This window comes from Megalops cyprinoides, chromosome 17 (genome assembly GCF_013368585.1).
Source record: "Megalops cyprinoides isolate fMegCyp1 chromosome 17, fMegCyp1.pri, whole genome shotgun sequence".
NCBI classification, from domain to species: domain Eukaryota; kingdom Metazoa; phylum Chordata; class Actinopteri; order Elopiformes; family Megalopidae; genus Megalops; species Megalops cyprinoides.
In genome coordinates, this window is record NC_050599.1 from 30851 (window position 1) to 102939 (window position 72089).

Here is a 72089-nt window from a genome sequence, read left to right on the forward strand (position 1 = left end):
AGACAGAGACGGGCACCAGAGGGATAGAGTCTCCTCTCCAGCTATCATCCATCCAGAGAAAGGACCAGAGCCCGGGACCCAGGATCCCCAAGAGCCTGAGCCAGCCGCAAATGGATCACTGCCACCCAGACCCCCAGCCCAAGAAGACTGTTCGTTAACACCACAAGGTATCCCAGTCTGCTTAACCAGGGACCGAAAAGGTTCCTGGGTGGGGTCCTCTCCCAGCGGATAGCTTCCCTACCTGTTCCAGCAGAGTATTCCCCAGACACTGGAACCCTTTGGGAAGATATCAAGCTTCTACTGGGTGGGTCCCCTGTTTGGTCAGATGATTACCATTGCTTCTTCAGCTTGAAACCACCTTCGTTCTTGTTTTCCAGCCTTGAGAATATCTGCTGTCATGTAGACTGGATTTTGTTTGTTCCCAGGTTGGTAGATTCCCTGAGGCCATGGTTCGGTACGTACTTCCCGAGGATGGTTGGCTTTTTTGTCCTTCGTTCAAAAATGATATTGTCTTTGAGAGGAGTAATTATACTTTCAAATGCAAAAAAACGTACATTTTTATCTTTAATCGTTCCCGAGATATTGATCTTCAAAGTTTCAATAAGGTCCTTATTCAAATTTTCAGCTCATTATTCCATGTTGATATGGGTGTGGTGTAGCTCTTCCTTCCTTCTGTCTGACTGGGGGTTCTGTCTGCAGTCATGCACTTGCCTTTTGGCTTGGCTTGGCTTGGGTTGGTGGATTATGGGCCCCTGCACCCTCCTGGCCCACGATTGTGGGGGGAGTTTTATCCCCCCCTAGTGCCTGTCTCTATCTCTTGCGGCTGTTCTGGGGGGAAACACACCAGAGCAGGCCCCACAGAAGAGACCCTTTCGCAGGCTCTACTCGAGGGGTTGGGTAACCTTGCGGTGTTAACAAAGATCGCTTGAGTAGAGCAAGGTAAGTATCCAGCCCCCCTGGGTCCACTTGGACAGCACGCAGGGAAGGTGGTCTGGGGCCTACAGACCTTAAATGGTGGCCCAGTCTTCTACTGGTGGCTAGCACCACTCACGCACCGGACCATTGTGCACTACACACGTGAATTTGACCAGCCAAAAAACCTTTATTTGGGCTTATTCAAAAACTCACCACCCCTAAACCATCGCGTTCCCTGAGATCCGGAAGATGGACGGAAGAGGATATGACAAGTTAGAATAAACCTTTTTATGAAATACTGACAAAATGAAACAACTAAAAAATACCAGATGGCAAAAATGGTCTTCTTAATCTTCGCTAAAACTCTAAAAAAAAAATGAAAATAACTCACCCAGAGATAAGATACTTAAAAAATAAGATTCGGACAAAACAATTAAACCTTTAGAAACAGGCATCCTGGAACCCTGAAAAAGAGATTGATAAAATAAAAAATTCTTTTTCTAAAAAAAAGCAAAACCCTTACGGAAGGAGTATAACACATTCAATAAACAGGCATTGGGATAACACATTCAATAAACAGGCATTGGGATAAAACAATCAAAACCAGAAAAACAGCAGACAAACCAAGACAACAAACAAAAAAAACAATTGGACATGGGACACAAGTCGAGGCTTGATTTCCCTTGGCTGGCCACCTCAGAGGAGGGTGTATAGTGTCTAAAGGCTGAAACGCCCGATGATCCTGAGGTACACTATTGATGATGTGTCCTAAAATTTAGTAAAAATTTGCACATCTAAAACAGTAAATGGGCCCAAAAATTTAATAAGGAAAACTAAAAGCAAAAATTACTGGAACAAATATACGGCTGGAACACTGGACGATCCTCAACAATATGGAAAACATTTGATACCTTGAAAGGAAAGGATAATAAACAGTACCTAAATGTGGCACCCGTTCGACCTCCAGGCTTCTTAGACAGTCTTAGACATCCGGCGGGATGCGTGCTCACCTGGGGAGATTCGCTCAGGTGGTTGTTTTGGTCGACTGTCCAGGAGAGGCCTTGGCGGGGCGTTCGCTTGTTCGCTCACCTTAACTGGCTTAACTTGTTCATCCGTTGCTCTGGCGGGGGACTCCCTGGGGCACTCCGGTCTTCGTCTGTCGGGTCTGTTCACTGGCCTCGGTCGTTTCCCCCTTCGTCCGTCTGCTCGTCTGCTCCTTGGGATTACTACATAGTAAAATAAAAAAATAAAAATAAAAATAAAAGCAATAAATCTAAATTAAAATCTCGCGCCTGTTCATCCTCCGGGCTTCTTGCAGTGGTATGGAGGCCGAATGGGCGATCGAGACATTCCAAGCCAGGCATGGAGGGTGACCTGCTAAGCTTGCGGCCTCACTCCTCACCTCTGCTCTTCCCATGTAACGTCCTCCCGCCGACGTGGGGAGCTTGTTTGGCACCTATGGGGCGAGACTATAAATAGACAATAGGTACAAATAGAAAATTAGCCTTAAAAGAGAAGACTTACCTGCTAAAGGAAACAAATATCCAGGATCCACTACTTGGAAGGAGATACAGGATCACCTGAAGAAACAAGAAGAATTAATTAAAAAAATGGAACTGATGGAAAATTAAAACATTCAGATTATAACGAAAAAGGCAGAGGAAATTGGGACAGGTGCACAGCTTAACATGCGTCGGCCCATTCCCTGCCTTTGATCTTCCATTTCAACTGCATGGTCTTGAAACACTAATGCGGGGGGGTCATCGGATAATTTCCAAAAACCTAACCCTAACCCTAACCCTAACCCTAATGCACACAAATCTAGTTATAAGTGAAATTGACATAAAGTGCTGAACATAGTGCACCTCCCTGATGCTGACGGCTGACGCAGAGCAGGGCTTGGCTTGGTTAGTGCTTACATGGGGCCAGTAGGGGAGTCAGGGACAGGGACACTGTGCTGTAGGAGGCGTTGTCTTTCAGATGAGACATTAGAGTGAGAGTGATGTCCTGACTCTGGTCATTGAACGCTTCTTGCAAACAGCAGAGGGTTCCGAAGTGTTCCGGTTAAATTCCCATTCAGTCTCTTTCACTGTGGGCATCTAATAATCTCCAAATAATCCCCTCCCTGTCTATCTAAGGTGATGTGGGGTGAATGTTCTGGCACAAAACAGCTGCCGTGCAGCATGCAGCATGCAGGTGGGTCTACACAGAAGTGTTCCCCACTCCACTGAAGACACTTTGAGAACCACGGAAGGGGCTATATAAATGTAAATAAATGTAATCTGTTGTTAGTGTTGTTGTTATCATTAGTATTATTCAGCGGGAACTGATGAACCAGGAACCTCGGCTACAATTTGGGAAAAAATAAATTATCACCCAGATCAGGGCAGGTTTCAGACAGAAAGATGAGAGGACTGCATACACTTTGCAGCAAAAGTGAGCGAGAGTGCACACTTTCTCCAGGTTACATTGTGATGGTTTCAGGGATTAAGACTGTAGTGTTTGAATAACTGAAAACATCACTATTGCTGGGTTGTGAGTTAATGAGTGTCATTTTTCCTTTGCACAAAAAGCTCTTGTTGAAGTTAGAAAAATGTATCTGTATGAACACACACTGAACAAATATACATATATATAGCCAGATGGTGGCAGCAGACGTGCAAACCTTTCATTCCTGCCCACTATGTGTTACTTCACTCTTCCTTGAAAAAGCATCTAAATGATTTAAACAAGGTCATGGTAAGAAGCATGACTGGCTGTGATACCTTTGTGTAACATGAGATCACAGAAAAGTCACATGGTATACAATGTATTTTTTAAAAATAGTATTAAGTTATGTTGCACAAAATGTCAAAATAATGACAACTAAAGAAAAATAAATTGGTATAATATTGTACTACTGATACTGGCAATAGCAACCTTTGGTATATCTATAAAATATTGTCTACTGCCGCACTAATACATTCGAATAATGTTCAATCATTTTGATCATCTTGCAATAGTTATATTTTTATACGTATTTACTTTCATATCATTGCATTGCCTAAACCTTTATATTCATACAGCAATTTGTTTCTTAGCAGATACTTTATCTCTTTTTTTATTTCTGTCTCATCAAATAGAGACCAGAAATAACACTCAAAGGGACTAATGTAGAGTCCTTTTACATTTTTAGCAGAAAACTAATGTGGATTCACAAGCAAAAAGGCATCAATCCCTGTAAGTTATTTATGTGCTTGTGAGATAGCATCTGCTTTGTACCTATAAGATGCAACATCACATTAGTCAGCTCCTTTTCTCACTTTTTTGTCACTCTCCATCCCTCCCTCTCTCTTTCACTTTCACACTGATCTAAGGTCAGAGCTCTGCTGACAGTCACAAACTGAACCAGTCCCTCCACCTGGAAAGTGGATGTAATGTTTGGGGGTGGAGTAAAGGTCTCATCCTGGTTAGATTCATTTTTGTTTTTTGTGGTATGGAATGTGCGTGACTGTGACCATTTCCTAAGATGCAAGGTTACTGTTTAGAAAGTGAACATTCCACATTCCTTTCTGCTCATTATATGTAATTATAATAGAATTTACTTCATTTCAAACCGTGCCACTTAGTTCCCTAAACAGTTAGAAAATAAGTGGTTGGTTCTCTTCTAAAGCAGAGTTAGATGCTGAAAAAATTCTGATTTGTTTCTACTCTATTGCTGGCTGGTTACTTTAGTGTCATGACATTGAAGGACATTCCCTAACTGATTTTTCCTGGAATTGCTAGTTAAATACACAAGTGAATCAGGTTTAACACAGAATTCTCATTGATTTTGGCTGGATGGCTGTTTCTTTGTTCATTCTCCAATACTGACAGTTCTATGAAATGTTTATATATTTGTTACATTACACATACTACATGCACACTTCCTAAGATGACCATATTCATATGCTATTTGAAGTATATGTTTCTCTTCAAAGTGTGGCTGTTATACTGTTAATATAAGTAAAGGTGTGGTTGATTGGGGGGGTTCCTTCTGCACCTGCTGTGAATGAATAATTTAAGAGTGTGTTTGCACATGTTGACTGAAGACAACTCTTGCACAACAGCCTTTGTATCTGCTGTGTCACTGTGTTGCAGCCCTGTAGCAAGGATCCCACTGTTTCGTCAGGACATGAACCCTCTCAGCTGTAAGGGCTGAATGTGTGTAATTGATTTAATTCAACTGTTATGAGGTGGTGGACACTGAGACATTTTTGAATTAGAATCACAAGTACCTGAGGATCTAAAATGTGAAAGGGAGTGGCAGGAGTGTGAGAACTTTCTCAACAGGTCGTCCACCTGCACCTCCCGCCTGGATTCCTGGTGGTTTGCATTTGACTTATTTCCAGGAGTTATCCAAGGGGTTACATGTCAGCAGCAATCATGGTAAGAGTGCGTTTTGTGTTCTGGTTTATTTTATAATTACACGCTGTTATGATCAGGGCTGAAGTACCTAACAGTTTCTGTTCATCATGTTTGAACTTGTGAAAACAGGAACAGGGTGTGGAATCTAAAGTTCACAAGAAGTATTTACAGTTTTTTTTGCCAAATGTTTTTAGAAGCTCTGGTGCTATTTCATATGTCATACAGCATTTCTTTCTGTTTGCTTTTCTAAAGGGAATGTGGTTAAACTAAATTACTACTATGGTGTGTGCTTCTGGGCTTGCAAGTCAGGTTTTGGTATGGGCTTAGATTTTCAGTTATACAAACAGCAACAGCACAGTTCTTGCTGTCTCTGTCAGGCAGATTTCCCTACTTGTGGTTTTGACATCCATACGTCTATTTGTCCTCAAATGGATATTTAGTTAATAAATAAAAAATATATAATCTAAATGCAGGTTTCGATCTTAAAATTCTAGTTTGCAGTCTAGAATGTTGCCATATGAGTTTTCAATTAATTGCGCTGATTTAATTAATTACAAAATAATTATTTAGTATCAGTATCATGATTACGCAGTGGTCTGGAAATACCGCAAATGGACACGAACCTCGCAAGCCAATGCTGTAGCGCAGTCAAGCCTCGCGAGAATTCAAACACTCTGCCAGTACTGCAACGTCATTACCCAGGTATGCTTACCTGGTATTTAGGCGCGAGGCTTCAGGAACGCGCCTCTCTGCAGAAGGTAACGAATCCGTCCTGCGTACAGGGCTCAAATTACACTGAATGTGTCTTCCGTGCGGAGATGGTGAACTTAATATCGCTCAAACAGACATCGTGTTGCGACACTTTAAGACCAATTTGTGCTCTTCAGCAATAAAGTATTGCGTTATAACATGCCTGTCTGGAATAAGAAATCAGCCTGGAAATACCGTCAACTTTTGGAAGATAAATGACGTGCGATGCTCTGCTCAAAGCAGCTGAACGAAAAAGTTTGGAGATTATTGTGAGTACATTTTTTATATAATTTAATTGTATATCTCTTAAACCTATCTGAAATGTACCGTAAACCCCTGCTGGAGTTATTTGTTTGGGGTTTATCTGGTATTGTTTTTTGGAGCGCTGTGTGCTTGCATATGTGTCGTTATGCAACCCATTGATGTGCACTATTTCATACCGATGCATATAAGTGTAATTCATGGGGGTAATTTGTGTGTAATTATCTTCAACATTTTTATCAGGCGTTAGGATGTTTATTGCCTCGATGAAATGACGTTGGTATTTGTACGGGTTATGCATTTTACCTTTCCTCTGTCTCTCGGCAGATTATTTCATATTTGAAATCATTTATCTGAAAACACTTATTAAAGACACTTAAATTTCTGAGGGAAGTCAAAGGTTGGAAAGTTTGCTAAAGACTGGTTAGTGTTTTAATTTTTTTTCTCATCATCATTTTTGTCTCATCAGTGCTTAAAATAAGCTCATTTTCTTAGAGCTTGTTTTGATGTATTACAATTCACGGCAGTTATGACTTGTTCAAAATATAATATGGAAAAAATAGGTGATTTGTGTTACTGCACATTCAGTAGTTCTTGTGTATATGTAAAGATACATATTCAAAGGGATAAAATAATAATTTCCTTTCTCCTGCAGTCACAGAGCATAGAAGAGGAGACCAAAGTGTTGAAGCACAGTGGAGGTTTATTCTGTCCTAGCAGAGGAAGGAGCAGCTCTGGGACTGAATGTTTGTCTGACCCAAACAAGGATATATTCCCTTCTTGTGACAGAACCCCTCCTCTCTCAGACAGAGGGGGTCTCAAGACTGCTGTAAGGGGCTGTGGGGAGGAGGCAAAGCAAGCTGGAGTCTGTTGGTCTGGCCTGCGGACACAGTGCCAGTTCAGTGCCAGAGGCAATAGCTCAGCTGCAGAGAGAGGAAACACAGACTCTGCAAATAGCAACAGGAGTGGGACTAGCAGCCTTCGAGAGGTAGGAGCAATCAGCAGCAAAGGTGGGAGCCCCAAAGAGGACAGGAATGCTAAACATCTGAACACTGTCTCCTCTCCCTCTGCTGCCAAGGGATCAGTGTTTGGGTCTGACTGTGCAGTGAACAGTCAGAGGCTGCAAGTTTACCTGGATGAGACAAGTGAGGTCAGTGGCACAGAGGCCAGTAGGAGTCAGCACGTCACCCAGACTACAGCAAACAAACACTTCCAGGCCATCTCTAAGACTGTCTTACCAAAACCTTTCAAAAGTGGTTCCTCCAGTTACAAGTTAAATGAGTTCAAAAAGATATCTTTGAGACCCATCATTGGGGGTGAAGACCATTGTGCTACTCTCATCAGAGATTCTCTTGAGTCACATTCAAGAGTCACGCCATCTTCTGCTGAGGACGAAGACAACGTAACTATGGGACGGAAAAATTCAGGGAGGAGGCGGTCCCGGAAGAACTCCCAGGGGGACAGGGGCAGCTCAAGAGAGAGCACGCCATCGAAAGGCCCCTCTGCAGAGGGGGCCTCATCTGAGCCAGAAATCCTGCACCTGGGGGAGGAGCCTGCAGGTGCCCAGGGCTTAAATTCACCTGTGCATGCAACATACGTGTCTGTTGCTGAAGATGCTGGTACTCTAGAAGGAAGCTCTTCCTCTTGCCCCCAGTCAGACGCTTGCAGCAGAACCCCCGGGGCTGGAGGAGGCCATGCCACCGAGGAGCAGCAGCCCAGTGGAGTCGCGAACCTGGACCTGCTGGAGCGACGCACCGAGACGCCAGAATCCAAGCGCAGGAGCATAAAGGTGTCACACGCAGAAAAGTTCTTCGCTAAGAAGGTGATTGTAAACTCAGACCCAAGCCCAGAGGGGGATGAGCACTTTGGGGAGGGCTTCAAGAAAAGCTCAGGTGACCATGACGATAGGACAAAGCCCACCCTGAGTGCAGAGATAGAACTGTGAGTATGAAATTATAATTTTTCCATTTAACTTGATAGAGCCTGTTGATTTAGACCAGTTGTCTGGGTCTGAATTCAAAATTTGAACAGTCAAATGAAAATTGAGGTACTTTTTATGTTTATGTTTATGTTTATATTCATACATTTCCCATGTAGTAGTACTCTTGGTACTCACTCTATTACCCAAAATCTACCCATTCCATTGTAACCTGATGATTGCAAGGGGAGCACGTTATTCTGAGGGATTAAACTCAAGTGTTGAAAGTTTAGTTTAAAAAAAAACACACTCTTACATGATGCCTCATAAGTGCTCAAAGCAATTTACCTTTATTTATGTTACTAATGAATGGACATTATGCATTTTGCATTTTGCAAAACAAATCAGATCATGAGGAGATAAATAGGAGTGTCAGCTGTAAGACATCAGTTTATACATTTTATATATATAACATTAACATAGTCATTAACTGAAAAATACTTGCATTTGGAAGTAACTACATCACAGTTAAAAAGGAGTCTATACATGTTTCATATTAATGTCACTACTAATTACCAATATGTTTCTGCTATAAAAGATTTTAAACTCAACATGTGAATACATGAGTTTCTAAAGCAACATGAGTCAGTAACAGAAATGGGAAAATTATTTCATTTGTTATGGGACACAGTGTCGAATCGTGACAGCATACTCCAAACAAAAACTTCACAAGCTGAGTTTCACCAACAGGGACAGTTAGACACTTATTTGTGAAATATCCCCCTAGAAACAGTTCAAAACTTGTATAACAACATTCCAAGAAGGACTGAAGCTGTTCTGAAGGCAAAGGGCAACCCAACACCTTATTAGTTAATAAATATTCATATATTGTTTGGTGTAATCAGTCTGTAGATAAATCTGACAGTAATGGACTGTCTTTAACATCTAATGGATAACCTTAACATCTTATGCCTGTATTTCATGCAGTCCACCACATGTGAAACAAGCAAATGAAGAAGTCAAGCCCATCCAAGCCACCAGCAAGATCGCAGATAAGATTAGTCTGTTTGAGGGAAAGGCAGCTAAGCAGCCCAGCGTGAGTTACCGTGGCACACAGAATGTGGATGGAGCCCCAAAGTCACCCAGGAAATTTGAACCTAAGGGGACGGTGAAAGTAAACAGGGGTTTCCCAAACACTGGAGTAGTAGGAAGGAGCCGTCAATTGACTGATAGTGACAGTGCTAATGATGGGGGTTCAGGGTTCAGAGGTCATGGGATAGCAGTTGTGTCAGACCATCTTAATAAGACAGGGAAGTTAAAGGATGCAGTCAAACCAAACTCAGCATCATCTTTAGAACCAAAGAGCACAAAGGTCAGGGAATGTGTGAAGAACTTTTTGGACCAGGTGGAGGGGAGAACTGATGCTGTTGCTGGTGACAATCCAATAGGTAATGCTCAAATTAGTGATGTTCTCGTCATCCCTACTTTGGGCAAAGTCCCTGTCACAGGAAAGTGCAGAATCCCCAGAAAGAAATTGTCAGAAGAGATATTGACATCATCACCACTGGAAGCGCCATCTGTATCCCAAGGTGATGCGACTGATCTGAAGATGCATGGTGAAAAGACCTCTGAACCAAAGCACCCCGCTGTGAAAGACATGCTGCTTCTCTCTCTGTCTATGAATGCCCCCAAACCATCTAACAAACTGAAGATGTTAGGCTCTCCCAACCAAACCCCAGGGGCTGATCAATCCAAGGAAGCATCCCCAAACAAAGGGTCTGGCAGGTCAGGCTCCAAGTCTAAGAGGCGGAAGAGTAAGGAGGGTACCAGGTCTGTGAGCGCCAGCAGGGACAGCAATGGATCCAAGATTACTACTGCATCTGAACCGGACTCAAAGACTGTTACAGCTCCTCAACCAGACACAAAGATTGTTACAACACCCAAACAAAAATCAAAGTCTATTACAGTGCCTGAGGTGGAACCTAAGATTATTACAGAATTTGAGCCAGAATCAAAGGATATTACAATACCTGAGGTAGAGTCAAACAGGATTATTGTTTCTGACATAAACACTGTTATAGCACCTGAGGCAAAATCAGAGACCATTGCAGAACCCAAACACAATTCAAAGACAATTACAGCACCTCTGCTGGACCCAAAGTTTGGCACACTACCTGAATTAGGATCGAAGGCCATTAAAGCACCTGCTGCCCCTTTGCCTGACTCTGCGGAAGGAGGGGGTATTCAAAGTCAAGTGCTTAAGAGTCAGCTACCAAAGAATGTATTACCCAATTCTATAAAAGAGCTTGGTGTTCTGTCCGGAAATGACCCTAGCATCAGTAAAGGTAAACCCAAAAGCAGAGTAATGAAACCTGAAGATGTATTCTGTCCAGCACATGACATGATAGAAGCGGTGGCAAAGATTGCAGGAGGAATGTCACCGACTGAACCAAGAAGCCTGGTAGAGAAGGGCCCTTCTGATGTGATTCAAGAAGGAAGTAGATTGCTTTCAGAAACCCAGCCCTCTTACTTGAAAAACAATCAAGATGAAATTGTTCTACCAGGCAACGAGCAATTGTCATGCTCTCTACTAAAGAGCTGTGAGGTGGGACAGCCTATGAAATCAGAATTTCAGTCAGAAACTGCCATTGCACACTTGGAGAAGACTCAGAAAAATAAGGTTATATCTGCCAGCCAATCACAGGAGGAGGAACAGGAAAAGCCACAGAGGCCATCCAATGGAAGCTCAATGCAAAGTGAGCATACAGTTGCACCACCCATATCATCACCACTTCCTGCCGCTGTACAAAGTAGCATTTATATTGAAGCAAAGACAAGGGAAGAGGTGCCAAGTCAATCAGGAAGTACCTCAACAGATGCCGTGCCATTTCAACATGAGTTTCATCCTACCACTGTGTCGAAGACAGCTCAACAGAAAGCCTTTGTTCTCCCTGACCCAGTTAATGGTTCAAAAATAGTATCAGATCCTGTCACTCAGTTCTGTCCTGGAAGCAAAAGCCCTCTGCCCCGTAACAGCCTTTCAGTTAGGCGAGATGCTCCCTCCAGCTGGCTCGATGTGGACCTGAGTTTTAAGCAGAAACAGAAGAGCTCCAAGACTGAGCTGAGCTCTTCCATCAGTGAGAACAGTCTTTTGGACACATCGGATGAGTTTAAGGACTTCATTGAGAACATTAAGAAGCTGGGGGCACCTTTCTCCCTGCCTCTGAGAAGGCACAGTCACCTCAAGGCTCCCTCACCTCCATTTGCTATGCCAGCCATAAAGGAAGACCATTTTGAAAAGACTTTTGATCCAAAGGAATTCCAATTTGGGCTGAGGAAAAATACAGGACTGAAAGGCCCATTACCTGGAATGATGGTGAAGCTTCAGAGCACAGATGCAAAAAGCCAGCTGAAGCCCAAACGGGCAAGTGCTGAAGAGAGGAGTATGCTTTTCAAATCTCTCCAGACTCCCTCCAGACTCCTCCGGGAGAAACATAAGCTCCAAGATAAACAGCGGGAGGAGACAGAGAGAGATGAGCCCAGTCCTGTCCAGTCACGCCTGGGAAGGAGCTCTGTCTTCTCCAGTCTGATGAGCTCCTCCTCCAAGACAAAGCAGCCTGATGATCAGACAGACTCCACCCTGACTAATAATGAATCCTCCAGTGAGGTCCTGGAGTCTTCCCTCCCAGCATCTCTGACTTTAGCTATCCATGCTCACTCTGGGATGGACAGGGATTCCACCGCTCAGCCTGCTGCCCCAGGTCCCTCATCATCTCCGATCCCATCCTTCTCAGATGTCAAGCCAGCCAATTACTTGGAGAAAAACCTTCAACAAGAGCTGGAGAAAGTTGAACTGGGCCCAGGAAGTGACCTGTTGAACTCGAAGGTTGTCTTTCTTATTCTTCTTATTCTTCTCTTTATAAGAACAAAAAATTGGAAAAACTTTCACCAGCAGGAAAACTTAGTCCCACAAAAACACAACTGGTGTAGAAGGGAAAGCATGAGAGCTGTCCTAGTTTTTGATCATATTTATTAACTGTTTATTAACTTATTAACTTGTTTTTCTAACACAGATCCAGTCTGAGGAGATGGCTAGGAGTGGTGCTCATCTGCACATGCACCAGCTCAGTTCTCCTATACCAGGCGGAATGGACGTGAGGATTGGGGCAGACGTTCACATGATAGATAAACAGTGCCCAACTCAGCCCAACCCAACCAGCCTGTTGGAAGCCCGGGGACTTCAGCATAGTTTTTCAAAAGTGCATGGTGAAGTGAGTGTAATGCTCTGAATGGTTTACAGTGTTATTAGCAGAGCTTCAGATAATTAGTATTGAGACTTTTTTTGTATTTGTCTTTTACCCCCAAAACTGTACCAAGCAGGCATGTAATCAACCAGAGCTGGCTCTTATTACTTCGATAAATAAATGCATCTTGCTCCAGAAGTAGCTTTACATCCATACATCAGATGAAGTGAAATATTTAAATAGTGAAGAAGTGCTTATGCTCAAAAAGGATTAAGATGCTTAGTGTACTTCAGTTATGTTACCAGACACTCACCTGTGTTACCAGACCCAAACAAGACCCAATCATAATAACTAATTTTACACAGTTTCCAGCAAATTCTTAAAGCTCACAACGTGCATTCAGTGACATGGAAAATGTGTTGTGTTTATTACAGTCACTGCCTAGGAAAGGATTCCACAAACGGCCAGGAAAGGTGGGCCAATTATCTGAGATCCTTGTTTGATGAGGTGAAACTCTTACCTGTTACTTCTCTTTGCCGGGGCAAAGAGGCACTTGATATTGATGGACACAGACAGCAAGCACAGCACTCTCAGTAGGGGTGTGTTGAGGAACCTCAGTCACTCCAAAAGTGGCATAACTCTACTGTTCAGGTTTATATCATGCTGTGTAATGTTGCAATGAGGGAAATGAAGAAGCCAAAGACTGATATCCCCATGTAGAAATAGAATTCCAATGCCATGCATTTGATGACTGAGGTCACTCATTAGGTGGTTCCCACCCCATGTCTCCTCCTGCCTCTGCAGATTGTCATTCATCAGCATGCTCAGTTTGGTGGTGAGGTGTTTGAGATCTTCACAGACATGCCAGATGCCACCTCATTGAAACTGTCACCTGTGATCTCTGTCCGAGTGGTGAGAGGATGGTAAGTCAAAGGGTATCACCTGTTTTGTTTTCTAAAGATTACAAACTCACATCTCACTCACACTACACTCCTAACAGTGTATCATGATTTGATTCAATTTTTATAAGTAATTGTTTTTTTCAGCAGAATAATTTTTATGAAATTTTATTACACATTTCCTGAACTTTCCAGACATTTAAAGTAGAAAAGAAAAGGAAGAAAGGGAAGTGCTCAATACATGTGCCTTGAATGTGAGCAACCTCGCTAACCAAAGGAATGAACAAGAGAACTGTGTGCACCATTTCACAGAAAAATTCCAGTCACTACTGTTAAAGTAAAGTTGGACAGGAGATAATTGGTTCTGTTTGAGTGATTTAAAATTACAGTTACAGCATTGGAAAACAGTGATTTCCTCCACAGCTTTAGTTGAGGTGTTGTCTGCAAAGGTCTTCTCCGTATTGCTGGGGACTGCCTTGTGTGATTCACAAAGGAACTGCTCTCTGTTCTTCCTGTACACAAAATATAAGATGCAGACAAGATTCACATGAAAACTCTGTTGGCTGTTTTTCAAGCTAAAGTTCCTAAACCAGAGTCTCAGGATTGTTTGAACTTGTTTGTCATTTTTAGTGTGTTTGGGTCATTTTGTGAGAGCTAGAAGGAACAGCCTGGGAACAGTCAAATAAATGGTGAAAGATAATGATAATAGAAAGATAAATGGTGGTGTTCAGGAATTCCCTCAGCTCATTTGAAGTGTTTTGCCAGCCTTGCACTTGACACCTTGCTCCCAAATCAGAAAAGAGATTTTTTTGCTGTAAAAGTCTAAATTGTATCTCATAGAGTAATATTATAGAACATCTGAGAATTTTGGAAGAATTCTGGGTTGGTTGGTTCATCTCTTGCAAAGATTTTATTGTTGTAAGCAATTAATTAATATAATAAAATAATTACAGCAATTACAGTAAGTGTATGCAGAAGTTGCACCTACTCCGTGGTTTTGTAATTGTAAATTTTTCACATGTACTGTGCTCTTATTGAGAAGCTCATGTGCTTCAGGCTCAGCTTACAGTGACAGCGCTGTGTCGGACCGTGATGCTGGAGACCACATATAGAGAGCTGCCACCCCTCACTCTAGCCCTAACCCTTCTGCTGCCCCCAGCTGGCTGCTGTATGAGAAGCCGCAGTTCGAGGGCCGCTGTGTTCCCCTGGAAGAAGGCTTCACGGAGCTCGGGAATGTGTGGGCAGAGGGACAGGAGCCTGGGCAGTTTGTGTCCACAGCTCCCATAGTGATCGGCTCTGTCCGGCTTGCAGTGAGAGTGAGTGTCCTTTCTCACTTCTGTTTACACTGCTCTGGAGCTAAGAGCTTAATTGTGTCAAATCTGTAACATCTTTTGTGACTGTAATAGCCAGAAAATCTCTCTTTCTTCTGGTGTCCTTGCAGACTGAATCTAAAAAAATCTGACATTACATAAGGGCACCCATAGGGATCCATCTTTCATCTGCTTTTCTTTCCTTTATGTTCCCTCTTTGTGGTCATGGTGTTAATTTTCATAGTTGTGCAGATGATACACAATTGATCATTGCTGTGTCATCTAAGGATAAAAACTGAGTGCCTTAGAAAAATGTATAAATGTAAAATCCTGGATGTTTTGAACCTGCCTTCAGTTAAACTGAGATAAGATGGCTCTTGAGTGGCTTGGCCAGGCAGGGTCTCAAGCATACGGCTGAGTGCCAGCAACAGGGACAACAGGTCTGTGACAGGTCTGTGGGCATTACAAGTTCATTAAAAATTGCGACAATACAAAAGTTTTAATTATTGAACTAAGAATAAGAAAAAAGTGATCAGAGATCTGAGGAACCATGGTGTGAAGCAGATTTTGAAGTAAACAATCTGGGTGTTCACAGTCACTGCGTTGGTTGCTAGTTAGTTTCAGAATTGATTTGAAACTTCTGTATGAAGTGGTGAAACATTCCTGTCTGTGTAGGCACCAAAATTATGGAACAGTTTACTTGGAAAAAATAAGAGAAGCTTCGTCCATTGCTGATTTTAATTCTAAATTGAACTCTCACTTATTTAAGATGCTTTTAAGATTTAATCCCAGGTGATTTTACCCCTTCTTCTGTTTTACTATTTCATCTATAAATTGTTTTTGTATGTATTTTACCCTCATTTGTAATGTGTTATCTTTTTCCCCACTGTGAAGCAGATTGGGCTGCTTGTTTCTTTCCATGAAAGAAGGTGTTCTACAAATAACATGTGTTGTTATTGTTATTATTATAATAAAAGATTTGTATCTTTTGTATCTTTTTCTGATATTGCTCTCCTTGACCCTCATCCCCAGGACTACAGCATTCCCCAGATTGACCTGTTCACAGAGCTGCAGGGTTTGGGAAGGCAGTCTACCTACTACGATGATGCAATAGATATTTGTACATTTGGTATTCCACGGAGCACAGCATCCATCAAGGTCCACAGTGGGGTGTAAGTGAGCCTTAGTGTGGAGTGTAATTATGCCTCGGTTTAGCTTATGTGCTTTCTCAAGTGTAGAAAGCAACCAATATTATATAGAATTTTTGCGGGTGGTGCGTAATAAGATACTATAATTGCTGTGAAATAACTAACTGAAAGACAGTGATATGAGAAAAATGTGAAAACAGAACAATAAAGGGAGTTTGTATGCTGATTGCTGTGAAGCATGTTCCTTCTTCTGGCAACAACAAGGCATGCGCATGAACTCAGAAGGAGAAAATATATCTCTTGACAGTTATCATTCCTGTGGTTTTCACAGGGAAAGAGCCAGTCTGAATTTATTCATCTATGGTCCTATTCTTCTCACTCTGGAATGTCTGCTCATGCGTTTGAGCGTGTTCTGTTTCTCAGTTTTATGGTGGAAACATTGTTGTGCCAGCAAAAGGGAGCAGGAACACCTCTCCTCTCAAAGTCAGTACTGACTGTGTAAGGCAGCGTTTCCCAAACCTCTCCTGGAGGACCCCTTGTCTTGCATGTTTTAGATCTATCCCTGCTCCAACACAGCTGATTCAAATGATCAACTCGCTATAAACTCCTGAAGCTGTTTAATAACAAACTGATCATTTAAATCAGCTGTGTTGGAGCAGGGAGAGATCTAAAACATGCAGGACAAGGGGTCCTCCAGGAGAGGTTTGGGAAACGCTGGTGTAAGGCATTGCCATTACCTTGCAATCCTGAAACGTGTGTGTCTTCTAGGAGTCTTGTTTCAGGAATGATTCAGGCACACATCTCCTGATGGAGGGAAATTCAGCAGAGGCTGCATCTGGTTATTACGATTTCAATATTGACCTCTGAATATTTGCATGTGGTTTTCTCAGTAACTCAGGGTGCAGTCCTTGGTTACAGTCTGCTGTGCAAGTTTATTTCCTGGGCTTTACAGCAGTAGGTTTGCTGGGGGTTTCCTGAATTTATTGGATCCAAAAGGTGGAGAACAATTAACACACATTTTTATCTGGCCAATAAACAGCAGTGATGGTGTCTGGTAGTGTCTAACAGAGCTAGCCAAGTGAATTGCAAAGTTGTTGTGAAAGATGTGTCTGAAGATTTTAGGAGGGACAGATCCTAACCAGGGCTTCTTTTGGGAGCTTCTTAGGTGGTTGGTGTACACTCAACCAGGGTACCAGGGCCTTCTAGCAGTGCTGGATGTGGGAGAATACCCCTGTCCTGAAGCCTGGGGTTTTCACACTCCCTTTGTGGGATCTCTGAAACCCCTCAAAATGGTGAGCTTACCATGTACCCAACCCTGCAAACATGTAACTGAATACACTACATGAGCTTCAAATTATCAGGAAAGAGGTCTGAAAACCATTTACTAAATTACTAAATTTCATTTAGAAAGCTTCTACAGAAAGCTTTAGCTTCACTAATCTGCCCTTCTCTATGCCCTTTTCAGTTCTATGTTTCTTTCAGTGCCTTTGCTCTGACACTAGCTGATGTCTTTGGTATGAAAATGAAAAGATTCAGTTAAGATCTTTTCTCCCTTGAGGCGCTGCATGCAGTTCCCACGGCTCCCTTCTGCTCCCGCGCTGTCGTTTTTCCAGTTTTGTCACATACTTATTTTTGTTGAGTTCTTGCTGGCTAATGTGTTGATGGCAATTATTATGTGCATGTGATTGGTGTGCAAATAGATACATTTTAATTTTGTAATTGGCATGATTAAATATGATCCTGCATCTCTAGGCATTTTACAGACTCTTATGTTTTATCCTTGACATAAAGTCCAACAATGATGGCTTTAACACAGTCTCATCATTCCTGAAAAAAATCAGTTGTGTAGAAATATGAATCTTTAAATGCATATCTCTGTCTCTTGCAGGGTGGTTTAACTGTGGAGAATACTAGTGAGATAAAGGTAAATAATATTTTAATTACTTCTCCCTCAGTTTAATTCGTCATGGAGGGGTGACCTTGAAAACTCTGAATCCACGCAAAGTTTATTTTGGGGAAATTTATGTTTACCTTTCAGAAGGAGTAATTGAATGAGGAGTTTGCCTAGGATAGAAACAGTGTAAGAACTACCTGATGATGATTAATTACTGTGGGGGTGGAAAAAAGTCATTGTTTACCTTCAGGCTTCATAGCACACATATACTATCTGTACCTCCTGCACATTAAAATGTTGCATTACTGTATCAGTTCATCTTATGTTAATTAAATCAAAAGGCTATGTTATGATATTGACAGCATAAGGACAATTCTTACAAGAAACTCCTTGAAGAAAACTTTAGTGAACACCAGTGTTTATGGTATGGTTTATCTCTTTAGCATTTCTGGCTGTGACATGAAAACCTGATTTAGATGTGTTCAGTACATGAGGGGAAATGGCTGTTTAAATGAATCTTGAATCATAAAACATTGTCATTTCCTTGGGCACTATGGGATACCTGTGCCTGCCAGTTTATCATCTTTCTCCTTCATTATGGTCTCTTATAAGGCATTAATTATCCAGCTAAACTGGAGCACAGTGCAGGGTTATTATGGACTCACTGATGTGCTGTTGGGTTTTCTTTCTCTCTTCAGTGAACAGTTAATTTGACCTTTGACTTTGAATGTTTCAGGCGTTGATATATGAGAGGCCAAATTTCGAAGGACTGTGCATGGAGGTCGATGCTGATGTGTTAGGTTTTGGGAACAAGGAAGAAACAGAAGATGGAAATGCAAAGATCTCAGCCTCAGACACAAATAAAATGACTTCTGTGGGCTCCATTAAAGTTCTTGGTGGGCTGTGAGTGTTGTTCTCATATGAAGTCTGAATCTTATTTTCCCACATAACTTTCCCACATAGCTATGTCTGCTTTTATGACTTTGTGTGAAACTTGTTAGTAACCTCACGCCTTCACCAGCTCAATCTGTGGCCTTGCCTGTCTTTGCAGCTGGGTGGGCTACAGCCAGCCCAGGTTTGAGGGGCGCCAGTATGTGCTAGAGGAGGGACAGTATGCGGACAGCAGCGAATGGGAAGGGGGGGGTGGCCGGCTGCTGTCACTGCGACCCATCCTACCTGTAAGCATCACCACACCATGAATAGGACTAGCTGTTTTAGTGCCTTGTCTGAAGCTGTGTCTGCATACTCTTCTAATTCATATGCGTCCAGAAAGGTACAAGTTATCCGCTCAGGATAATGCAGGTATGTCTCTCAGCTTCATTTACCTGTGCTGTATGATGATCTTAGAACTCTGATATTGTATGTTAACATATCTGCAAGCACACGGAACTTCTCAGTGCTGGACACACCAAAAAAGCAAAAGATAAAGCTTCTTTGCTCAGATATGATGAAAATAGGGCCTGCAATAAGACTTTCATTAATCAGTCTGCTTAAACAGGAAGACAGTGTTTGCATTCATTTCCGACAATCCCTCACCCCAGCAGACTGTGGCAGGACCAGCAGCTCCTGTCCTCCAGGCCTGTGCATACAGATGACCTCTTTCAGAGGTCACTCACCTCCTACTGTTCTGGGACAGAGGCAGTAATGGTTGTCATTTTATATTTTGTGGCAGGACTTTCAGTCTCCACAATTGAAGTTGTTCAGTGAGAGGGACTTTGGGGAAAAAGGAGTCAGCATGGATGTCCTTGGACCAGTCACCAGCATCGGGGAGATGGAGCCTGGGCTGAAGACGCAGTCTATCCATGTCCTCGGGGGCGTGTATGTGGCCACCTGTATCCTCACTCAAATATATTAGGAAGTCTCCTCTTCCAGTGATTCTGAGTTTTATTCAGTAAATAAGGTGTTTTTTCCTCTACATCCTGTGAATTCGCCTTTATTAACTATCTGCCTCCACTTCTGTGCTTCCTGTCTTCTCCCCGCTCTGGCCTGCTGGACTTTGGTCTTAATTTGAAAGAAAGAATTTGAAAGGAATTCTTAAACCAAGTTTCTCATGCATTGGTCAGAAAGGCAAGCCAGTTCCACATGCAGAGTTTGCTGTGCTAGTGTGAGAATATTTACGCGTAGCTCTGATAGAAATGAGTTCCCATCAGCATGTCAAATCAATGCAAGTTTGTTCTGCACTGTTAACTGCTCAGGTGTGCTGTGTGGGATGGCTCCACCCACAGAGCAGGTCTGGACAAGATCTCTGTTCCCAAGATGCACTTCTCTCGTTTCCTCAGTCAGTCAGTCATGTGACAGCTACACGCCCTGTGCCAGAGGGAACTAGCATGACAGCAGGAGTAATCTCAGCATGTCTAGGAGGCCCTCAGTTGGATCAGCACTTGGTTCAGTGGAGCTTTGCCAAAGCTGGGAGGGATACACAGCAATCTAGATTAAAGGCCCGTATCCTCTAAACAGGTTTTGTCTGTGGTCATACCGGCAGTCTTGTTTGGTTGGCTGTAGTCAGGAGTATATTTCATGGCAGGAAGCTGTATTTTTAAGGTCTGTAGCTGCATATTTGGCATTTTTTTCATGGCCATTGATATCTAGGCTGTCAGTCTCTTCCAAATGTATCTGGGGACTGAGTTATCTAGGACAGTACACTGGGGTTTGCCATTAATTTTAAAGTCTTTGTTTTTTTTAAAGTTAATAAGTATTTGAAAGTCAGACCCAGGGAAGATGTTTGGCTAGAAGCACACAGCAGGTGGGCAGCATTAACACAGATGATTGAAAAATGTTTCATGAATGATACACATAGTTTCCCTGGTTGTACTTGGGGAGAACAGTCTCTGATTTTAACCACTATTGACTGCATAGCTGTGCAGTGACTCTGTGTGGCCTTACTCTTGAGTGGATTAGGCCTGAAGTCCTTTCCAGCCTCAGTGGTTTGGCCTGTGGACTCGGTTTTGCAGGTAGCAGCTTGTCTGGGGACAAACACATTCATAAATCATTAAGAAAAAATGCAGGTAACCCCTTGTGGGTCAGAGATGATAACCTGCAATGTTATTTTCTTTGCTCAGGTTGGGGAAGGTGTTATAGGGGATGAAGCAGGAAGGAGAATTGACTAAGGTCCTCTAGTGTTTTTTATTATTCATTTTCTCTCTGTCTGTCTCTGTCTCCCTAGTGTCTTTAAAGACAAACTCAGAGGCAGGATCCTCACAAGTTATTTTGTACTGTGTCAGAGTTACACCTACCAAATCCCATCCTGGTTTTAATTGTGTTGTTAAGAGGGCAAATGTTGTCCCTGAGCCTTCTCTCTCCTTTTATATCCAGTAATAAACCTGTCTTCTATCATGTGCACAGGTGGGTGGCTTTTGAAAATGCAGGCTTTTCTGGAGAGGTGTGCATTCTGGAAAAAGGCCAGTACAGCAGCCCAGAGGACTGGGGCGGGCAGGACTTCACCCTCTCCTCACTCCTGCCTGTACTCCTGGTGAATAGTTTATTTTTATGTTTTATTTTATTTTATTGTTTATTTTGTGTCTACAATGTCTCATTCCTATAGTTCTGTTACTGGCATAGAAAGCTGTCATTTTGTGTTTCATTGTAATGTGAAAACCTTTGTGTTGTTTTACAAAGATTGAGATAATGAAATCACACAAATAACAGTTGTATGCAAAAGTTTGGGCACCCCTGGCCAAATTACATATTTTGTTGATTTTTGAAGTGAAAAGTAGTAAACACAACCTCTGCAGCAAACACAGATTAAAAATGGCATTTTCTGCAAATGTTAATGTACTGTTATTTTTGATTTCATGAATTTAAAAAAATTGAAAAAAAAGTAATTGTGGGCATGTGCAAAAGTGTGGATACCCTTCTAAGTCAGTACTTAGTAACACCCCCTTTGGCAGATATCACAGCTTTCAGACACTTTTTGTAGCCAGCTAAGAGTCTGGCTACAAAAAGAGTTTCTATTCTTGATTTAGGAATTTTCACCCACTCAATTTTCAGCCCACTTTTTGATGTGGCTACTAAATGATGTAGTCTAAACTGGGTAGTTCAGCCCTAAGTGTCATAAGTTAAACTACTCTAAGAGGGTATAGCATCAACCAGGTAAAGGCTAATTTACTAAAACAAGCTATGAAAAATATTCTGAATTTGGTCTATAAAAATGTGCTTTTACAATTAGAGGTATCACACATTGACTATCGGGAAGACAACTTGTATGAAAATATAGGGCAAAAGTACAGTGGCATCATCCCAAAAACACAGTTCTCAATGGGGAATTTGAAACAATGAAAAATAAGAGCACCACATGACCACAGTCAGTATCTGTTTAATGAAATCCCCTCAACAATGCAAAACCAGGAGCCACCTTACCAATTTGGTTAAAAATTCTTTTAAAGCCAGTTTGGTGAAACATTGTCTTCAGATCTGCCGTGAATTTCCTTGATACTTGTTCTCATCTTCTCTTATACAATGTCCTTTAGGATGACCTCAGAGGTGAAGTCAATTTTAAGGTCAGTGAGTCACTTTTTATTGTCCTGTTTGTATTCTACAGCATGAATAAGGGGGCTCTGTGATGCCCCCACCAGTATGGCTGTACACATCAGAGTACCTCACACTCACACTCACACTCACACTCCACTGTCACAGCAGTGCAGTGCCACGCACAGAGAAAGCTGCTGATGTTAGATTGAAGTGATAAATCTTTGATTGTGTGCCTCAGGTCCAGCTGTTCTCAGAACAAGGCTTCCAGGGTGATGTCCTTTCTCTGGAACACAGCATACCAATGCTGCCAGAGGGTTTTTCTCTGGGTTCCTGCAAAGTGCGCTCGGGCAGGTGGGTTAGCAGGGCTGTTGCACTTGTTTTTCCACCTCTGTCTCTGTCTCTCTCTCCCTCCCTATCGGTCCCTCTCCTTCTGTTTCTCTGCCTCACCAGTCTTTCTATTCCCTGTTGCTGTCTTTCTCTCTTCTCCCAAATTAAGATCTAGGTCAGATTTTCAGCAAGTCATTTTAATTTATGTTCAATATTAATTCTGCTGTTTACCAGCTGGGCAGACTACATTGGATAGGCTATAGGCCAAAGCTTATTTGATCAACACCAAACCATTGTGCAGACAAACCATTGTAATCAAATAACATATTTTTCATAGCAATTTCATTAGCCCAGTTAAGGATCCCAGTGTACATTTTTAGTATGCCTATGAATGAAGATTGGCACATCTGGACACAGTTCATTTGAATGACCTATATGGTTTCTATGTATTTTTCAAACAAAATAGTTTAACGTTCCATTTTCCATTCATAGATTTTGCATTTTTGAAAGACAGGCTTGTTTTCAATGATGGTCATTGTCAAGATAAAGTACTAAGTATAGAAATTACATTTACAAGCATAACACATAAATTGACATTGGACAAAGGCTGAGTTACACTGTAATGCTGATCAGATTAAGACATGTTACTGGGAGGGGAAAATACTGCCCATTACTGAAAACAATGAAACCGCAGAACTCATGGAATTATGACTGTTCACACACTGAGATTAACTGTGAAGACTGATGTTACCAGAGAGAATAACAGCACAGGCCTGTGCGCTGTTTCAGCTGGCTGGGGTTTGAAGGCCTGCAGTTCACTGATCACATGTATGTCCTGGAGGAGGGGGACTACCCTACCCTACGGGCCATGGGGTGCCTGCACCCCAGCTCTGCCATTCGCTCCCTGCAGACCGCAGGCTTTGTGAGTACAGATACAACTCCTCAGAGCCTTTTCTTGATGTGGCTTACTTTCTAATCCTCTTTTAACTTGTTGGTCTGCTAATTTGGTGTGTTACAGTGCCTGATTTTTTTTCTGACTTGCACTAAGTCAGTCATGAAAAGAAAGTAAGGTATGACCTAGAGTGGCTTGCAAGATTTCATGACCAAACAGATGAGGTATTAGGGCAGTCAGTCTTAACGCATTACCTTGTGCAATTCATTTAAAATGGATTAATGGATTACATCAGTCTAAGTTACTCTCACTGATCACCACTGATGAGTCTGCAAACTACCAGGAAATAAAATGAGAGAAAAGCATCTTCACATCATCAAAAAACTGCAGGAAAGAGGTGCAGCAATTTTATTACCTTAAATTCTCCACCTCTCTCTCCATCAGGAGTTTTCTCTTCCCTCCATCACCCTCTTCTCTAAGCCCAGCTTCAGAGGAAAGAGGATGGTTCTCAGGGCAGGGGTAGTGAACCTGCAGCTGACAGGATGTGACAGCAGGATCCAATCAGTACTGGTGGAAGGAGGAATGTAAGTAAACCAACACAGAGAAGACATTTCCCCTCTTTTCTCCTACTTTATGTCAGCTCACAGTGGAGTTCACAGCAACCCAAACTCCATGTTTAAAGCAGTTAACTCTTTTCAGTCCATTTTCTTTCTGGAGAAAACATTCTTCCAAGGCCTCATACATAAGAAACCTCATAGAGCTGAGATTTTCCAGGTCCCTAAGTGACCAAACTGCTGACCTAAATGTCTGATACATTGCTAATTGTTAAGAGTCTTTGGTTTTTTGTCTCTTGGACCATTGACAAAAGAGGGCAGGGTCAAGACTCCCCATAAATTTAGATTCACTAGTAGGGCTCAGAATGGATGGGAACCTGACAGTGATGTGTCAGATTCCCACAGGTCATACTAACTCCCCTCTTCTCTGGGGACTGAGAGATTCCTGCCTCTGGCGCAATGGGAAAGTGCCAAGAAACATGGCTCAGTGCCCAAAGACTGAGGTCTGAGACTGAGACTGAGACTGGTCCGTACCAGAGCACCTCAGACTTACTGTGTGTGTGTGTGTGTGTGTGTGTGTGTGTGTGTGTGTGTGTGTGTGTGTGTGTGTGTGGATATGTCACGCAGGTGGGTGCTGTATGAGGGGTGTAACTATCGTGGACATCAGATCCTGCTGCAGCCCAGTGAGGTGGGGGACTGGCACACCTTCAGCAGCTGGCAGAGAATCGGATCCCTGCGGCCACTCTTACAGGTGCAAGGCCACACACTACCACAGAATTTTACTCGTAGTGCTAGCAGAAGTAGAATGTGCAATATTAAAATTGTAATAAATGATTTCCGTGGCAACAAAGCAATGGGGAAGACACAGGGTAGCACACAGTGCAAGGGTTACCATGGTGTTCTGGAGTGATGCTAATGCTGGGACAGGCCTCTGCAGGGCCATGCGTGGGTGTGTCATACTGGGATTCTGCAGCCTGCACATCTGCAGTATTGCAGGCATCTCTGTTGTCCATGTCTATGTTTGCTTTCTGCAAAGAAAAAGTAGTACATTATCTGTGAGTATTTATTACCTCAACAGAAAAAGGTGTGCATTCGTCTGCGGAACAAGGAGGCGGGGTTGCTGATGTCACTCACGGGGGCCTTGGATGACATCACACTGATGCGTATCCAGGCAACAGAGGAGACAGGTGGAGTGGAGCAGATCTGGGCCTACCAGGATGGCATGCTCAGGTCAAAGGTATTGTTACCATGGCAGTAGTGGGGGGGGGGGGGGAGAGAGAGTGAGATGATATCTGACCCAATAAGTCATGTTACATGATAGTGTCATGTAACAGGTATAGGAAAATCAGGGCCAAGCAGGGGCTACCTGAAGCCTCCAACACAATCAGAGCCAGGGCAGGGTCATGTGACGGCTCCAGTGAGAATCAGAGCCAGGGCAGGGTCATGTGACGGCTCCAGTGAGAATCAGAGCCAGGGCAGGGTCATGTGACGGCTCCAGTGACCTCTGCCCCTGTGCTGTAGATGCTGGAGGGCTGTTGCTTGGGAACATCAGGCAGCGTTGTCATGGCAGGCAATCGGCTCAGCATGTGCCCTGCATCTCAGCAGCAGCATCAGCTGTGGAGCATCACTCAGGATGGGCTGATACACTGCAGTGGGAAAGCCCACCTGGTGCTGGAGCTCAAAGGTAAGCTGACCACACCTGCTCTTTTCCTACACCTTGACAGGACCTCTGTGTAACAAATATTATGCAATGGGCTGGCAGTTATAAGCAGTAAATAGTGATGGTTGAAAGTGTCTTTGGTTAACCCCTTGCAGAAGTTTTAAGATTATCCAGTAAATCTTTAACGATAAAAGTTTAGTTCAGTAATCCAAATATAATATACATGTATATAAAACATAATTCCCACCATCTTGTTTTTTGTGAACATGGCAAAAATTTCTCAACAGCATGACATATTTAAATATTGTAGCTTTGCTGGTTCTTCAGTAGAATGAAAATGAGCCTCATCACTCATAAGAACATATTATGATGAAAACAGGCCATTCGGCCCAACTAAGCTCGCCATTTCTCATATTCTTTCTATTTTCCTCCTGTCCTTGTCAGCCTGCACTATGCTGTAAAACTCCAACACTCTTCCTCACTGCCTGCCCTAACCCTAACCCTCACCCTCACCCTAACCCAACCTGCACTATGCTGTAAAACTCCAACACTCCTCCTCACTGCCTGCCCTAACCCTCACCCTCACCCTCACCCTAACCCAACCTGCACTATGCTGTAAAACTCCAACACTCCTCCTCACTGCCTGCCCTAACCCTAACCCTCACCCTCACCCTCACCCTCACCCAACCTGCACTATGCTGTAAAACTCCAACACTCCTCCTCACTGCCTGCCCTAACCCTCACCCTCACCCTAACCCAACCTGCACTATGCTGTAAAACTCCAACACTCCTCCTCACTGCCTGCCCTAACCCTAACCCTCACCCTCACCCTCACCCTCACCCAACCTGCACTATGCTGTAAAACTCCAACACTCCTCCTCACTGCCTGCCCTAACCCTAACCCTCACCCTCACCCTCACCCAACCTGCACTATGCTGTAAAACTCCAACACTCCTCCTCACTGCCTGCCCTAACCCTCACCCTCACCCTCACCCTAACCCAACCTGCACTATGCTGTAAAACTCCAACACTCCTCCTCACTGCCTGCCCTAACCCTCACCCTCACCCTCACCCTAACCCAACCTGCACTATGCTGTAAAACTCCAACACTCCTCCTCACTGCCTGCCCTAACCCTAACCCTCACCCTCACCCTAACCCAACCTGCACTATGCTGTAAAACTCCAACACTCCTCCTCACTGCCTGCCCTAACCCTCACCCTCACCCTCACCCTAACCCAACCTGCACTATGCTGTAAAACTCCAACACTCCTCCTCACTGCCTGCCCTAACCCTAACCCTCACCCTCACCCTAACCCAACCTGCACTATGCTGTAAAACTCCAACACTCCTCCTCACTGCCTGCCCTAACCCTCACCCTCACCCTCACCCTCACCCAACCTGCACTATGCTGTAAAACTCCAACACTCCTCCTCACTGCCTGCCCTAACCCTAACCCTCACCCTCACCCTCACCCTCACCCAACCTGCACTATGCTGTAAAACTCCAACACTCCTCCTCACTGCCTGCCCTAACCCTCACCCTCACCCTAACCCAACCTGCACTATGCTGTAAAATTCCAACACTCCTCCTCACTGCCTGCTGAGTGCATTCCTCACCTATAGGTGACACTGCCACGCCTAACCCTAAACCTAACCTGCCTATAGGCAACACTGCCACGCCTAACCCCCCTAACATTTATCCTGCCAAATAACGAATGACCAAAGCAATGTCTTACATCAAATAGAAAATATGTGATGAAAATGAACAGTGTATTCTCTAAAGTAAATGGATTGGTACAATATCAGCTACATTCTTTGTAAACCTATTACCCACCCGCCTCTCCTCTCTGTTCTGTCTAAAGAGAAAACTCTGATCCCAGTGGGGAACCACTGCTAGTTATTGTTATTCTGATATGGGCTTGTGACATCTAAATGTGAATTATTCATTAAATTGTTGTGTGACAGTCATTTAAATATAATTCACATCTTATATCATTCAGGCCTGGGAGGGACACTGTTGTAAAAAAGTTAACATTTGCAAGTTGCTCTGGATAAGAGCGTCTGCTAAATGTCAATAATGTAAAGCATGCATACAGACTGAAAAAACCTGCTAAGATGTAGATATTGTGTCCCTTTATATGCCTGTTTGTTACTCGGTGGAATCTGAATATATACAGTATTGCTGAATGCCAATAATGTAATGTAATATATTGCAGTTCAGTAAACTTATGCTATTTAGCTTTTTTTGGCTTGGAAGTGGGAGAAGGGGGGACTCTTTCTCAGTACATCATGAGTATGGAGACAGAGTGAGAAGGATTACAGTGAAATTAAGTAAAGTGAAAAAATATGAAGTTCCATGACAGGCATTTAGCAGATGCTCTTATCCAGAGCATCTTACATCAGTTAAGGTTTTTTTGCAATGTTATCCATTTATACAGCTGGATATTTACTGAGGCAACTCTGGGTTAAGTACCTTGCTCAAGGTACAACAGCTTTGTCCCAGTGGGGAATTGAACCAGTAACCTTTTGGTTACAAGTCCTGCTCCTTAACCACTATGCTACATTGCGGAAAAGTAAATGACTAAAGTATTTCAGGACAACTAATATCACACTTCAGAATGCCTATTCACTGCTGTCACATCAAGTAAAACCTGAAAAGACCTACAAAGCTTTTCATTGTGAATTGTTTCCTTATGTGAATATGCATAACACTACGTCCAATATTTCATGTGAAGTACCTTCATGTAATATTGTTTTAATATAAAATTGTGCTTGTTAAAGTTACATGGAGGCCAGTCACTGAAAGCGACAGGTCAGGTTTCTGTTCCTCTTCTTTAGCACCACCATGTGGCTTTCTGATGAAGTGCACTCAAAGCCCTGCTTTACCTGAGATTGAGCAGGGATATTAGATACTAAGCTTGCTTCAATTTGACATAAAACAGCTTTCTTACATTTGACTGAATGGACAGTTATTGTTATGATATTAACATATCATGAGCCATTTGTTTTCTCTCTCAAAAGGAGGTCAACTGTATGACAAGAACCTGGTGATTCTCAATGAGTTTGATGAAAACAAACTGAACCAGAGATGGCTTGTGGAGATCCTGTGAGGATGGGCGGAAAGAAGCTCCTCTATGGTCCCTGCAGTGTCCCAGCAGAATCCAATGTGTATTGATGAACATGCTCCCTCCAGAAAACCCACACTGATGGCTCAGGAAAGATAAACTGTCCTAAATCCTAAAGAGTGTTTTCTCGGATAACGCTCATGGATAACATCCATGAACGTGAAAGTTCAGTTTTTCATACTGTGTATTACCCTCAGGTGTACAATTCCATGTTTTTGACCGACAGATTTTTGAAAAATCTAAAAAAAAGTCTTGTTTCAATTTTGTCCTTTGTATATACATTTCTATTATGATATAAAAAGAAGGCTGTTACATTTTAAATCAAAACAGTTTGTCCCTGTGACTTGTTCCTTTTACCAAGCAACCCCATTGTGGTTTTTAGAATAACACAATATTCCCTGTGAACACACACCATGTACGTCCCATGGAAATCATTATTTCTATTCTTTAGATTTTATCTAAATAATGACAGTTTGAGCAACATTACTACGGTACAGTAATACAGTACCAAGCTGGTCCCTATATATGCTTATCCAAATAATATGCTGACTCCCTGTAACAAAGGAGAGAACATTTTGAAAAAAGGAGCATTACAGCGATCAATGGGTAAAAATGCTTTCCTACTCATTATAGGTGTCCAAAATCAGATGGAGCTTTACAATCCTATATCACTGTTTGGAATGCACCATGTCATCAATGATGTGCTGTATGTGTTTTGCAAAAACAGTCTGAACTTCCATTATCAACTCTTGCTGTTTGTGGTGATATGTTTATTAGAATGTCTCCTACATATTTTTTCAGGAACACTGTATTTTTGTAGCAGCATGGCAGTTTTTTTAGTTCTATGGCTTCATTAACTGACATGATCCTAATTCTTGTTCAGTCCCCACAATATGCACCCGAGTTTTGATCCATTTTTCATCATGGTCACAGCAGGTAGATCACATTTATGTGTGCAGCAAAACTGCTGAATGTACACTGTCTGCACACTCTGCTTGTGTCAGTTTGGCTACAGGTGACACCTTCTGTTACTCTGAGCATGCATTTGACTTTGTGAATATATGGGGAGTTTCATTTTTAAAATACAAAAGATATTTAGGTTAACATAACACTTGGATTTAACTCCCATACATTAGCAAGGCTCTTAAATTGATACTCATCCCAAACTTTATCAAAATTAAAAATGTATTAATTTTGCAGTATAATTCAGGCAGGTAAAGCAATAGCTAATAGCATGCGTATGTGTACACTCTCAACTTAAACTGTAATTTCCGTTGTATAATGTCTGCTTTGGGTCAAGATCAGATCTCTGTAAACTGACTTAATCATAGATGATCATCTTACTGGAATCCCATATTTGAGCTGGGCAGAGCTGTTACTATGCCACAGACATTGGGCTTGGATGTAGTCTGTGGGTGGCTGGAGGTTGCACAGACTTCCCCACTCCAACCCAAGAACCCATACACAGGAATGAATCTTACCTGGTTACTGTTACCTAATCCCTGGGAAACCTCAGTATAGACCATCAAGCAGCTGGCAACTAGGTTACTGTGTTTCCTGCCCTCCAGCAATGGTGACCACAGTCCTCTCTCCAGCATGGCCCTGTTCTGGTTTCTGGAAGGCCTCAGGGGGCTGGGAGAAAGAGAACTTTCCCTTGACACTGGTTGAGACTGCAGGACAGAATTTGGATTTGAAGGAAATTACACAGGAGGAAGAGGACCACGAAGGAAGAAGGAACGACCCATTTGCTATGTGACTGAAAGTTTCTCTGTTCTTATGGCATGACATGACTGATCAACCCGAGCAGATTCTGGCTCGGGTTGGAGCTCCACTGTCAGGCTACACAGTAATCTCAGCCCTGCTCGCTCTGGGGCCACAGGAAGTGGGTGTGCTGTAGCTGCATCATTGTGCCGAAACACTGTTCTTCTGTTTTCAGTACAGCAACCACTCCATGGCAGTGGAGGCCACACACAGCCAATGACTTCATTATGTTATCCTTATTAACATAACACGTATGCTATTAAATATAAAAACTCTTCTTTGAATATGCAGCATAGAGAATAATATATATCAATAGAATATTGATTGATATGAACATGATGATATGAACATGAAATGCTTGTTCCATGAAGAGACTGTCTGCCTGTGAGAGAGAGTACGTGAGAGTCCCCTAACCTCCCATCCAATCATAGCACAATTCCCTAATCTGCCATCCAATCATAGCACAATTCCCTAATCTGCCATCCAATCATTACACAGTCCCCAATCTACCATCCAATCATGGCACAGCCTCCAATGTCCTGCAGCCCCGCAGTCCCCTGTCAGCCTATGTGCAAATAAATGCACAGCCATCAACAGAAAAGAGCAGGGGGTGTAAAAAGTGATGAGGCCACGCAATCCTGTGGGCCGGCAGCCTGGCTGTCACACGCAGCTGCTTCATTAGTGCTGAATAGAGGCAGGCTGAGGCTGCAGTGTGGAGCAGGGATCTGTAATCCCCTGACAGAGACAGAAAGGCATCCTGCCACCGGGACACAAGCGCAAGCTGCGGCTGCACAAAGCCGCGGCACAAAGAGTGCAAATCAGCCACCAAAGAGCGGATTTCTGAGGGATTACCTCAGTTCTGTTCAGCACTATCAAAAACCCTAAATCACCGTCTGTCAGTCTTGTTCTGGCCCTGCCCACCCTGTGCAGTCGTGGAACTAACCTCTGCTTCCCAAACCGTCTTCTTTTTAAGATCCCAAATCCAGATGCCATACTGTGTGGCAATCACATGCAAACATTTACAATATACTGCATTTGACATGCCCTCATTGGTAAAAAGAAAATGTATTTATGGGATGATTCCAAAGCATTGACCATCACATTAAAATGGATGAATAAAGTGTGAATAAAGTCCACAATTCATGCCAAGCATTCCCTGCACACATCTGAAATAGCTCTGCGGGTGCGGGTGGCCCAGTTTTGGATCCTATGTAGCAGAGGAAGAGGACAATCAACCATGCCACACTGTCCTGGCCATCTGAAATGGATGGATAAGAATGGAATCATTAGAAACAATTTTTTTGCAACTACTTTTCTAGAGAGGATTAGAGGGAGGGGTGAGAGGCATGCAAGATTCATTAGCACAGTGACACACAGTCACACCAAACTTTAGGCTGGTAAAGTAGTGATGGGGCAGGTAGATTAGTAAGGTAAAGTAGTGATGGGACAGGTAGATTAGGCTGGTAAAGTAGTGATGGGGCAGGTAGATTAGTAAGGTAAAGTAGTGATGGGACAGGTAGATTAGGCTGGTAAAGTAGTGATGGGGCAGGTAGATTAGTAAAGTAAAGTAGTGATGGGGCAGGTAGATTAGTAAAGTAAAGTAGTGATGGGACAGGTAGATTAGTAAAGTAAAGTAGTGATGTGGCAGGTAGATTAGGCTGGTAAAGTAGTGATGTGGCAGGTAGATTAGGCTGGTAAAGTAGTGATGGGGCAGGTAGATTAGGCTGGTAAAGTAGTGATGGGGCAGGTAGATTAGTAAAGTAAAGTAGTGATGGGACAGGTAGATTAGTAAGGTAAAGTAGTGATGGGACAGGTAGATTAGTAAAGTAAAGTAGTGACGGGGCAGGTAGATTAGTAAGGTAAAGTAGTGATGGGACAGGTAGATTAGTAAGGTAAAGTAGTGATGGGGCAGGTAGATTAGGCTGGTAAAGTAGTGATGTGGCAGGTGAAATAGGATGTTACAGAGGGCATTTAGTGGGTGGAGCTTAACATGATCGTGGAGATGACGATGGTGGAGTAAGATGTGTTTTAGGAGATGAAAAAGCATTTTAATCAAAACGAGATGCATTCTAAATTATAATTCACAGATTTTTGAATGCCTCTCACACACATTATGATTTAAGCACCGATTTCACTTTAATCGCCATTCAGCATTTTTGATGAGTTTACCACATTTCTTTGAGAAACAACATTTGCATGCTGAAATCACACCTTAGATGGTGTAGCATATCAGGTACTTCAAGCGATGGTAACTGCGGCAAGTGGATGCTGTAGTTTTCATGTTTGTCAGTTTCTGTTCGAATGTTGGATTTCATACACAATGTTTTGCCAACAGCAATGAAAAATTACAATTCAATAATATAAATGAAAACAGCAGTTTTCTGTAAGATGTTTATGTTTCCTCTAGAACCACAGCAAAAAACAGTTGGGTGTAGAAGAAAAAGCTGAAACACAAGGGCCGGTGAGCTAAGATGAAAATACACATGAAGAAACAGTTGGTGATTTTGTCCTGGAGTTGTGGTAGGTGTTTTATAATGGTACAGTATGACAGAAGTGGCTGCTTCCTGAGATGGTAACACACAATATGATTCCCTGACAGCTAAACTTGTGTGGCGTCAACACTGTGTCCAAGTTCTGCTGCAGGCCTCTCATAGTGTGTGTGAAACTAGCCTGCAATCCACTCGCTTAATATTGTCATAAAACACAATTCTGAGAACATTCAAAAAAAAAATGGCTTTAACCCTGCCTCATGCCAGACGCATCCCTTCTATGGCATAGTGCCTGTGTGTGCCAGCAGGGGGACCCATGGAGCTGCTCGCCGGCAGGTCAGGGGCGTTTGGTGTCAGACGTGCTGATCCCCTGGGCTGCGGCACAGACAATGTTCCCGTCACCCTGGCGGGAAACACAAGTGGAGGCATTCAGAGTGCTCACCATCAGCCAAAAAACTGTCACATCAGCACCCTGCTCCTGCCACCCAATGCACCCCATCCCAAACCAGCCTGCAACATCCAAACACACACCCCCATCCCAAACCAGCCTGCAACATCCAAACACACACCCCCATCCCAAACCAGCCTGCAACATCCAAACATACACCTCCATCCCAAACCAGCCTGCACCATCCAAACATACACCCCCATCCCAAACCAGCCTGCAACATCCAAACATACACCCCCATCCCAAACCAGCCTGTAACATCCAAACACACACCCCCATCCCAAACCAGCCTGTAACATCCAAACACACACCCCCATCCCAAACCAGCCTGTAACATCCAAACACACACCCCCTCCCAAACCAGCCTACAACATCCAAAAACACTCCTCCCAAGAAGTGCCATAGCCCCCTAGAAACATCTCCCATTCAAGCAGTAACCGAGCCCACCCCTGCCCGTCTTAAGCCAAGAGATGATGAGCAGTGTGATAAGGCTTCTGAAATCAGAGCTCGAACAGAACCTAAACACTAGAGGAGAGAAACTCTTGGACTCCAGTCTCTGGCAGTAGTGTGCAGCTCTTCAGCATCGACTGAGGATCTCCACTCAGCACAGTTGTGAGACTCAGTTTTCCAGAGGTCCCCTGTGATGCAGTCCGCCTCACACTGCACCCATGTGGGGTCCCACACGCCCCAGGCCGTCAGCAGCCTCATTGCAGCACTGCAGCTCTGGGGTTACACATTATCACCAACATTAAAGATGCATTTTAAACACAAGCATTAATGTTAATGATCTGTTTACACATGGACAGCAGCTGTAGTGACTGATCTGTGCTTACATGCTTGAAATCCTCAGTATGATCATTTGTGATCTGTGTTTGCAACTGGACAATTACCAAAGTAAAGATAGGCTATCTTCACACAAGGATATCCATGGACATGAATTACCAGAACCAATATGACGATTTCGGTTTAATTTGAGCTACCCTGACATGCTTATATTACAGTCTTAACAGAAAGGGCTGAGAGGATGCCTTAGTCCAGGGCACATTTCAGCAGGTTAGCTAAATGAAAGCAGAAGCCCCTTGTTTATTTCAAACAGTGTTAGTCTGTTGCACAGTACGTGTGTCACTAGGAGGAGGACATCCTCAGGAAGATACAGAGATGGTTGATCCTATTTATGCATTAGCTTACCTGAACTGAGTGCAAGATCTGCCTGCCAGTCATGTCTCCACAGACAGGTCTGTTTACTACTAAGATGTATCATTTTCATTCCATAACTGACACCCAGCTGAAGGGAAGGCCACTCCCTAGTTCCCTATACTCATGAATATGCATGAGCAGCCTGGCAGAAATTATTCTGATACTGAATGAAGGCAGTTACAAAATCTCATGCATCCTGAGGGATCAGAACTGAACAAAGCACAGTGTCTCTGTTAAAAAGGCACCTCCATTAGTAGAGGATTCAGGCTGAACCACGCAGGACACCCTCAGAGACAGCTTTCAGTGTGCTGCAGAGGCAGCGATGTGACGCCTTATCGGGACAGCATGTTTTTGTCTCCCTTACCTCGATGGCAGAAGGTCCAACTCTGCCTGACACTCCAACGATCAGGAGAGAGGGAGAAACCCACAGGGGAGTGTGTTAGTGCGTTGCTCCACATCCAGACATAACAGAAAAAATGACCAGAATCCCCACTATATCAAACACAAGGTGAAGAGGAATCTGTCTTTAGCTTTAGAGACCAGCAGTTCAATGTCTGAAATGATGTAAAGGAATTCTCTCAAGGTTTCAGCCATTTCCATGTTATGGCCCTGGTGCCCCGGACGACCTGCTGATTTCACTCCCCAGTGCTGGACTCTAAATTGTCACTGAAACTGAGACAGCAGTTTCATCTGACCTACATGGATGAACAGAGGCAGAAGAAATACATTTTGAAGGTCTGGAAAAATACAAACATGATGTTATGATTCACCTTCACAGATTGTACATAGTCTTATTGGAGAAACTGCACGCTTTTGGTTTATTTGAAATCTGTAAGTGCAGTTACTGAATGGATAAAAATGTTTGAATAATTGTGACTGCTTTGCCGTCTGTTGAGTATTTAGTATGTTAATGCTATACCTGATCAGTCTTTCATACATTAGCAATTGGTTATATGAATGCCTCTTAAAATAGGCCTTGGGCAATATTGCTTTCCTTATGAACACACAAAATTAATCATAATTAATGTTGCTTGGAAAAAACAATACACTATAGGCCCTGATAATATCTGGCTTCAGCAAAGCGCAGAAAATTGTAGAGTGTGTCCTGGATGCAAGGTCGGAGAGCAGACAGCATGTTAGCAGGGTGAACGGACATGCTATGATGCTGGGAGCACAAGAACAGCTCAGGCTACTCCCTGATGCAGGGTATACACACATACACACACACACACACACAGACACACACACACACACACACACACACACACACATATACACATACACACACATACACACACACACAAACAAGAACACACACACACACACACATACACAAACAAGAACACATACATACACACACACACACGCGCCCACACACACACATAAACAAGAACACATATACACACATACACACGCGCGCGCCCACACACACACACACACAAACAGACAAGAACACATATACACACATGCACACACACGCGCGCGCCCACACACACACACAAACACACAAACACAAACAGGAACACATATACACACACACAAACACACACACGCACACATACACACACACGCACACATACACACACACACAAACAGACAAGAACACATATACACACATGCACACACACGCGCGCGCCCACACACACACACAAACACACAAACACAAACAGGAACACATATACACACACGCACACACACACACACAAACACACACACACACACACGCACACATATACACACACACACACACACACACACGCACACACACACACACACACACACACACACACACAAACAAGAACACACATACACACACACACACACACACACAGGTACCATCAGAAACCACCTGCTGTCACACTTTGCTTTCACCTTTCCTGGAATCATCAGTTTCCCGGTTTATCCAGCACCCAATGATGTGAACACAAATTGTGAAGACAACAGAGTGAGGCCATCAAAACAAAGCCTTCACCCTCAATTAAAAATACACAGGGGATTCTCTCTGTCTGCCTTAATGACTTCTCATGCTGTTTGTGAGGCACCAACACTCTTTGAATCCTTATTAATTATTCACACTCCACTGGCTGTTATATAATAACAATTGTGCACCTTGGCTACAATTTTTCACACAATTCAGAGAAAAATATGGAAAGTTTCCACTCACTGAGAAAACCAAAAAATCAACCCAATGAGTGCTCTTCACAAGAATACATTCCGGAGCCATTTAAGATTTAAATTAGCATCAAGCCCATGTGAAAATTTTTCTCATACAGCATCGGTATGGAAAAGCTTTCATTTACAGTAAGATATCAAAGATAAGAATTAGGAATCCTCTGTATGTGAGGAGGGGGTTTATCTAAGACACTTACATTGTTTCTGTGAAGTTACACTACTAAGATTGCCATGCACTTCCTCAAAAATCTGCACAGGACACTGAACTCTGTCAGACGGCTGTGTGTGGGCAGTGTCGGGGCAGCAGTGTAGCATAGTGGTTAAGGAGCAGGACTCGTGACCAAAAATGCTGGTTTGATTCCCCGCTGGGGCACTGCTGTTGTACCCTTGGGAGAGATACTTAACCCAGAGTTGCCTCAGTAAATATCCAGCTGTATAAATGGATAACATTGTGACTGATATAAGACACTTTGGGTAAGAGTGTCTGATAAAAGCCAAAATTTCTTTTGGGCAGAAAAGAGGCCCTAACTTTGGGGGGCTCTCTTCTCTAAGCCACTAACCTCTCCTGATGTCTTTCCTGATTATATCCTGCTTATAATGCACAGGGTGTATAATACACATCCCAAGTATATGTGACAGGATGAGACGTTACAACTGGTTATATATCAAACCTTTATTTGCCATCAATCATTGACTGCACTCAGGTTTCCCAACCTGCTGTTTAGCATGATAAAAATATGCACTTTGTTCTGTACTATAAGTATTCATTTCCTAGAACACATTAAAGGATAGAAACAACAACCATTTTAGTAAGATAGGAAAGAAGGCTTACAATTGCACTTAATTAGCAGTGTCAGGAAGATATGCAGTTACTCACCCCTCATTGCTAAATCAATAGATTTGAGGCCGGCAGCATGTATTTTGACAATGACCTCATTCGGAGAGCTGATTGTGGGATATGTAATGGTATTTTCGGTGAATCTCAAAACGCCGCTGTTCCGTAATTATCAATCACCCATGCAAGCATAGTTGGACTTGTGTAAGAGCTGTAGTCTCTGAAGGGGAAAACTTTGCCATGTCTCCTTCCAAAAACTGCTATTCTGTCACCACTGGGTCTGCTATGATGGAGACAAACATACTGAGTCCACGGCACGAGCCGCATGTTTACCGAATGAGCCTTTTATTCACTGCCAATACAACACCAGATTTAAGGATATTGTCCTGTACATTCACTAGCCTTTCAACATATTGATCAAAATATTTTAGCACAAAAATTTTACAAACACCTATCAAAAAACAAAGTTTCCTATGAGAGAATCTACAACATTTGTTTCATTTTTGAGATAGGAAACCATGACTCAAGCAGCCATAAGTGTTTGTTCAGTTCTGAGCAGGTGCTGTGTACATCCACTAATCTGTATTTCGTGTGGATGGCCCAGTGTAGTTGTGTGCTTTGCTACCAGCCCAGCCTTGCATTATATACACGGTTGATCTGCACAATGTCTGCTCTGCAGTGTTGCGTCTTAATAAAGAGTCGAACTTCAGCAAATATAAATTCAATGCATCTTACATTAGACCAATCTCATATTTTAAAGGTTAAACATGTAGGTCAAAGAAGAACAGAAAAGAGCCAGAAAAAAGACAAGGGCAGATTATGGTTTATCAAACATTTCATAATTGTGCATTAAAGTAGACTTTAGACAGCAGTAGTGCTAGTAGGAGGAAGAAGATGATCTGTAGTATCATGGTTGCCCTGCTGGTAAGGCAGTTACCGGTTAGACTACAGTTACTTACCTTAGCCAAAGCATTACACTGAGACAAAAGAAAGTGATGAACATAACTTCAACAGGACATAATGTTTATTTAATGACACGAATAGGATCATGTATATTTCCTGATTTATACCACTTAGGGGAATGCCATCTCGCTTCAGTAAAGCCAAGTCATGGTAATTTTTCAATGATTCTTATAAAACATATATTTAGTATGCTGAAATGTTGCACAGATGTATAAATACACAAAAGGAGAATCATAGTTTAGATTTTAAAGGAAACAAGGATGATAAGTAATGAACCATAATGCCGAATAATAGTTTGTATGCTGTCACATATAAACTATGGTAGAGTGGCATCTACAGGAGCTTTGACCATCATGACCAACATCAAAGCCTGGTTGATGTTTCGAGGAAGCATCTCATGTTTCATGTTCAATCTGTAAAAATATGTTTCTTTCGTTTTCATGTCATCTTGACAAAGTTGAGATGTAAATACAATTTTAGAACCAGTACATTCAAGCACATACAGCCTTAACTATGTGTGTCACACTTGTTCAAAGCTAAATATAGGCAGGTTATTTTTGGCAGGGAAAAGAGGTCACACTGTCATTGATGTACTGTACAAGTGCAGCAAACCTAGCTCTGATCTGTTTAAACCACAGCAGCTCCATGTGATATATACCCTAACAGTTATGGAAATAGGTGATCTGATTGTGTTTTCTTCTAGCTCAAACAAGAATCTTTTTACCTCCTCTTCACAGACATCTTAAAGTCATTATTAACTTGGTGATTGAAAATACTATGGAAAACATTTTATCTAGTCTCTTTTTTTACTGTGAGTATATTACAAATTTTATCAAAACATTACATCACATTCAAAGGCAGGCAGGCATCTTAAACAGATGTTCTGTAGTTTGACATAATATATTTACCTACACAATTCCCAACTTCTTCTGATTTCATAACACAGAAGAAAATTATCTCTTGCTGCCTCATTTTTATTGGTTTCTGACAAAACTGGAAAAAGTAAAATAAATTGGGTTAAGTTAAATTCAGTTCATTAAAATGTCAGGTATTTTACGATATCTGTTAAAATATGTTAAAGACCTCCTAAGAGCTTAACATAAGTCTGGTCTCACACTGACCACCTTGACCTCTGTTTTTGGACAGTTTGACATTCAGTTCCATTCAATTTTATATGTATAGTGCTTTTTACAACACAAAGCAGCTTTACATTGTTCTCAGGCCTGAGACCCCCTGAGAGCAAGCCTAAGGCAACAGCGGCAAGGAAAAACTCCCTAAGTAACAGGAAGAAACCTTGAGCAGAACCCGGCTCAGAGGGGGAGCCCATCTGCTTCTGGCCGGCACTGGGCAGATAGAATTACAGCAAATAGTTAAAGTTGTACAATGTACTTGAAGACATTTGAGTTTTATAGACAGTAGTAATTAACAACAGAGTAATTATAAAATGTATCCTAGAATGTCCGGTTCTTGGCATGCAGTTGGCTTGATAGACAGGGCAGCAAGGTAGCAGGACTGGAAATCGGGATGTGACATGAATAAGGAACATTCTCACAAAACTCATCTAAACAGCATCATTGTGTGAAAACTTAATCAATGCCTGATTGGATTCTGGGTGCATTCTGTTTGCAGGGATATGCTGATATGCTATCAGCCTGTCCACCACTGAGCCTGACTCCCATGATGTGGAAAAAGCTGAAAATGACCCAGTTCTGTGCTTGAGGGTAGAATGTACTTACACCAGCTGATGATTCTTGCAAGGAGGTTTGTGTGTACTGTTACTTTACACCGAAATCACCTTCCCAATTTTTTTGTTTTCATAATCTTAGATGTCGTTGTTGAATGATAGGCTCATACATGCATTTCTTCGATATGCATCTGTGGTTAAAAGTGAAAATACCATGTATTTAGATAGATACGGACTAGGAATGTTTGCCAGGGCTATGCTGTGGGCAGGTTATCTATCTGTGTATTGATGAATTGCGGCAAATTCCAGCGCAGAGCTACAGAGTTATGGGCCCCATGGGGCAAGTAGGATGGCTGTTACTCTGACATTTGGTCCCCAGATTGGTGGGCATGAGGATTAGTGTCTCATGACTTGTTGACTTGAACTGAAATATGTTTCAATCTTAATGTACAAAACAACTAATTGTTGGCAATAAGGCAATATGTTCCACTATTATGTGCAACTTAAGAATTACAGAGTTGTTATTCTCCTTTGTGGACGTCCTGTGGAGGTGTTGAGCAGACTGTGATCGATAATGATTTCCTCTGTAGTGTCTCTGGCTGGTGAGATGCCTGAAACTTTGCCCAGGTATTCTGCTCAGCCATGAAAAAGCATTAAGAAGATCTAATTGAAGAGAACAGGCCATTGAGCCCATCCTAGCTAATCGTTTTTCCCTTTCTATGTTAATAATGGCGTGGCCATTCTCCTGATTTAGCACTGTAGCCACTATGTCCATTTTCATGCATTGGAATACAGAAAAATATAACTTTTCTCATTAAAAAGTAAAAAGAAGATGTACAATAAAAAGACAATTGTTTCTTTAAACAGGCCTGTCAGCGTTTACTCTGATGACTTGCTGCCAATCAGAGTTTTTCCTGGAATCCATTTCCCAGGGGACACTACCACTCGCTTTGGTCCTGAGATGGGAGGGAAAATGAAGCTGAAAAGCACAGCATGTCCAGGAGCACCTTCCTCAGAGACACTATTTCAGCAACAAAATTACCTCATACAAATACTGCCAGAATTCATTTATAACCACATTCTGATCTTTCTACAGTGATGTGTAATGTCTTGGCAGTGAATACAACTTTTTTAGAAAGAAAGCCCAAAATAATCTTCCTGACATTAATTTGGAGCTCAGGGTTGATATCAGGGACCTGTTTATTAGAGTATCGGTTACATGCTAACTGTACCACACACCTGCATTCAAACCTGGGTGTGGCTTAGAACGTTAATCAGGCTCTTTTCCATGGCTGGAGATAGAAGCAGACAGTGGAATTCTGATTTTACCTGTTTCTCTGCTGCCAGTTCTCTCAGGAGGAACTACAAGCAAACACAGCTCCACGTTGCTACACTGCAGGACACATCAAAATCAACAGTAACTCTGTGAGGAAAACAGGAGCACCTCTACATCTCTACAAGAATATTTACTTTTATGCTTACTGAAGCACTGGCTTAACCACATAATCTTGCTAAAAAAATTTGATATGAGATTTGAATCTACCCTGTTTGCCTTGCAGTTACTGGAAACAGCAATGTGGAAGGAAATGGAACAGAAACATGAATGGGACCTTAACAGCTTTTGGCTTGTAGCTCTTGCCTAACAGTTCATAGCTTCCTCTGTCTCAGGTTCACATCTTAGAAAAGCAAAATCCCTTAATGAATCCATATATCAGTATTGCTGTTATCAGGATCCTATATCCTATATCCCATATGCTATATTCTTTATCCTATATCCTATATCAGGATATATACTATATCAAGTTTGCTGTTCAACAGTAAATGTGAAAGAGATTAGTATTCCTGTAGGAATGCTTAGGACTCCCGTAGATACAGGTTGCCTTACATTAATATTATTTAGTCAAATTAGAGCTCTGCAGTGAGAATCATAAACCTGGGGTTCCTACAGTTATTAGGGGAAATCATTAGTGCTTGATTATTTAATATTTATAGTTACAGAATGAAGACACCTGTCCTGGTCAATTCAATACATGTACATATTCATGTTGTTAAGCTCCTCTGTCTGTTCTGCTGGAAGGGACACCAGCTGCACACTGATACCTTCTTAAATTTTGAGGAGGCTGGACAGTGTGGCAATGTTCCTGGGCCTTATTACTTCTTCATGGGGGGCTCCAGCTCTAAGGTCAAAGGTTATTGACAGCTGATGGGAGCCCTCCATACATTGGACAAGGTTAAATATTTGTCTCATCCTTGGTGACTGGAGAATTCATTCCTTTTCCCATTTTCCCCTGTGACATTTCATATGCATGGACCCTGAACCACTTGTTGGTATCATATAAAAGGCATCTGAAGTGGACTTTCCTATGTACTGTTAAGTGATAGGTAAATCTCAGCTACTGTCCTTACATCTACAATATTTTAAACATATTTAAAAACTGAAATAATGAGGCTTAGCATCTGTGAATGGTCAAAGGCAATCATCTTTGCTGCTGGGTCCAGATTCACAAAGTAATTGATTTAGCTGTTTTGCTGTTCTAATCTCATAGTGTCAATTCTGTTCAACTTTGAGAAACTGTGGTTCAACAAGCAAAAGGAAAACAAAGTTGTTTTTTAATTCAATATCAGTGCTGAGGAGGTATTAATATTAGTCAATAATAATACCTTTCCCTTTAGTTATTATGTGGAGTTTTCTGTCTTAATATTTCACCTCAGAATGTGGGATACCTGGCAACAAAAGGAAAAAGAGATTTTTACACCCCAGGGATGAAAACTCATGACCAAGCATTAAACAACAGGGACAAACAGTGCACTCACTGCAAGATTTCCCACTGGAGTTCAGATTGAATTCTGCTTTGTCTGGGGACTGTTTAATTATGCCTGTTTAATGAAGTGGGAGAAACTGCTGTCTGTTGCCTGCTCTTTCCTGAGAAGGACAACTTTCCCCAGCATGGCCACAGGTCTCTCTGCAAACTGAATACCTGGGACAGTCACTGGGACTAATTAAAGTCATTTTTGATTCATGAAATTTAGGCATTAAAGTGTTTTATAGGAAGGCTTATAGGACATAGCATAACTCTAGTTCCAGGGTGTTTTACCGCAAAGTCTCTAGCTGCACTGACCGTTGATAGACTCCATAACGGCCATCACACACCCACTCTTCCAACTGCTGCTGTACATCCCAGACAGCACTGCTTAGAGGACACAGCTGGAATTCAGAGTTTGTTCAGTCAAAATGGATTGCACTTTTATTTAGGGCTATAGACTAAAAACAGGGGTACGTAGGTCACGAAAATTTCAGTGCCTGCATTCATAAAAGATCCACACTTTTCAATAGAACTGAGGCTAAACATTCTGACATTTTGGCATAGTGCCTTCATCATTGACAAGGTGATGTTCTGATGGCAACCTTGTATAACAAACTCAAAAATGTCACCACAGGTATACAAAATAATTAGAAAGGAACTGCTAATCAATGCATCTGTTTCAGTAAGGCCATTGATAAACTCCTGATCTTGGTAATCACCACTGTTTTTAACTTATGGGTTTAAACAAGAGGGTAATTTTGACTGAAAACATGAATTATTTTTGAATTTGTTGTTCTGAGGTTAGAGCGTGACTCACTGGCAGAAGGTTCACTACACAAATGTCACTGCTTTGCTGCTATGGACCCCAGGGGTGGGGGGTTTGGCTGTAAATGAAATCGCATCCAGGCGAAAGACTCCTCAGCGCATACTTCAGCCTGCTATTTAAACTGGGGGAGAGACAAACTCTTTTGCCTCGACTTGGTACAGTGGCCAGCTGCAGGGTTTATGCCCCTGCCCTCTAATATCTTCACCCAGATCCAGACCCCCCCATATAACATGCTGTCCCTATTGTCTCAAAAACCATCAAGCTTATATGCAGTGAACCACAGGTTCCATCAGGAATATACAACAGGAATAGTATATTGTAAATGTGTTTGATTTGTATAGTGTCACATTGAGATTCAAACCCATACCCCAGTCTAGCATCCTAAACCACTACTTCATAGCACTGCCCAGAGAAACCAGAAATGCATCAATATACAAGACTTTCAAGAAGAGACACTGCACAAAACCACCTGGCCTTTAGAATAGAAAATAAGCAAATACATCTGTCCTTCCCAACGAACAGTACTAACTGGCAGACTAAAAAGAGCTGGGACTAAGTGTGCTTCAGCAAGGGGGAGGAGTAAGATTGGAGGAGGAATGGCAGTTGTGGTTTCTTTTACAGAGACTAAAAGTGGGCCTGCTCTTTGATATGAATTCCTTCCCTTCTTGTGAGTAGAACACTCAGTACATGAACATGTGATGTGTATAAATCATGCCTCTCTGACACACTCATGTGTGGAGTTCAAGCCTTCAGTTCAGGGGACATGCTTACTTCAGTCTTCTCTCTGATAACATGGCTTTTTGCCTATGTTGCCTACCCATGTGAATGGGCTCAACTTAAGCAAATCCCCCTAAGCCAAAGGACAGAGAAATGGCTCATTCAGCAGAATACTGCACTTCATCTGTCCTCTGAAACAGTGTGGTCTGGCGGTTTCCATGCAGTGCCGAAAGAATCCTGCTGAGTCTGTATCTTTCTGTTAATCTCAACATAGAGACAAACAGAGAAGCAACAAGAAGCGGGCGGGGCTGCAATCCAGGTGAGGCACAAACAGGGCAACTGGCCAATGAGACCCATTCAAGTGAACTGCTGGCATGGACACGACCAAGGACTCCAGCACACTCTGTGCTCCTTGGAAACTGAGAGACGTCTAGTTTAGCATTAATGTCCTCACAGCGCATGGCTGTCTCTGCATCTCCTCTCACACTGACAGCAGTACAGCTGAGATCCCATGCTTCTGCTGGAGCCTCCTCAGCTGCCAGGCTGGCAAACAACAGCCCCAAACAGCACCACTGCATGTGGTCCAACAGGAAGTCTCATCTCACCTGGCCCAGGTTAGGACACATCCCTTCAACCTGTGCTACAGGGATGTGAGACCACCCACTTCTAGGTGGGATGGAGCCAGTACCAAAGGAAATAAAGCTGAAAGGCAGTGTTGTGTATGTGCGTGAGGTAGGTACTAACAACTATTTTAATTAATTTGGTGGGCCTTGTATGTCAAGACAGACATATATAAAGGCTATATATATATATAAGAGAGTATGAACATGCACTAGCTACAAAACAGTGCACTACAGACATACAACCAGGCACTTTGCTGTGAGGAGAAAAAGATGCCCAGCCTTGCTGCTTGGCTTGTTGAGTCTTGTGGGGACAGAGGTTTGGTGTCCTGCTTTGCACCTCATGAAATAGGGCAGAGAAGTCCCATCTGCAGTACGCTGCAAAATGTCACACGAAGACAATGGTATAAGGCTAGTTATCTCCAACTGAAGAAAGTCAGTTAAGTCAGGATTGGAGGCCTTTGGTGTGAAATTTGAGCTTTGGTTTATGAAAGTTTCATTTGAAACTGAGTCCATTTGTCTGGAGCCTCTCAGGCCAGGTTTCGGTATGCTCTGTAGGTGGTCAGGTGAGGTCTACTCCATGTGGGATGTGAACACAGCAGTGAAATGAGCCGTCATCATGATCTGAGTCAGAGATGCATTCAGCCACAGGCCACAGCAGTCTCTGAATCCTGAGGTAAAATGACTCAGCACATTTTCTCCATCTGAGTCTGAGCTGCAACACAGTGAAACAGCAGCACACCTCCTCCACATGATGTAGCATGTTGCAAATGCAGACTGACTTCAGGCAGGTAAAAAACCTGTCGTACTGTCATGGAACTGTAAACCTGAGAGCTGCCCCACTGGCCCCTGTGAGGCCTAAGCTCATCTGGCTTTTGTCATCCTTGAATAAATGGCATTTTGGAGATTGTTTTGTTTTCACCAGGTTCAAAAGATTTATCTTGGCATGATTGTGAGAATGTTAATTAATACATAAATTGTTTTCTTCCCCACAGTTTTAATGGTTCAAATTGGGTCATTGCTAATTGCCATATTCCAGCTGTTATCAACTTTATGAAACATATAAAATAAATTCATCAAAAGTGATTTGAGGATGTAGCTTTGATACTGTGCATATTTTGCATTCTGCATGGCTGAATATTTAACAGAAGATAAGATTCAAACCACCCACACACCTTTGGCTCAGTTTTTCCCTGCCTCCTCGGATTTTAGAGCTATCAGCTGCCACTGGTGTTGCACAGTACTGATTTCTTTTTTATGAATCATAAAAATATTAAAAACAAATGAATCCAGCTTTTATTTTTCAAATAACATGTCCTGTATGCCAACAGGTACAAAGGAAAACATGAAATTTAAATGGTGAAATTTCCTGTTTCTACAATTTCTACAAAAACTCAGCAGATGGTCAGCCATTATTTTTTTTTATTTCTGCATTCAGTCATTATTTTAATTAGTACTTTGTGTACTCTGTGAGGAGGGGTCCATACACAGCACTCTTCACTGAGCATAAGTGTTGTCATCAGGTGTCATCGGGTGACAAAGAAACACATTTTCCAAGGAGGCATGCACACCATACATATAGACTTACCTTTGACAACAATGGTTAGCTGTGTCTGAGCTGGTCGTTGAAAAGCACATCCACTTCTGTGATTATACTGCTTATTCAGCACATGCAGATCTCACTGGGTGAAACATATACTCTTTTACAACCTGGGAGATGATGCAACATTTCATTTTGCAAGTGTGGTGTGTGGTAAAAATTCTGCATCTCTCTCTACAGGCATGTGTTTAGGGAAGAAGCAAAGCCTAGTCATGTAACACGGAAGATGGCTTTCAAGGACAAACACCTCTACCCTGTGTCCATCTGGTCACCTTGGTGACTTCAAGAAAGTTTCCTTGGGGATAACAAGCCTGCAGCAGTATCCTGACTAAAGGATAATTACCAAAGCAGGGGCTACAGCCCGCTAATGTGGGAGGAGCTACACTCATCTAAAACAAGGCTGATTTTCACAGGAGAGGAAAGCACTGTATTCTCAATGGTATAAAATATAATGCAATATCATTGAAATACAGTCTAATGACATATTATTCATTGCCTGGAACAGAACATAACAGGAGTGTTACTGAATATTTATGACCTAATTAGCAGCAGCCAGACTCACCATCTCTGAATCTGTAATTAACCTTTTAAAATGCTTTCTTGTTCTTTAAGAACCTCACAGATTGGATGGTGAAATAATACATTGCTTTCCTATTATTCAACCTTTTGAATGTCAGTCCTGTGACACAGTTCGGCACAGCTGTTTGGGTGATTGGTGAGTGAGTGGTCATGTCATCCTCCAATCAACACACTGGGAATGAATGACCTCTATTGTTTCATTGATGGGATAGATTATATACATGTCTGTTTGAATCATGGACACATAGTATGTATATGGACAGGAATTTAATGTTTTTAAACAAATGGAAAAAACAGCTACTTGTTTTAACAACTCCATTTGTCAAAGAACACAATTAAATACAGGTGGCAGTGTAGCAGAGTGGTAAGGAGCAAAAGGTTGCTGGATCGATTCTCCACCAGGAGCACTGCTGTTGTACCTTTGGGCAAGGTACTTAACCCAGAATTGCCTCCATAAATATCCAGCTGTATAAATGGGTAACATGTAAAAAAAATGCTGCTAAATGCCAGTAATGTAATGTAAATGCCAATAATGTAAATATCAGAGAGGTTGCGACAGTGAAAAGGCCTCCATTAACACGTTTTCAGCACCTGCACATCCACACCCCGAGGTTCAGCCAGCTGTCTGCAACTCCCCGGGTCAGAGCCCTCTGAACTGCCTCAGAGAGGGAGACCAGGATCACTTTGCACAAAGACATTGCAGTTCAACAAACAGCAGACAGTATTCACCACAGCTTAGTTAGTTTACAATTCTGTTTTGTGTGCAAAGACCAAACAAGAATATCATAATTAAATTGGGATACAATCCAATCAATCAAGCAATCAATAAAATTTTACTTGTTATAGTGCCTTTTCACGGTCATGATTGTCACAATTTTGAACATGTAGAATGGTGCATTTTCCTGAGGGAATCTGTGGCATATGTTAAATGGTGGTACTTGACAAATGTAATATAGCTGAGATGCTGTGCACGATTGGTGTTTTGTGTCAGTCTTTTATGAATCTGCTTTGTGTTTTCCTTCACCATGGCAGTGGGGTCTTTGTAAGCACATATTGTTTGTGTCCCTGGCTCTCCTGTCTGAAAAGCTGGAGGTATGTAGACCCCTCTGCTGAGGAATGCCCCCCCCCCCCCAACCCCCCACTTGTTCTGTGCTTTCTCGCCAAAACACTGCCTCAGAGTCTGGCAGTCTTGGCTTGCGAAGCACAGCTTTTCAGCTTTGTTTGGAAAATGCTCTATGGGCAGATGAGGGTGTGGTGTACTGAGAGGAGCTGTCAGTTATATTCTTCAATTGATTATTTTATCTGGTGTGAGTTTCAGTACTCACTCCTCTCCATGGAGCCCTTCATTTAACTGTGTGTTTCGGGAGCAGCACTGAGCTGCTCTGTATATGAACATAGCCCTTTCCACCAGTGCACATTGCTCTAACTACTACACCAGTCTCTTGCTTGTTGCTTTTCTTCTATAGCATTTTTTTTTCTTTTTTGGTTTACTGCTCAGTAATACAAAATGAGCCAATATTTCTGTATGTGAATGCAGTGGTTTTCATGAACTTCTGCAGCTATTAATTGTGGAAACCAATCTGCTTCCCATCCGTCCCTTGCCAACTCTCTTTCCGAAGAGAGCCGAAGCTGCCCATAGGGGTTTATTTGTCCTTGAGAAGGCCTTTGATTTTAATGAGTGTGCTGTCAGTGAATCATGTAAGTGGCTGTTTGGTTATCCATCTCAGCCCTCTGAAGATTCCCCTGCCGCTGACCCCACTGCCGTTCCCGTATTAACCAGCGCTAGGCAACAGGCTGGCAGCCACACAGGTGCGGCATAAATATCCACTTCTGCTCCAGGACTGTGCTGGATTATTCATGAACAAAGATCTGGCTACAGTGTCCCACAGACACACACACTACTGTTCTCTCCTGATAGCCTCTGTGTGAGTGTGTGCGTGTTGTTTTGTATTTTTTGTATTATACAGTTTTGTGGGGGTTTTTTTATCATTAACTACAATATGTGAAAAAATATTCCAAAAGTGTAGTTGAAAACATACCCAACTTTGTCTTAGTATCTGTTGTGTGAATGTTATTTATCATTCAGATATCCATTAATTACAGAGGAGGAAATAGTGCTAAAAGAAAAAAAAAACATCAGTATAATATAATGCATAAAATTGCACTTACCAGCAATATATTTTCGTTGTAAAAAGTGAAGGTACTATAGAGCCTAACATTACTGTAATCTTAGGCCATAGTGTTTCTATGGTGACAAAGATTGATTCCTAATAGCAATATTAACATGCATCACACATGGAGAATTCTGAATGATCTGGGATATATTCTTAGATACAATACCAGTGAAAAGTTTGGACACAGCTTTTATTCTTTGTTTATTTGTTTATTTCCCACATTTTAGAATAATAGTAGAGACATCAGAACTATGAAATAACACAAATGGAACTATGCAGTGAGCAAAATGTGTTAAACAAAACTGTTTTATAATTTAGATTCTTCAAAGTAGCCTAAAATATTTTTAAAAATAAAGAAGAAATAAAAAAAGAAGAAAATTCATACATAAGCATCAACTGTACCATTTATATTTGTTCGAGAAACACATTTCAAGCATTTAAGCATAAGTCTTTAGATCAAAATGTCTTTGAATGCATGGTTCCCATTATCTTATTAGGTCTGCCCAAACCTTTGACTGGTACTGTGTATCAGAGTTCATATTACTCACTTGTAAGTTGCTTTGGATAAAAGTGTCTGCCAAATGAATAAGCGGAAATGTAAATTACATTTGCATTGTATTACATTTGTATTGTAAATGTATTACAGTTGTGGTTTGGATAAGATTCATATAAGGTTTGGATGCTAGGCATAGGACAGGCCCAAACTGAGGGAAGCACAAAGTAAAATCATCAGAGGTGTTCATATTTGGGAATTTTGCAGTTCTGACAGCTACAGCTGGTTCTTCCCACCATTAGTCATGCAATAAGTAAAAAAGCAAGTTTGTGATAGGTCACTACAAAGGGAAAGAATAAATATATATATATATATATATATTTGTATGTGTTATTATTTAAATAAGTGATTATTTGTTTTTAACTTTTACCAGAGTACCATGTGCTTTGACTTAGCGGCTAAAGTGATGAATTAATTGCACAAAACCAATGTCTCAGAAGGGCATTATCTGTTAATTAGCCAGAACTTGGATCATCGTTTACCAGGCTGTCTATCCAGATGTTTACCATTGAAAGTTTAGCTGGTGATTTGACATTGTGAGTTAGATATACAAATTATTATTATAATATTATTATAAAAAATGGCTGCAATATCATTATTACTATGATAAAAATTTAATCATGAAGCATATGGGCAAATTTACCTATCACAAAAATAATAAGTAATAATAACAGATAATATTATGCCTGATTTTCCACTTATACACACACCAAAATAATTCTAAAAACAAAGTCAAATTAAACTTATGAGAACTAATCTTTGCAATGCAGAGGAGGTGATAAGGGCAAGTCTAGTAATCATTGATGTTCTTGATATCATCCCACTGCATTGTATCAAAACACAAAATTAAAATAGTAATAAAAAACAGAGCTTGGGCAAAGAACTGCTGTGAAAATCACTTTCCAGCCATGCTGATGGCAATGGCAGCTCTGAAGATCTGGGCTGTCACATTTCCCCAGTTCAGCTGTTTTCCAGACAATTTTCTAAAACAATACAGTTTCACTGACTGAATATTTTCAGCTGGGGTGTTGAGATGTCAGCACTGTGGCACTGAGACACCTGAATGTGTCAGTAGTGTCCAGATTGTGTAGCTTCTCATGCCACCTTATCAGAGGCAGTTTGTATTGGCACCTTGTGAGTCGCCCTGGATACAGGCATCGGCTAAATCCGGAAGTGCTGTGTTTCTGGAGCTAGGAGGGGCAACAGGTGCAGCTGTATTCATGCACAAACTGCTCTGAATGCTGTGTAACTGGAAGACTGAGGGCTGCTTAATTATTCATTGGGCAGGTCAATAATTGAGGCTCTGCATTTGCCAGTTCTCATGCAAGTGGTGCTTTCTCTGTGATTCTGTGGATGGGGTGAGAGGTATGAGCTTCAGTGATGTGGTTTGGGGTTTGTGGTACAAGCTGCAGTGATGGAGTTTGGGGTTTGGGGTAAGAGGGATGGGGTTTGGGGTATGAGCTGCAGTTAAGGGGTTTTGGGGTTTGGGGCACAAGCTGCAGTGATTGGGTTTGGGGTGAAGGGGTGAAGGGTACAAGCTGCAGTGATTGGGTTTGGAGTTTGGGGTATGAGTTGCAGTGATGGGGTATGGGGTTTGGGGTACGAGCTGCAGTTAAGGGGTTTTGGGGTTTGGGGCACGAGCTGCAGTGATTGGGTTTAGGGTTTGGGGTGGGGGGTACAAGCTGCAGTGATCTGGCAGGTTCTCACAGTTCAGTCCAGTGAGTTCTGCCTGTGAACACTGTGTTCTGTGGAAACAGAAGTGATAAGAAAGTAATGTTCACAGCTAAAGGCCAAAGCTTCTGTTTCCCACCTCTTCACCTGACATGTATGTCCCACCTGCTTATTCACAAACATCAATGCAAAAGACAGAGGGCGTCTGAACCAGCCCTGGAGGCGAGCAGAATGTACTGAAAGGGAAAGAATGGGAGCAGTGCTGAACAGAAGAAAGTTGGCTAAACATGACTCTAAAACACAAGTTATTTTACACTGTAAACAGTTTTTATGCTGGAGTGAAAACCAGAAAACACAGTGGCCCTCCAGGGCCCTGGGACTTGTCATTTGGAAAAAACTGTAGCCACAAGTCAACTTAAAATTCCCCATTCCCGTGTAGGAGCACTGAAGAGCAACAGATGCAGCCAGTCATTCACACTACAAGTCCCACAGTGCACCACAGAGGAGAAAACACTGCAGGATGGAGCATGGATACTCCGCTTACTTCATCCAAGTAACCTGCAGGTGCCAGACAAGCTGCTGGAAGGTGCTGATGAGTTGTGGGACATAAGGACCCTGGCCAACACCACCTGCACTAATCCCAGCTGAGCAAAGCCAGGGTTTCACTGCTGCAGACAGCCAGTCATTGGCTGCTAATGACACGCTGTGGGCTGTAGGGCTGGACCTGCTCTCAGATCAAGCGCTCTTAGCAGCTGAACTCAGGAGCAGCTTCAGCACTGACTGGAACCAGGAACAAATGCAGAGTGTGTATCCCTCAGATTGGGATCTGGGAATAGGCATTGTCACCTGTGTCTCATGAGTGCAGTGGTCTTTACAGTGATCACCATAATACAAGATAATGGGGCCATTCCAGGAGCCAAAAACATGTGCTCAAAATTGAATAACCCAGGCTTTTCAGGCTGCATGTACAGTGACATAAACCAATTGAAGAGCCCTAATAGCGTTTGAGGAATTGATCTATTTGATGTGCAGCAAGCAGGAAATGTATTACTCATAGTAGCCTGAGCTTGTTGGACATATTTTTGTACCTCAGACATGTTTGAGCTATTTACAGCAGTAGGTCGTTGGCCATTTCATTCAACAAAAAAGCACACCTGCATTAGATGTTACTGCAGGGCAGGGAAGGCCAATTTATGCACTAAAGGGCCTGCAGATTTTGGTTCCAATACAGTTTGATCAAATAAAAATAACTTAATTGGATCTGGTGCCTGCTGCCAATTAAAAGCAAGCTCAAAGCTGGAGTTTCTGCCCTGTAGAACAGGAAATGTCCATCACTATGTTGGGCTGAAAGTCAGCCTTCAGATACATGTCAGATGCAAAGGGAACCAGCCCTGTCTGCTGATGCAACATGTATAATGGAATTCCATATAAGAGGGTATAAGAAATATGACCATCTCCAAATATCTGTGATTGAAAGTCACCTTTTTCAGAACAGCAAATACACAAGGTCTGTTTTATCACTTTTATTTATTGTACATTAAGTGAGATTTACTCCCTGATCTCATTTAAACAGACATTTATTAAACAATTTATACAAAATAAAACTATAGGCAATTAAAATTGCAAGAACATTGAACCACTTCCCATACAATACAGTACAGCTGGTTTGTTGAACTGCCCCAGGCATGGAAATGGGAAGATGCCAGTTGCCTTCCTTCTAAAGACCATGAATATGTGAATCCAATATACACTGACTAACATGTACATGCAGCGAATATTACAAAATACAAAGCCGAACATACCATGTGAATGAAAAACCAATTAAAAACCATACCACAATACCAATTGTTTGGGCTGGGCTTGAGTCAATTATAGTCAAAAGAAAACCAAAAATTGTACAGCCCTGTTGATTGACTAGGCACCTATTATTTATTATTCAATTTAGAATGAAGGTACACCAACCTATACAATGAGCTTCTGTACACGCGTGGCCCATACTTGAGACGGACAGGACAGAATTAGGTACTTTTGTACATCCCGAGTCTGTCCTGAACTCTGCTACAAGCTAAAGTGGATCTTGAAGTTGGCTTTGCCGATGGAAACAGGGTGGGGGTCAGGAGGGAGGGAGCAAACCAGCGCTGGGATCATCTGGTGTTGAGATGCAAACTTCCAATACTTTGGGGGCTTTGTTTGGTCCCTTCCTGTAGACTGCTTCCTTTCTTCAGTCAGGCAAACCACAGCAGTTCATGTAGAATCAAATATGCTTTGGATGACATGGTTTCCATCTTGGCTTCTGGATGTTACAGTCTTTGTCTCTGTTAAGTGTGGGATGGGTGGGGGGTTAAGGCGTGGGGGGCAGGAGATTCAGCAGCAGAGGTGCAGGAGGGATGTTACCATGGCAATAGGGAGCAGAAGGAAAAAGGTGTTGGGCTGGAGGGAGGGCCCCGCCCCGATGGGGGTGGTGGAGTTCGCCACACTGCTGTATGTGTTGGTTGCCATTGTTGTTGCGTTGTAATTTGTGCTGCCGCTGGTCTGGTTGGCCATGGGTGCCGATACCGTGGCATTCTGAGACTTCACCTGCGTGGCAGCCAAGAGAAAGTGTTTAAGCATTGAGTGAGGCAAACATACATGTGCAGATCATGAACAGTGCAGACAGTTGCTGTACATTGTGCAGAACACAGGTTTCCAATACACTAATGCAGTGCATTGTGTGCTATACAACTAAAGTGATGCACTGCTGCTACAGGAGACAGCAAAATTGATGCATTTTACCATTTCATATCAAATAGACATGTTCCTTGAAATAAACCAAAGGTTTGCATAGATGGGAGAGCACCACCATGCTGAGGAACCTGAAGGCAAGACACACACCCAAGGGGAAGGTTAAGGTGCAACATACAAACTGCCTTTTGGCCAGCTGCCACCCAACCTTGAGCTGGATTACAGTATGAAACCTCCATCACAAAGTCAGGATCAAAAACCTCCAGATAGCCAATGTTCATACTGCAGTAAGACCATCCATGGAATAGCTGTGGGATTTGAGGTTTGGGGGAGCTTCATCACCCTCCCCAATGCCCACTTTAAATGCCTCATGCCAAAATCTTAAAATCAGTTTAACAGGTTGCATACATTAGGGACTGGACAAATCAGACTGGCAAGCTTTGCCATCATTTGTGAGTAAAAACTCAGTCTTCCAGTAGAGAAAGATGAACAACAGAATCCCTTCCACTCTATCTGTGCAAGCCCACGCTCGGGCATGAAAACACGGACAAATCAGTCCAAACTGCTTAACCCTCTCCCAGACAGTGAAACTGATCTAATTCTTTGTAATGCATCAAAATCATTTCACCAAACGGTGAATTTTTCTCACATTCACGCGGCTAATGACAAACGTTTGATCAACACGCATCAGTTTAGGCAGGACGAGGTGACTCCGCCTTAGGGGTGATATTCTAGCCTCCGAATGGCATCGACATGGATGCGGCTCTAACTGTCCGTCTCATGTTTCCTACAGTGTCGTATAGAAAGTAACTTTATCGGTGGAGAAAACAGTAAGGTATACGTAGTGTAAATTATTTAGTTGCAAGTGTGCTTTAGCGACAAAGGAATCAACAGCACGACTGTGCAATATGTTGGAAGCATAGCATTAATTTACGAGGACTAATTGCGTAGGGTAGAATACGGAACCGTTTTGAATTTATAGCGCACATGCTCTGAATCCGAGGGTGATTGACACAAACAGGCTGGAAGTAGTTGTCCACGAGCGGTCAACAGCTCATTAGCACAAACTACGCTGCGGAGAGCACCTGATGCAAGATACATCTAGAAAAACATTTTCGCAGTCCGTAAAATTATAATTTAACTTAACGTTTCATAATCTACATGCAACAAAATAAGCATAATAAGGTAGACAAGCAAAATATATAAAGCTCATTAAAACCCCTAAGAGAAATTTTGAATAATTTAAAATGTACTGAAAGTACAGACAACTGATGTGGGAAGATCACTTCTCACTCACATTTGCTAGTAGATAGTAATACCTTACACTAAAACAATCAATCCACCGTGCATCGTAATCATACCTGTGTCGACAAACATATGGCGAGCACCAGAACTCCAAAATAAGCAGCTGTGATTTTATTCATTTTCTCTGTGATTTTGGCCAAAACGCGGCTTATCCACTTTTTAATACCAATTTCTTTGCCGCACGCTCCTTCCCTTCTGATCAGGTGTGGTCGGATAGGACAGGTTTTATACCAGCGTCAGTGACTGACAGCTGTGACGTGCTCAAAGTCGCGGCCCCCAAACTACCTGCCCACCAAATTAACAAATACAGCACCTTCGAGGTAAGAACTCTAAATTGTTGCATACATTTCGAAAGATGGTATAATCGTAGATATACGATATCTCAATTTTAATCACAGTAGTAAAGAGCTGATTTCGCCGAGCCTTGCTTTATGCGAGTTTTGAGTTTTTAGATAAATTGCGTTGATGAGTCTACGTCAGCATGAGTGCATTACTAACTTTCTTCCCAATGAATACATTTTTGCTTTATATCATCGATTAATGGAAGTTAAAGAGGGTGGGGCTGCGTCCCATTAAAAATGTTCGAAAGGGAGTGTAAATAGGTAACGCATATTCAGACGTGCAGCGACCTCTAATGTTGCAAATGCCCCTTCAACATTTAAATTGGTGACGATGCGATTCAAGTGTATACGGTGACAACAGGGCCGTTGAATCAATGGCTTTAAGCGTTTTTGATGTCTATCTATTGTGCATGCATTGCATGCAGTGCATGCATGAACAAATTTTAGCTTTAGATAGCATAAGAAATTTGTTTAGTAATCAAATAGGTCTGTTGCAAAAGTGACCAAGAGGGCATGTCACTAAAACCAGTTTTCCATCCCAAACAACTAGGCTGCAGCAGGCTGGGTCTGAAGGCTGTCAGCTCGAAATCTCAGGTTATTACTCCCAGTATGTGATAAAGACAACATCGTGTAAACTCCCCAATCCAAACCCTAATCCTAAACTGATTTTTCCCCCCTTCACACAATTTTGATGTGATCTCAGCAGAATGATGTTGCAAGTATTAAGTGTGCAAAGAATTATGCCTCCAGGATCCTAGGCAAGAGCTAAAGCTTATTTTTGCAGCTAGATGCAATTAAAATCAAGGCAAAGTTAACAAAATTATATTTTGATTTAGTTTTTAATAAAGAAATAAGATAATGTCTGCCCTGCTCTATTTTCCATAAAAAGTGGAAATGAAAATGAAATAGTGTTATTTTTCATATCTACAGTCATTCACTTCTTTGGGTCATTGACCATTAGTTTATCTCAGCCCTTGCACTCTGACGGTATTCTGTCCAATGAAAGAATTCTTTCAATAAAGAAGTTTGAATACAGCAGGTTGTAGACAATAATGCACATTCATCAGTAGCCCTAGATAGCTAATCCTGGTCAGAATGCCATGGTAAGATACCAGAAGGACTCCAGGTCTGAATCCAGGTGGAATTCAGAGCTTGGCTCTTTCAGGGATGGAGCAGAGAGTACTCCCCTCTCCTGTAATTTTGTAAGTTGGTCTTTCCAGAGAGAAACAGGGATAGAATATGAGATGCTGGTGGCCCTGACAAAAGTATCTACTGGGCTTTGCAGCTGTCTCTGGGATAATGGGACTATTACATTACATTGCGTGCATTTAGCAGACACTCTTATGCAAAGCAACTTCCATCAAAATAGAACATAAGTATATCCATTCAATTTAAATGAGCCAGACTCACAACACTCCCCGACTCCCAGTGAGTGTGAGCATAGCACTACTCAAGCCCTACCATTTGATTTAGTTAATTTGTGCACACTGAAAAAAAAACAAGGATACTACAATAGAACAGTCCCTAGAATAGAAATTATAATACATCGTAATACTACACATAAAATTAACATCAGCGCAAGAAGTAGCAGGTGTTAGGGGGAGGGGATAGAAGTGGAAGTATTACTGAACACTTCACATTTTTGAAGAAAATGAACAACTGTTCAACGTACAACTAGCATTCATGGCCATTTGCATTGGCTGGGAGGTACCATGGGCTTGGAGCAGCAGGAGCAGACCTCTGACCATGGCAAAGTTCATCCCACGGGACTGATAAAGTGTTTGAAATAGGAGTTGTACATTTACTGAGGGCAAACACAGGCTGTACAGGTCATCTGTTGGGGTATCATGCATCAGCACTTGAAGTTAAATTTCTTCATCAGTAACTGGCTGTATTTACAATTGTTTTAAAGGTATTATTTGTGAGGAGTGAGGAGGAATGGAAAGATATTTGGAATAATGTACAATCTTGTGGCATACACTACTACAGTTCAAAGTTGTTCATTACTCAGAATACATGCATACATTTCTTACTCATGCTGGAGGTGTAAAAACAAAAAAGGTGTTTTTCATATGTGGTCTTGTTCACAACCTGGGTTTTATTGGGACTGTGATTTCTGTAATATGTGTAGGATTTAATACCCCAAAGTCCTTTTGGTTGTGTCTTTTGGGTTATGTTTTGTTAATATTTATCAGCACAAACACTATTGTGGTACTGGCAATTCACAAACCCTCCAACAGTAACTCAGCTGGGTTTGGGAACCACATCTTCACAATATAAAACATAAAGTGTACAATTATGATCATATGCTCTGATTCATGTAGGCCTTTTATAGGCCATTTATGTTACTAGATGTCATTATTATTCTTAGTCTGTTATCATTAGTTAGACAGAGGCTCCGAGGGGCTCCTGAAACAGAGAGGCCAACATCTCCCTCTGTTGGAGAATAGAGGTATTACATGGTGCCCTACAGCCAGCGGATTTAGGCACTTCTGACATTTCCTTCATGTGCATCAGTATGTTTCCACAATAAATACACGGTTGTGTACTCTTTTGTCAAATGAAAATATGATGCATGTCTTCAAAAGAATACTTACTCTGTACATATTATAATGATTTAAAGGTATACTATTAGCACTGGACATCAGTGAATCAGCAACAAAAACACTATCAGCACAATGTAGCACATTGTCATATAAAAGAAATCAGCTACAAGTGATCAAACATGCCTCTCTACAGCACTCTGTGGCAAGTTCTGCCCTGAAGCACTGGTGCTACTGTTTCAATTGAATTATTATTCACATGCTGGATGAGTTTAGATTAAGGGGTGGGTCAGCTTATCTTTTATGGTTTGGGGAAGTAAACAGTTAAAGCTTGATATGTACCCACAGTTCTTCCTGACCACCATGTCTGGAAGTGTATTTTGAGATAAACGTGCTTGTATGTAACACTGATCTCATCTCTTCCACCTTCTTATTTGAATTCAGATCGAGCCACTGTCCACATCATTTATATATATATTCAACCCTGTGCTCTTAATGGTGTGCTCAGGATGCACACACAGAAAACAAAGCAAAAACAAACAGAATATACTGAATATCCCTGACAATGATGCTCCCAGAGCTGGGCAGTTACACATCACACTGTCACAACAAGCAACACATGCACATAAAGGAAAAACAGTAACATTACTGATGTGGGCTGGATTCAGGTTTGCTCTTTAGCGCTGAAAAGCAGAGGAGATTCAGTGACAGGTGTGGTTTTACACTTTGCCTTTTCTCTGTGTCCTGCCTCTGCCTCATTCACTCGCTTTTACCCACACCCTACTCACGCTTTCATTTCATCTGCTGGTGGTCAAAGTGCTGAACTTTACATTAGATTACATTCATGTCATTTTAGCAGACACTCCTATCCAGAGCACCTCACACAGGTTACAAATGATTTCCATTTGTGCAGATGGATATTTACTGAAGCAGTTCTGGGTTCGGTACAACAACAGTGCTGCAACTAGCAAGCTATTCTGTGTGTTTATAACTCACTGAGAGAAAAAATACTTTCTTTACCTTTAATTAATTTTCTTTAATTAATCATCTTGTTCTGCTGACAGAGGGTACTAAAAAGTTTCTGTAGTTGTCTTTATTTATCCCTTTTAAAATTATAAAAACTTCAAACAAATCTCCTCTGACTCTCCTTCTTTGAACTAAAAAGATTGTGTCTTTAATCTCTCTTAGTAACTTTCATACCTGGGACCAGTCTTGTTGCCCTGCTCTGTACTTTTTTGAGAACTCCAATGTCCTTTTTCTAGGATGGTGCCATACTAGAGTAGTCACCTCTTTAGCATTCTTCTTCCTGTTTCCTTTTGTGTTCAGACCTACTGTAAAGCGGGCCTTATAGTGTTGGCTGTGTTTGGAACTCTTCTTTGATTCATTTTTGGAAATCAGAATCTAGAAAACTCTTTTTACAAATCAACACTCAAGACAACACTCAAGAAATTGTTTTTCATGACTATTTCTCAGAACTGAAGAACTGCAAACAACTGAATTTCACCTTTCAAGAAAACAGTGAGTCCACCCAGTGGGACACGTTTACTTTTTTGCTCTGCCAATACTTGTTACATGGATAAATTCATTTGTAGTAAATTTGGTCTAAATAATTTGTTCATTGAAAACGTTGCTGAATTAGAGAGTCACATACAGAATACAGAATGTATGAAATTAAAGATAGTGAAGGTTTCACAGATTCTTTCTTACTGGCCCTGAATGCATCAGATAGCCAGTCCTCTACTGCCTCAGTGCGCAGAGGCCATGCTTTGTGACAGTTTGAAAAGAGCAGAGCTGCAGACCAAATTCTCTGATGCAACACCAGCTTTCTGTCCACCTTTCAACCAGATTTCCCCTCAGTAACGCACCTGCTGAGAAAGCATGCATGATTGGTTGTTGGATATGTAAACATGAAGTCAGCATAGAATTACCTGAGCATCTTTTAGTCAAGGTATGAATTATGTAACCGGACACCTTTTTACCCCCGGTTTACATCTGTAAAGGCTACTCCCACATACTTTATATTGATTTGGTACACATTTCATTGTTAAAAACATCAGGACAAACTCCTTGCACAAGTACAAGCACAAGCTTGTGCTTGTGCTTGTGCTTGTGCTTGTGCTTGTGCTTGGGCTTGTGCGTGTGCTTGTGCTTGTGCTTGTGCGTTTGACATCTGCTTAGTTCCTTGGGTTACTCTTCTTGCCTGCTGATTTGGAATAATTCTCTGCTGGGTTAGTTTGACTGCTCTGCCTGTTTAGACCCAGATCTCTATCTGTGCCCCTCTGTTTGTGTTTACCTGTTTGATCTCCAGTTAATTACCTCTGCCTGCATTTTTTTTTTTGGTTTGTCTTTGCCTTGTGATTTTGGATATTCTGTCTGTTTTGTGGATCTTCTGGTGTTGACTCAAACTGTTTTTGACAACTGTTTGTGGCTTGTGCCATGTAATAAAATACCACGTTTGCCATTCTGGTCTGCTCCTGGGTCCTTCCACCTGAAGGCCTGACAAAGCCGTGTATTGCATACAGTATGGCACCACAGGTAGCAATCTCCACTATATATTTGATGCTTGGATTTAACACATAAAAACCTCAAACTTTAACAGGACCATGACTGATACTGTGAAGCTATGATTACTGAAGCAATGATCAGATCCCCCTAAGGCAACTGCAGTAACCTAGAAACTATACCAGTATCTTGATGCTGAAATTGTGCAAATGTGAATACAGAACATTCTAAAAATTGGACATCAAGTATTTCAGTTTTCATCATTTGAAAACGAATCTGTGATTGTTGCTCAGTGCACTTTGTTGCACTAATTGTGACCATAAAGTCATAAATTTGTGAGATGTATTTTATAAAAGGATAACTGTACAATCTAGCCTCTATAGGACTGGAATAATGTATAATAGTCTGAGAAATGTGGGCTTTGAGGAATCTGTAGATTTGTGGGGTCATGCACTAGGAAAAGCACTGACGGGGACTCCACATTTGGACAATGATCGTTGTAAGGTATGGCATTGCTTTTGACTGGGAGTGCATGTGTGTCATTGGTTATTTATATCTAGAGGTAGGGTAACTCTTTTAGAAAGCTGTTCATTGGCGTTCTGTAAATACTGTTGGTTACGGGTAACTGATGAGATGGATGAGAAGGCGATGGTAATACCAGTAAGCGGGTGCTTCTGGGTAAGGCACTGAGTGCTACTTGTTGCTGAGACTTGCGTTGCGAATTTATTACACGTTGAAAGGAGTATAGGAGGAATTTAAGGAAGCTCGTTAGGCGACCTGGAACACTTCATTATGAAAACTATACCAAGGAACTACAGAGAGAGACGCTGAGAAGCAACATTTGGATGAGTTTGACCCATTGCACTTGTCTTTTATATTGGATGATGCTGGGGGTAGTGTTTTCAACGCATTTGAGAAGCACAAAAGCAAGAAAACTGGTTTCTGGATACTTGATTGTTTGAACATTGCGCCATACCTATTCGAGGTCAGGGCACACTGAAACATTGAAAAGAACAGCACGAAACAGCCACTGCAGCTTCTGCTCCCCGAAACATTCACTTATTTCACCTACAAGCGTGAGCGAAGCAGCGCCGTCTCCGCCTCGCCGAAGCCCCGTTCTGCGCCGGGGACACCGGGTTCAATACCGAGTTTCAGAGAGGCGTGAAAGCCGCCACACTCGACACACAACAGATATCACGAAATAACCTTAAAAGGATTTAGTTTTCTGTAAGGGGACGTAAAACGTAAAAATGACGTCTGGAGCGGAAAGAAGGATCGAAACCCGACTGAAAACACTGGAAGCTTTGATTAAGGATCCGAGGTCGGCGATGAACATGGAAAGTCTACTTGTAAGTTTGCATCACTATTTCTGTCATTTCCATTGCGCCACTTCGTATTTCCTAAGTTTTTGCTTGGTCATTCCGAGACTCCACTGTGTGCGGCACAGACGCGAACGTTCAGAGCACCTGCACTGTTGTATTTACCAATTACCGGGTATTTCTAAATCAGCAAAAAGATAAAAGGATTTTAGTTGGCTACTATTCCTGTTGAATGTCACAGGCGAGTTGTGTATATATAGAGCCTTTCATATGCAGCTTCTTTATATTTGAAGATATTTAAAACCTTTAAAATCTACCTAAACTTTTTTGAAAACTTAATTGCAGTTAAATGTATTAAATGTTTACTTGGACCATTTGGAAAAATTGAAACATTGTTGAAAAACTGTTAACACATAACCGCATTTGGCAGCCTATATTAAATGCAAGACGCATATAGTGATACAGTACACAGCGTGAGTCTTTGGAATGAAGGTTTTCCCACCCTGGTCTAGCTGATGGTGGTGAATTATTGTCCATGCAGCTGTAGAGGCCCCATTTTCTCAGTCTAACAGCCCTAACTGAAGGGCACCTTTTGCATGGACAGTCTGGTACTGCCTGCTGCCTTACCTCTCTCTCCCTAAGGAGCTGGGTTGCCGGCTGCCTGTGCTCACAGACAGTCATTCCTGTCACCGCAGATGCTGTGTCTCATGCAGAGCATGTGCTTATTGGTGCCTTGAGAGAGAGACTGCACACCAGGGTGCTTGTAATTGAAGAGTCTGAGCCTACATTCATAACCAAGTTTCACTGTTTGCATATCACATTGCATATTATTTCTGCGTCTAGTTTGGAAAGCGTGAGCTTCGTTGTCTCTGCTGGGATATGCTGAGTGCAAGATTGCACCTGACATTATCTCGTTCATAATGTCACTTAACAACTCCCTGACCACTGCCTTCCAGCAGACACATGTCACACTTCTGCTCAAGAAACCAACACTGGACCCCTCTGCTGCCTAAAACTACTACCCTGTCTCCCTCCTCCTCTTCCTCTCAAAAACCCTTGAACATGCTGCCTTCAGTCACCTTTCACATTTTCTCACACAGAATAACCTGCATGACCCCAGTCAGTCTGGTTTGAAGGCTGGTCACTCCACTGAAACAGCTCTTCCTGTCACAAATGCCCTTCACTCTGTAAGGACAGCCTCTCAGTCTGCTGTTCTCATTCCCCCAGACTTTTTTGGGGCCTCTGACACAATCGTCACGTCCTTCGTCTTCCTTGCAGGTGATGGTTATCTCGGGCTTGGTACTCAGCCCTCTCAGGATGCACTTATCAGGTGTCCTGGAGAGGAGCTGTATCGACCCCTCAGGTCCTCTCTACAAGAGTCCCTCAAGGTTCTGTCCTGGGCCGTCGTCTTTTCTTCTTGTACAGAAGATCGCTTGGCTCTGTTATTTCCCCTCATGTATGCACACATCACTGTTATGCTGACGACACCCAGCTGTTCCTCTCTTTTCCTCCATCTGATATCCAGGTTTCATCACACACCTCAGCTTGCTTAGCTGATGCTTTTGTGGATTTATAAACATCACTCAATTTGATTCATTTTGACTCAGTCTGGCCAATACTGAGCTTCTTCATATTACAGCTAAGTCTTATTCAATTTGAAAACTCTCACCCTGGAAAGCCTCCTGGACCATCAAGACCCTTTGAGTGACACTTGATAGTAATCTAACATACATGGACCACACAGCAACATTCAGCAGGACCTGCTGATTCTTCCTCAACAGCATCAGAAGAATTCACCTCCTGCTCACCCCCCACCTACTCAGCCAAACGCCTGGTACAAGCCTTGGTTCTCTCCCACCTAGACCACTGCACCTCCAAGGCCTTGCTGTCTTCCCTGCATGAGTGATCAAACCCCTGCATCTTACACAGATTGCCGCTGCTCGAATGCTCCACAATGTCCCCAGACTCTCCCATGTCTCACCCTTCCTGATCTCCCTTCACTGGCTACCAGTGATGCCTCACAGACACCTCGGTGAGTGCTCCCTCTTCAGGGGGAGCTCAGTCCTGCGCATTATACATTACATTACATTATTGGCATTTAGCAGACGCTCTTATCCAGAGTGACTTACACTGTTATCCATGTATACATATATATTTATACAGCTGGATATTTTACTGAGGCAATTCAGGGTTAAGTACCTTGCCCAAGGCTGCAGCAGCAGTACCCCAGTGGGGAATCGAACCAGCAACCTTTCGGTCACGAGTCCTGCTCCTTAACCACTATGCTACATTGCACACCAGCCACATCACAGCCACAGCCACAGCGCACACCAGCCACATCACAGCCACAGCGTTCGGCTTCTTGAGGATGCTTGGCTGTTCTTTCCTCTCATAACCTCACATCCCAGTCACACCCGCTGTCTGTCCCCGCTGTGGTGGAGTGAGCTGCCTGTTTCAGTCAGAACAGCCGAAACACTGGCCATCTTTCAGTGCAGACTGAAGACCCACCTCTTCAGACTTACAGGTGTTCTTTCATGCATGTGGTATGTTAACATTATATGAAGGATGGTGTGGTCCTTAATTATACATATTGCCTTGCACTTACACGTCAATCAAGGCATGCAGTGGTGATCTCAGCACTATGTCTGGCACTGATGCTTGCTCATGTGTGGCTAGTGGTGTCCTGTTTATACAACATTTTATGCTATTATATTAGATGCACTGTGAGTGGCTCTGAAAGAGCATCTGCTAAATGACAACAATGAAATGTGGTATCTATCATGCCTATTTTGGCAACAGTGTTCCAACATAGATTTATTCAAAAAAGGAAAATTGGCCTGCTTTTGGCTATCATAGGCGATTGTTTTATTTTTGTAGTCTTTTTGTCTTTCTCAGCCACAGGTCTAACGAGAAGTCTGGGCAGTTGTGCCTTTGGGTTACATAACATAAGGTAGTTAAAATATGTATGAACTAAAACATATTTTCCAGATCCAATTATTCATGACCATTGAATTGTAGATTATTCTTAAAATATCAGCTACATTTGGGGCATTCTTAGTGGCTTCAAGCAGAGGTCAGTGTTCTGTTATTTAATCTTCATCAGTTTGAACACGCTAATATATAAATTAAGAGTAATCCATTACAGTTTTTTGTTTTACTTTGTTTTGTGTATATGTGTTTGTTACATGGCAACATATGCTGTGTTTCTGCTCATGGATACATCAACCTGTGTTTTTTCAAATTAATTGAGCTGTGTGTGTGTGTGTGTGTGTGTGTCAGGGCTCCGCCCCCCTAGCTGTGGTGTTTTTGTTTTTCCCTGTCCATGTGCTTTTTGTTTTTCCTTGTGTTCCAGCCCCGCCCCGCTCCCCGCCTGGTCCCCGCCCACCTGATTGCCCCATTACCTTCACCTGCCTGCCTGCCCACCTGCATCTCATCTCTTCATCAGCCCAGCCCTATTTCTACCCTGCTTGTTCCTGTCTTGTTTGCCAGTTCGTCTCAGCGTTTTCGTACCTGTTTCGTTCCCGCAATTTTTTGGATTTCCGTATTCTCCGTGCCTGACTCTGCCTGCCCTTCGTCTTCGTTTTCTGCCTGCCGTTTTGTCCCTTTGCCTGATCGTTTGCCTGCCTGGTTCCTGATCCTGCCTGCTTCTGTTATTCGACCCTGTTTTTGTCCACGGACTGCCTTCTGGTTTTTCGACCCTGCCTGCTTTTGTTTTGCAACTTTCCTGCCGTCATTTATAATCCCACCTGCAACCTGGAGCTCTCTTGGTCTGCGACTTGGTCTGCGACTGCGACTGCGACTGCCGAGAGGCGTCGGCATCCCAGACCGCAGTGCCCCACTCCCTGGCACGTCCCGTCAACAGGGTAATCACGTAGGCGATCCTCGCCCGGTCCGTGGGAAACGTGGAGGGTTGGAGTTCGAAAACCAGGGAGCACTGGGAGAGGAACGACCGACAGGTTCCCGGATTCCCCGCGTAACATTCGGGAGGTGGCAATCGGGGTTCCCGGCTCGGGAGAGCTGGTGGGGCAGACGGGGGAGCTGCCGCAGGCGGTGCGGGGCGGTTCTCCTGGCTCGGCTGCTGCAGCTGCAGCAGCTGGGACGTGACGCCGGCAAGGTTGGTGGCGAAACTCTCCAAGGACCGGCCTATGGCTTCCAGCTGGCTTTGATGGTCCCCCAGCAATGCGCCTTGCAGCTCCAGCGCAGTCTTCAGCTGGGGTAGGTCTGCTGAGTCCATCTTGGCCAGTTCGTACTGTAAGGGCTCAGGCAGGGACTCAGTCGCAGACCAAGAGAGCTCCAGGTTGCAGGTGGGATTATAAATGACGGCAGGAAAGTTGCAAAACAAAAGCAGGCAGGGTCGAAAAACCAGAAGGCAGTCCGTGGACAAAAACAGGGTCGAATAACAGAAGCAGGCAGGATCAGGAACCAGGCAGGCAAACGATCAGGCAAAGGGACAAAACGGCAGGCAGAAAACGAAGACGAAGGGCAGGCAGAGTCAGGCACGGAGAATACGGAAATCCAAAAAATTGCGGGAACGAAACAGGTACGAAAACGCTGAGACGAACTGGCAAACAAGACAGGAACAAGCAGGGTAGAAATAGGGCTGGGCTGATGAAGAGATGAGATGCAGGTGGGCAGGCAGGCAGGTGAAGGTAATGGGGCAATCAGGTGGGCGGGGACCAGGCGGGGAGCGGGGCGGGGCTGGAACACAAGGAAAAACAAAAAGCACATGGACAGGGAAAAACAAAAACACCACAGCTAGGGGGGCGGAGCCCTGACAGTGTGTGTGTGTGTGTGTGTAAGCCATTGGCGACATTCGATGGCATTGTCCATCGGCCCAACCCTAATTAATATGTGCTGGGTAGAGAAGTGTGGGAGGATGTTGATGGTACAGTATGTTGATGGTGGTACAGTATGTTGATGGTGGTGCAGTGTATGTTGATGGTACAGTATGTTGATTGTGGTAGAGTGTGTGTTGATGGTACATTATGTTGATGGTGGTACAGTATGTTGATGGTGGTGCAGTGTATGTTGATGGTACAGTATGTTGATGGTGGTACAGTATGTTGACAGCGGTACAGTATGTTGATGGTACATTATGTTGATGGTGGTACAGTATGTTGATGGTGGTGCAGTGTATGTTGATGGTACATTATGTTGATGGTGGTACAGTATGTTGATGGTGGTGCAGCGTATGTTGATGGTACAGTATGTTGATGGTACAGTATGTTGATGGTGGTACAGTATGTTGATGGTGGTGCAATGTGTGTTGATGGTACATTATGTTGATGGTGGTACAGTATGTTGATGGTGGTGCAGTGTATGTTGATGGTACAGTATGTTGATGGTACATTATGTTGATGGTGGTACAGTATGTTGATGGTGGTGCAGCGTATGTTGATGGTACAGTATGTTGATGGTACAGTATGTTGATGGTGGTACAGTATGTTGATGGTGGTGCAATGTATGTTGATGGTACATTATGTTGATGGTGGTACAGTATGTTGATGGTGGTGCAGTGTATGTTGATGGTACAGTATGTTGATGGTGGTACAGTATGTTGATGGTGGTGCAGTGTATGTTGATGGTACAGTATGTTGATGGTGGTACAGTATGTTGGTGGTACAGCATGTTGGTGGTACAGTATGTTGATGGTGGTACAGTATGTTGATGGTGGTGCAGTGTATGTTGATGGTACAGTATGTTGATGGTGGTGCAGTGTATGTTGATGGTACAGTATGTTGATGGTGGTACAGTATGTTGATGGTACAGTATGTTGATGGTGGTACAGTATGTTGATGGTGGTACAGTATGTTGGTGGTACAGTATGTTGGTGGTACAGTATGTTGATGGTGGTACAGTCTGTTGATGGTGGTGCAGTGTATGTTGATGGTGGTACAGTATGTTGATGGTGGTGCAGTGTATGTTGATGGTACAGTATGTTGATGGTACAGTATGTTGATGGTGGTACAGTATGTTGATGGTGGTACAGTATGTTGATGGTACAGAATGTTGATTGTGGTACAGTATGTTGATGGTACAGTATGTTGATGGTGGTGCAGTGTATGTTGATGGTACAGTATGTTGATGGTGGTACAGTATGTTGATGGTACAGAATGTTGATTGTGGTACAGTATGTTGATGGTACAGTATGTTGATGGTGGTGCAGTGTATGTTGATGGTACAGTATGTTGATGGTGGTACAGTATGTTGATGGTGGTGCAGTGTATGTTGATGGTGGTACAGTATGTTGATGGTACATTATGTTGATTGTGGTAGAGTGTGTGTTGGTGTTGTGTTGCTCTTCCCTGTTGTGTGTGTGTGTGTGTGGCTGTTTCCTCATCCCTTTGAGCTGCACGTTTACACAACCCTAGATCTGACAACAGGTGCTAATAAACCATGAACGCATATGAAGAGCTTTGATCACTCCATCACACTGACACGCACATGCACAGACGTCTGCTGACACCTCTCCCCTTTTGGTATGTCAGGAAGCTCCAATCCTCCTTTGGACTGCTTCATTGGATGGCAGTAGATGTTGGAAAGAAATAATCATTGTGAGCCCTATTTGGAAGCCTGTAGATTGTGGGTAGTACCCTGAGACCCCTCCTGCCCCCTCCCACACAGCCCCCTCCTCCTCCCCCTCGGGATTTTCCTGTAAAGGTCGCAGTGTGGTGGTGACTCTGACGTCCGGTTATAGCTGTTGAGCTGCTGTGCTATTTCTGCAGGGCTGCATCAGGGGAGACTGCTGCTGTCTATTTAAAGCACTGGAATTGTTCCGTTCCTCAGTCATTAGGAGGAATACGCGACTGAGGTGGTCACACACAGTGCTGTGCTGCGTGACCCCTTATGCACTGGCTGGACTGTGTTAGACCTGCCTGCCACAGCCCTATATGCTGAGTCTGAGGAACGGCTCTCAGCACAGGCTCAGGCGGCAGTGGGGGCGTGGGGGGCGGTGCTGCGTGGGGGGTGGTGCTGTGTGGGTATCAGTGTTTACCAATCTGGGGGGGCTCAGCCGTGCTTAACTCCTCCATGGTCTCGGGGCTGCTGTAAGGACAGATGTCAGAACAGCCTGATGGACAGTGTGTTTGGCTCCCTACCTGAGTGCCTGCTGGGCAGGTGTCAGAGGTCAGAGTGGACTCTCACCCCAGCTGAAGGAAGGATTCAGAACTGCTCCCATTGAACCTGCAACCATTGAACCTGCATCACGTCTGATTTTCCTGCATTACATCAATGCTTTCAGTCATTACATTACATTCATTTAGCAGATACTTTTAATTCAGAGTGACCAGTACAAGAGAACAGAAGTGTATCCATTCAAATTGAATGAAGAACAGTGTCAGACCAGGCTAACAACACTTCCAGACTAGTGAGCGTGAGCATAACACTATTCAGGCCCTACCCTAAGTTAACTTGTACTACCTGACTAGATAAGGGAAGCCAAGTGTACTACCATACATTAGTCACTAGATCACAGAATCCAAAACATGTCACAATACTACATATAAAATAAAGCAAGTAAGTCGTAAAAGTATCCAGTGTTATGAGGCGGGGATTGAGGAGGAGCCGAGATGCGGTCTGAAGAGGTAAGTCTTCAGTCGGTGTTGGAAGATAGCCAGTGGGCAGTTCATTCCACCACTGAGGGACCAGTGCAGACAGGGATGGTGTCTGAGAGGAGTGACCCCGCCGGGATGGGACAGTCAGTTGCCCCATGGTTGCAGACCATGTTACAGACCTGTAGTGCTGTAATTCATTCGTTTTAGTTTTCCAGACACAGAAATATTATCAATGATTCACATAAAACTGCAAACACCTGGTAGCAGTAAAAATGGCAATGTAATGTCTAGGCATATTTCACTTGCAGTTTGAGCTCATGAAGAACCAGCAACTGTCCTGTGAGCAACTCAAGTTTCATGTTGTAGAACCATAGAACTGCCCGCTTCCTGCTGTGCTTCCTCCTGTTGATGTTGACATAATCTCTCAGTTGTGTGGCACATCAGCTTTCTCTGTTCCACCAGTCTTTCTGGATTCGCCATTAATGTCCTCTACATTGCAGTCAGCACCACAGCCCTGACCGCGCAGTTCGGTGTGGTCTGTGCTGCTGTTCGGTGTGGTCTGTGCTGCTGTTCGGTGTGGTCTGCTGCTGTTCGGTGTGGTCTGTGCTGCTGTTCGGTGTGGGCTGTGCTGCTGTTCGGTGTGGTCTGTGCTGCAGTTCAGTGTGGTCTGTGCTGCTGTTCGGTGCTGCTGTTCGGTGTGGTCTGTGCTGCTGTTCAGTGTGGGCTGTGCTGCTGTTCGGTGTGGGCTGTGCTGCTGTTCAGTGTGGGCTGTGCTGCTGTTCGGTGTGGGCTGTGCTGCTGTTCGGTGTGGTCTGTGCTGCTGTTCGGTGTGGTCTGTGCTGCTGTTCGGTGTGGTCTGCTGCTGTTCGGTGTGGTCTGCTGCTGTTCGGTGCTGCTGTTCGGTGTGGTCTGCTGCTGTTCGGTGTGGTCTGTGCTGCTGTTCGGTGTGGGCTGTGCTGCTGTTCGGTGTGGGCTGTGCTGCTGTTCGGTGTGGTCTGTGCTGCTGTTCGGTGTGGTGTCTGCTGCTGTTCGGTGTGGGCTGTGCTGCTGTTCGGTGTGGGCTGTGCTGCTGTTCGGTGTGGTCTGTGCTGCAGTTCAGTGTGGTCTGTGCTGCTGTTCGGTGTGGGCTGTGCTGCTGTTCGGTGTGGGCTGTGCTGCAGTTCAGTGTGGTCTGTGCTGCTGTTCGGTGTGGGCTGTGCTGCTGTTCGGTGTGGGCTGTGCTGCTGTTCGGTGTGGTCTGTGCTGCTGTTCGGTGTGGTCTGCTGCTGTTCGGTGTGGTCTGTGCTGCAGTTCGGTGTGGTCTGTGCTGCTGTTCGGTGTGGTCTGTGCTGCTGTTCGGTGTGGTCTGTGCTGCAGTTCAGTGTGGTCTGTGCTGCAGTTCGGTGTGGTCTGTGCTGCTGTTCGGTGTGGGCTGTGGTGCGGCTCACAGCCCTGACTGCTCTGACAGTTGAGACACTAAATGGTGTTAATGGTGATGTAAAGTCTTTGTTTCAACTGTGCTGCTTTTACTAGTTGAGTGCATCTCTTTGTGAAATGCGCTTGCCTGTATTTCAAGTGTTAACATTAAATGAACCTCTGCTTGTTGACACAAAAATGTAAGGATTATTTGATGACTACGTTGACTATGTTGACTATGTATCTGCAGGCTAAAGCAAAGCTTCTCTTTTCAGGACTCCATGAATGCTCTGGTTCTTGATCTGGACTACCCTGCACTACGGAAAAACAAAAATGTAGAAGCATTTTTAAAACGATGTAAGTACTTCCTCCCTGGATAGTGTTAGTGCTCCTGCTTTAATGTAGAGTGTTTGTCATGCCTGGATTCCTCTGTCTTACTGCCCTCACCTGGATCTGTACTTACCTGAGAGGGTGGTGTCTGGCCATCTGATGCCATAGCCACCTAAGTCTGAGCCTGTGCTGTACCTGCTGTGTCCCTACAGATGAGAAGGTGATGGGAGACCTGAG

General features: G+C 42.9%; 2 protein-coding genes across 4 annotated transcripts in view; both read left to right on the forward strand.

Moving 5' to 3' along the window:
- The first annotated feature begins 5040 nt into the window (after nt 1–5040).
- On the forward strand, nt 5041–29202 carry LOC118792168 (beta/gamma crystallin domain-containing protein 1-like). Of its 3 annotated transcripts, none has more exons than XM_036549918.1 (22): nt 5041–5322; nt 6968–8253; nt 9218–12116; nt 12304–12501; nt 12909–12947; nt 13279–13397; nt 14533–14689; nt 15716–15855; nt 16997–17123; nt 17720–17755; nt 18462–18628; nt 18777–18903; nt 19398–19543; nt 21068–21194; nt 22192–22221; nt 22431–22543; nt 23309–23441; nt 23856–23995; nt 24593–24716; nt 25044–25202; nt 25487–25649; nt 28647–29202. In XM_036549918.1, the coding sequence occupies exons 1-22, from the start codon at nt 5305–5307 to the stop codon at nt 28733–28735; spliced, it is 6537 nt and encodes a 2178-aa protein (XP_036405811.1). In that variant the 5' UTR covers nt 5041–5304; the 3' UTR covers nt 28736–29202. The 3 variants fall into 3 exon arrangements, with proteins under 3 accessions (XP_036405811.1, XP_036405810.1, XP_036405812.1); XM_036549917.1 differs by lacking the exon at nt 5041–5322 and adding an exon at nt 6062–6320; XM_036549919.1 differs by lacking the exon at nt 5041–5322 and adding an exon at nt 6668–6735.
- A 32867-nt stretch (nt 29203–62069) lies between these two features.
- Nucleotides 62070–72089, forward strand: part of LOC118792110 (rho-associated protein kinase 2-like) — a 35863-nt gene continuing 25843 nt past the window's right edge. The window contains exons 1-3 of the mRNA XM_036549823.1: nt 62070–62604; nt 71798–71879; nt 72065–72089. The exon at nt 72065–72089 is cut by the window's right edge and continues 76 nt beyond it. Of these exons, the coding sequence (XP_036405716.1) occupies nt 62506–62604; nt 71798–71879; nt 72065–72089 (206 nt within the window). The 5' untranslated portion in view covers nt 62070–62505. The remainder of the gene's footprint in view (nt 62605–71797; nt 71880–72064) is intronic.

Coding starts and splice junctions, on each gene's coding strand:
- LOC118792168 (XM_036549917.1), top strand. CDS start 6,267: ATGACGTGCGATGCTCTGCTCAAAGCAGCTGAACGAAAAAGTTTGGAG. Junction 8,254..9,217: donor CTGAGTGCAGAGATAGAACT/GTGAGTATGAAA, acceptor TATTTCATGCAG/TCCACCACATGTGAAACAAG. Junction 25,650..28,646: donor CCTGGTGCTGGAGCTCAAAG/GTAAGCTGACCA, acceptor CTCTCTCAAAAG/GAGGTCAACTGTATGACAAG.